At 52.1% G+C, this 69897-nt stretch overlaps 2 protein-coding genes and 1 long non-coding RNA gene across 3 annotated transcripts; all 3 read right to left on the reverse strand.

Moving 5' to 3' along the window:
- Positions 1–23574: 23574 nt before the first annotated feature.
- Positions 23575–24431, reverse strand: LOC141927327 (uncharacterized). Its single transcript, XR_012624365.1, has 3 exons — positions 24315–24431; positions 24044–24162; positions 23575–23873 (listed from the first exon to the last, which is right to left on the reverse strand). It is a non-coding gene; the product is annotated as an uncharacterized LOC141927327 (long non-coding RNA).
- Positions 24432–27112: 2681 nt separating this feature from the next.
- Positions 27113–39090, reverse strand: LOC141927326 (E3 ubiquitin-protein ligase RBBP6-like). Its single transcript, XM_074834491.1, has 7 exons — positions 38946–39090; positions 37252–37428; positions 37093–37171; positions 36948–37005; positions 34421–34517; positions 32084–32246; positions 27113–27248 (listed from the first exon to the last, which is right to left on the reverse strand). Exons 1-5 carry the CDS (start codon positions 38988–38990, stop codon positions 34457–34459), a joined length of 420 nt encoding a protein of 139 aa, XP_074690592.1. The 5' UTR covers positions 38991–39090; the 3' UTR covers positions 27113–27248; positions 32084–32246; positions 34421–34456.
- An 8493-nt stretch (positions 39091–47583) lies between these two features.
- LOC141927328 (E3 ubiquitin-protein ligase RBBP6-like) lies at positions 47584–48339 on the reverse strand. The gene is made up of 2 exons (XM_074834492.1): positions 47945–48339; positions 47584–47681 (listed from the first exon to the last, which is right to left on the reverse strand). The coding sequence occupies exons 1-2, from the start codon at positions 48108–48110 to the stop codon at positions 47614–47616; spliced, it is 234 nt and encodes a 77-aa protein (XP_074690593.1). The 5' UTR covers positions 48111–48339; the 3' UTR covers positions 47584–47613.
- Between the last annotated feature and the right edge of the window lie 21558 nt (positions 48340–69897).

The following is a 69897-nucleotide window of genomic DNA, read 5'->3' on the forward strand; positions in this document are numbered from 1 at the left end:
TGAGGACCCACTGTGGGCTGATTAGGGACCCTCCGCATATGTGCCCCGTGCCTGCTGCATAGGGATCCTGGATGCTCACGATCCAGGGCCAGGGCCCCGGCTGGGCGTCTGTGCCTCCCACGACGCGCGACGTGCCGGAGTGAGCAGCCGTGGGCCGCAGCCCGCAGGTCCTGTAACCAGAAACTCATCACCGTCCTGCTCGATGGCTCGCTGCTGTCCCGGCTGAAGGTCAGCCGTCTGCCCTCCCCACGATGCACTGCATGGACAGCGAGGCCAGAGAGCCCCCGTGGGGCAGGCGGGCGGACCGCCCCCGTTTCTGCTTTAGCCCCCGCAGGCCAGTTGTGCCAGCAGCCCGGGCGCTGCAAGGAGCCGAGGCTCCCGCATGGGCTGGGGACAAGCCGTGAGTGTGCCACGGGGGACAAGCGGGCACCCTCCAGGGAACCCCATCAGGTTGCCCAAGCTCCCTCCCAGAGCCTCAGCCACTTACCCACAGCTGTCCCAGGCGCCGTGCGCAGAGCCAGCACAGGGCCAGCAGGATGAGGAGCGGGAGCAAACTCATCGCTACCAGTGGCATGTGCCAGCTGCCAGAACCGAGGGCTTGTCACCACCAGTGCAGCAGCTGACAGACTGCCCGCAGGGCTCGCGTTGCCCGCAGTACCCTTGGCAACAGCGCTGATGTCACAGGGTCGCTGGTTCCGGGGGCTGGGCGCGGTCGTCTCTAGGGGCGGGGGGGGCCACAACATGGGGGTTTCCAAGCAGGAGGGGAGGCAGAAGCTGGGATCGGACACCCCCAACAGACGCCCGCTGAATGCTCTGCTTGCAGGACTGGGTGTGCAGGCCCCGTGGCAGGCAGCAGCGTCGGCCCCCAGCACTGCCTGCCCAACGGCGAGCAGGAAAAAACCCCAGTGTGGCACCACAGCCTCTCTGGGGAACTCACTGACCCCTGCTCTCCGCAGCCCCTTTGCCACCAGGTCCTTCCCAACAAACGTACATCAGGGAACGTGACTACTACAGGCAGTACGCACGTTTGGGTGTTAGAGAGCCGATCCGGTTACAGCCGCGGCAGGCAAGCAGTGATGTGCGAGCCCAATAAACCGAGCAGACCCAAGCAGCGTCACCCTTCCTGTCACCCCCGGCAACCCCCTCTGGCAGGCTTCCTGACCTTGCTGTCTGTGCGTTCTGTTGCTGTTCTGGGCCAGCACCGACAAGGGCGGTTGTGGCACCTGGTGCGCGTGGCCGAGGACAGGCAAGTGCAAGCCCTAAACAGAGAAGGCTGCTCCTGCTCTCAGCCCCACATGCCACTCTCCATGGCTTTGGTCAATCCTGCATCGGCCTCAGCTCGTCAGTCTGCCTTCTGCAGCTGTATGGCGGAGCTGTGCTCACATGCGGGCGTGCAGGGCAGTCACGGGAGAGAAGCAGGAGCCAGCCACCTGCGTGCCTTTGCCGAGCAGGGCTGGGTCCCTGGAGGCCGTGGCTTGAAGAGCGGCAGCCTCAAAGCTCACGAAAGGTGTGGTGGGAGCTCCCTGCAGGCATCCTGGCTTGTGTGGATAGACATAAGGCAGCACAGCTGAGCGCCACAGCCTGGTCCCTAGGATGCCAGGGACTTTTCTCTGTCCGAAAGTGGAACAGCTGCTCTCAGGGCCCTTGAGGTGTGTAGCACGGCTTCAGAGGCACCGGGGCTGGGCCCCAAACTGGACTCAAGGCTGCTCGGTTTCTGAAAGTTGACCTGGAGGTGGTGCCCCAGATCTGCTCAGAGCTAGGCAGAAGACGGCCTGAGAGAAGGCATCTTGTCTTCTCCAGAGGCCTGGCTGCTGGCAAAGAAAGAGCGTTCTGACGGTGAAAAGTTGAACGGAAAGAACAAAGCTTGGTGGGAACGACGGCCTCGCTTAGCTGACACCCAGTCCAGATTTCACAGGCTAGGGTAGTGGTAGCTCGTGTTCCACGCTCAGAGCCCGCTTGCCCTTCACAGCCCGGTGCGTGTTTCCTTGACCTGGCTGAAAGGCGAGCGCAGCCTGTTCCCCCTTCTCCCCTCTCCTGTACGCGTATCCTCCGAGTAGCGGTACCTGACACTCCTGTCTGTCTGTCTGACAGGTCTGTTTGCACCCAGCCTCGCTTTTCCTTTCCTAAGCGTTAGCTCTGGCTTCAAAGCCTCATTTTGATGCTCTAGGGCCTCATTTTGATGGTCCAAAGGCTCAACTGTAGTCTGCAGCATCTCCTGTGAAGGAGTTTGCGTGTGACCCGTGGGAGGTGCGTCTCTACGAGCGCACGCGTGGCTGGGTGCACGCTTGTGAGCTCTGCAGGTGGGCGCAGGGGTGTGTGCACGCGGGGTGCGTGCGTGCGGGGCGTGTGGGTGGGTGCGTTCCTCGTGCGTGCGTGCTGCAGCGTGTGCACGCGCTGCCTGTGCACGTGTGTGAGGGGGGTGTGTGTGTGGGTGTGTATGTGTGTGCACACTCGGGGGGTGTGTGTGAACACTGTGCGTTGCGCTCTGTGTTCCAGACGTGTGTCTTGAGTACGGGTGTGCACACGCTGCGGGTGTGCATCGCACCTTCTCTTTGTAGCCCACGTGTGTCTCCAGGGAGCGTGTATGTGTGCACATGTCCCAAAGCTGTCTGCGTGTCACATTGATTTTCCTGTCCTCTTTCTAGCCCCGAATGTGCCAGTCTTGTCTGTGCCGTGGTGACTCTGAGCACTCCTCCTCTCCGACCAGGTCCCGGGTTCAGCCCTTCTGAGTGGCTCTTTCCCTTTGTGCCCGACCTGGCTGCCTGCAGCCTCATTTTGCAGGTGCCGGGCATGGAATCCTTGCCTTGCACAGGAGACTGAATTGGACTGCAGCGTGGTGAGCTGTGAAAAATGGCAACTTTATTTCCAGAACTGGAATGCTCAACTGGAGCGTTTGTGTGCGTGGCCAGGAGCGAGCAGGCCTTTGACACTGCGGCTGCCTTTGGATCAGCAGGCAGTGCCCCAGCAGGAGATGGTCGTGGTGCGCTGCAGCTTGAGCTGGGTCCTGCTCATGCTGCTGCCGGAGCCTTTTGACCCCACAGGCCCTGCAGGAGCTCCTGCAGCCGAGTGAAGAATTCCACCAGCTTCTGGAGTGGAAATGGACAGGCCGTAGAGCTGCCCGCTTGTGTTGGTATTGGCCTCGGCCTCTGAAAGGGGGTTGAGGTGAAGACTGGCCGTGGCGTTGGAGGAGCCGTTGCTGCTGGGTGCAGCCCCATCTGTACCAGGATCCAGTCATAGAAGTGCTGAGTGGAGGTGTAGACGCCGGGCCGTTTTGCTCTTGCGCAGCCTTTCCCCCAGCTGGTCACCCCAACAAGCCAGAAGTGGTCAGCATTGTTATCTTTGCAGACAAGAGGACCACCGCTGTCACCCTGCAGCAGAGGAGAGAGGGAGGGTTCAGGTGGTGTCGGGTGGCCGCTGGCAGCACTAGGGCTGGCTCCTTCTCTCTGCCACCAGCACCTGCCAGGGCTGTATGTGCTGCACAGAGAGGCTCTGCTCAGTGCTGGGGCCTGCAGCACCTTGTCAGGGAGAGGGTAGTAAGCCTGTGGGGTAGGGCTCTCTCTCATCTCGGCACAGCGATGCTGGCTGTGTGCAAGAGGGATGTTTTGGGATTGGGATCTGGACCTCGGGGCTGCCAGGAGCGCTGGATGGGCTTTCTGGGCAGAGCCCCGGGCCTCTGGGACAAGTGGGGCCCTGGGCAAGGAGCTGCAGCTGGGGAAGGGGAGGTGAGCCCCGCCAGCGGCGGGGACCCAGCGGTGGGAGGGCGACTTGCCAGGCAAAGCCTGTGCCGGGGTGTGTCTGGGCGGCCGTGCCGGGGCTGCCTGTGCCGCTGGGCGCTGCCTTGTCGCAGGCTCCTACCTGGCAGGTGTCGATGCCGCCCTGCGGATAGCCAGCGCACAGGTTGTGGGGGTGGACGGCCCCTGCGTACCACCGGCTGCTGTTGCAGAGGTTGACGCTGATGAGGTGGACCTTGGCCTCCTGCAGGACATCCGTTGATCCTCCGGCTGTGGGCACAGAAAGGAATTAACACCCAGCAGCTCGTTGCCAGGTCTCCTGCCCTGTCTGGGTGAACCCCTTCCCTGGGGCTTGCCCTTCTGTCTGGCCTTGGGCCCTGGGCCAGGCCCATCTCTCTATGGGCACACGTCCCCACAGCCGCACTCTGGCTCTCGCCCAAGCCACCTCCCCGAGCTCGCACTCAGGACACGAGCACTTTTGGGAACTCACATCTCGCCGTCGTGGACCCCCAGCCGCTGACGTAGCAGGTTGTCAGCTCTGACACTCGCAGGGAGGCGTCGGGCACACAGGCGAGCTGTACGTGGTAGCCGCACTGCACAGGCTGGTCCAACTCCAGCAGCGCAATGTCGTTTCTCTCCGAGATGCTACTGTAGTGTTCGTGAACCAGCAGCCGCTTGATATTGCGCACTTGGGCCTCCGGTCCCAGATGAGTCAACTGGGTGGCCCCGATCACCACGCGCCACATGCTGATGTGCCTGGAAGGCAGATGGGGAGAGGGCTCAGAGGGAGAGGAGCCACGTGCTGCAGCAGCCCAGCAGTTCCCTGTCATCTGCTTCAGGCGGGGGAGAGGAAAGCAGCGCTACGGAGGCTGCGACTGCCCGAGCGTGCCTTGAGCTCAAGACGTGTTGAGCTGGAGGCTGCTAGGAAGCCGTGGCAGGAGCCCAGCCCTCTCCTGAGCAGCTTCTCAGCGGGGCTCTGCAGTGCCCAGGCACTGGGCGTACCGCAAGGAAAGGGGATGGGAGTAGCACGTGGTGCTGCGCACGGGGCACCCGCGAGTGCTGGGGGGATATCCCCGTTCCTGGCCCTCCTTACCTGGCCTTGATGAAGCAGTGGGCTGCTGTGAGGACCCACTGTGGGCTGATTAGGGACCCTCCGCATATGTGCCCCGTGCCTGCTGCATAGGGATCCTGGATGCTCACGATCCAGGGCCAGGCCCCCGGCTGGGCGTCTGTGCCTCCCACGACGCGCGACGTGCCGGAGTGAGCAGCCGTGGGCCGCAGCCCGCAGGTCCTGTAACCAGAAACTCATCACCGTCCTGCTCGATGGCTCGCTGCTGTCCCGGCTGAAGGTCAGCCGTCTGCCCTCCCCACGATGCACTGCATGGACAGCGAGGCCAGAGAGCCCCGTGGGGCAGGCGGGCGGCCGCCCCCGTTTCTGCTTTAGCCCCCGCAGGCCAGTTGTGCCAGCAGCCCGGGCGCTGCAAGGAGCCGAGGCTCCCGCATGGGGCTGGGGAAGCCGTGGTGTGGCCACGGGGGACAAGCGGGCACCCTCCAGGGAACCCCATCAGGTTGCCCAAGCTCCCTCCCAGAGCCTCAGCCACTTACCCACAGCTGTCCCAGGCGCCGTGCGCAGGCCAGCACAGGGCCAGCAGGATGAGGAGCGGGAGCAAACTCATCGCTACCAGTGGCATGTGCCAGCTGCCAGAACCGAGGGCTTGTCACCACCAGTGCAGCAGCTGACAGACTGCCCGCAGGGCTCGCGTTGCCCGCAGTACCCTTGGCAACAGCGCTGATGTCACAGGGTCGCTGGTTCCGAGGGCTGGGCGCGGTCATCTCTAGGGGCGGGGGGGGCCACAACATGGGGGTTTCCAAGCAGGAGGGGAGGCAGAAGCTGGGATCGGACACCCCCAACAGACGCCCGCTGAATGCTCTGCTTGCAGGACTGGGTGTGCAGGCCCCGTGGCAGGCAGCAGCGTCGGCCCCCAGCACTGCCTGCCAACGGCGAGCAGGAAAAAACCCAGTGTGGCACCACAGCCTCTCTGGGGAACTCACTGAACCCTGCTCTCCGCAGCCCTTTGCCACCAGGTCCTTCCCAACAAACGTACATCAGGGAACGTGACTACTACAGGCAGTATGCACGTTTGGGTGTTAGAGAGCCGATCCGGTTACAGCCGCGGCAGGCAAGCAGTGATGTGCGAGCCCAATAAACCGAGCAGACCCAAGCAGCGTCACCCTTCCTGTCACCCCCGGCAACCCCCTCTGGCAGGCTTCTTGACCTTGCTGTCTGTGCGTTCTGTTGCTGTTCTGGGCCAGCACCGACAAGGGCGGTTGTGGCACCTGGTGCGCGTGGCCGAGGACAGGCAAGTGCAAGCCCTAAACAGAGAAGGCTGCTCCTGCTCTCAGCCCCACATGCCACTCTCCATGGCTTTGGTCAATCCTGCATCGGCCTCAGCTCGTCAGTCTGCCTTCTGCAGCTGTATGGCGGAGCCGTGCTCACATGCGGGCGTGCAGGGCAGTCACGGGAGAGAAGCAGGAGCCAGCCACCTGCGTTGCCTTTGCCGAGCAGGGCTGGGTCCCTGGAGGCCGTGGCTTGAAGAGCGGCAGCCTCAAAGCTCACGAAAGGTGTGGTGGGAGCTCCCTGCTGGCATCCTGGCTTGTGTGGATAGACATAAGGCACACAGCTGAGCGCCCAGCCTGGTCCCTAGGATGCCAGGGACTTTCTCTGTCCGAAAGTGGAACAGCTGCTCTCAGGGCCCTTGAGGTGTAGCACGGCTTCAGAGGCACCGGGGCTGGGCCCCAAACTGGACTCAAGGCTGCTTCGGTTTCTGAAAGTTGACCTGGAGGTGGTGCCCCAGATCTGCTCAGAGCAGGCAGAAGACGGCCTGAGAGAAGGCATCTTGTCTTCTCCAGAGGCCTGGCTGCTGGCAAAGAAAGAGCGTTCTGAAGGTGAAAAGTTGAACGGAAACAAAGCTTGGTGGGAACGACGGCCTCGCTTAGCTGACACCCAGTCCAGATTTCACAGGCTAGGGTAGTGGTAGCTCGTGTTCACGCTCAGAGCCCGCTTGCCCTTCACAGCCCGGTGCGTGTTTCCTTGACCTGGCTGAAAGGCGAGCGCAGCCTGTTCCCCCTTCTCCCCTCTCCTGTACGCGTATCCTCCGAGTAGCGGTACCTGACACTCCTGTCTGTCTGTCTGACAGGTCTGTTTGCACCCAGCCTCGCTTTTCCTTTCCTAAGCGTTAGCTCTGGCTTCCAAAGCCTCATTTTGATGCTCTAGGGCCTCATTTTGATGGTCCAAAGGCTCAACTGTAGTCTGCAGCATCTCCTGTGAAGGAGTTTGCGTGTGACCCCGTGGGAGGTGCGTTCTACGAGCGCACGCGTGGCTGGGTGCACGCTGTGAGCTTGCAGGTGGGCGCAGGGGTGTGTGCACGCGGGGTGCGTGCGTGCGGGGCGTGTGGGTGGGTGCGTTCCTCGTGCGTGCGTGCTGCAGCGTGTGCACGCGCTGCCTGTGCACGTGTGTGTGGGGGGTGTGTGTGTGGGTGTGTACGTGTGTGCACACTCGGGGGGGGTGTGTGAACACTGTGCGTTGCGCTCTGTGTTCCAGACGTGTGTCTCCCGCTGCGGGTGTGCATCGCACCTTCTCTTTGTAGCCCACGTGTGTCTCCAGGGAGCGTGTATGTGTGCACATGTCCCAAAGCTGTCTGCGTGTCACATTGATTTTTCCTGTCCTCTTTCTAGCCCCGAATGTGCCAGTCTTGTCTGTGCCGTGGTGACTCTGAGCACCCTCCTCTCCGACCAGGTCCCGGGTTCAGCCCTTCTGAGTGGCTCTTTCCCTTTGTGCCCGACCTGGCTGCCTGCAGCCTCATTTTGCAGGTGCCGGGCATGGAATCCTTGCCTTGCACAGGAGACTGAATTGGACTGCAGCGTGGTGAGCTGTGAAAATTGGCAACTTTATTTCCAGAACTGGAATGCTCAACTGGAGCGTTTGTGTGCGTGGCCAGGAGCGAGCAGGCCTTTGACACTGCGGCTGCCTTTGGATCAGCAAGCAGTGCCCCAGCAGGAGATGGTCGTGGTGCGCTGCAGCTTGAGCTGGGTCCTGCTCATGCTGCTGCCGGAGCCTTTTGACCCCACAGGCCCTGCAGGAGCTCCTGCAGCCGAGTGAAGAATTCCACCAGCTTCTGGAGTGGAAATGGACAGGCCGTAGAGCTGCCCGCTTGTGTTGGTATTGGCCTCGGCCTCTGAAAGGGGGTTGAGGTGAAGACTGGCCGTGGCGTTGGAGGAGCCGTTGCTGCTGGGTGCAGCCCCATCTGTACCAGGATCCAGTCATAGAAGTGCTGAGTGGAGGTGTAGACGCCGGGCCGTTTTGCTCTTGCGCAGCCTTTCCCCCAGCTGGTCACCCCAACAAGCCAGAAGTGGTCAGCATTGTTATCTTTGCAGACAAGAGGACCACCGCTGTCACCCTGCAGCAGAGGAGAGAGGGAGGGTTCAGGTGGTGTCGGGTGGCCGCTGGCAGCACTAGGGCTGGCTCCTTCTCTCTGCCACCAGCACCTGCCAGGGCTGTATGTGCTGCACAGAGAGGCTCTGCTCAGTGCTGGGGCCTGCAGCACCTTGTCAGGGAGAGGGTAGTAAGCCTGTGGGGTAGGGCTCTCTCTCATCTCGGCACAGCGATGCTGGCTGTGTGCAAGAGGGATGTTTTGGGATTGGGATCTGGACCTCGGGGCTGCCAGGAGCGCTGGATGGGCTTTCTGGGCAGAGCCCCGGGCCTCTGGGACAAGTGGGGCCCTGGGCAAGGAGCTGCAGCTGGGGAAGGGGAGGTGAGCCCCGCCAGCGGCGGGGACCCAGCGGTGGGAGGGCGACTTGCCAGGCAAAGCCCGTGCCGGGGTGTGTCTGGGCGGCCGTGCCGGGGCTGCCTGTGCCGCTGGGCGCTGCCTTGTCGCAGGCTCCTACCTGGCAGGTGTCGATGCCGCCCTGCGGATAGCCAGCGCACAGGTTGTGGGGGTGGACGGCCCCTGCGTACCACCGGCTGCTGTTGCAGAGGTTGACGCTGATGAGGTGGACCTTGGCCTCCTGCAGGACATCCGTTGATCCTCCGGCTGTGGGCACAGAAAGGAATTAACACCCAGCAGCTCGTTGCCAGGTCTCCTGCCCTGTCTGGGTGAACCCCTTCCCTGGGGCTTGCCCTTCTGTCTGGCCTTGGGCCCTGGGCCAGGCCCATCTCTCTATGGGCACACGTCCCCACAGCCGCACTCTGGCTCTCGCCCAAGCCACCTCCCCGAGCTCGCACTCAGGACACGAGCACTTTTGGGAACTCACATCTCGCCGTCGTGGACCCCCAGCCGCTGACGTAGCAGGTTGTCAGCTCTGACACTCGCAGGGAGGCGTCGGGCACACAGGCGAGCTGTACGTGGTAGCCGCACTGCACAGGCTGGTCCAACTCCAGCAGCGCAATGTCGTTTCTCTCCGAGATGCTGCTGTAGTGTTCGTGAACCAGCAGCCGCTTGATATTGCGCACTTGGGCCTCCGGTCCCAGATGAGTCAACTGGGTGGCCCCGATCACCACGCGCCACATGCTGATGTGCCTGGAAGGCAGATGGGGAGAGGGCTCAGAGGGAGAGGAGCCACGTGCTGCAGCAGCCCAGCAGTTCCCTGTCATCTGCTTCAGGCGGGGGAGAGGAAAGCAGCGCTACGGAGGCTGCGACTGCCCGAGCGTGCCTTGAGCTCAAGACGTGTTGAGCTGGAGGCTGCTAGGAAGCTGTGGCAGGAGCCCAGCCCTCTCCTGAGCAGCCTCTCAGCGGGGCTCTGCAGTGCCCAGGCACTGGGCGTACCGCAAGGAAAGGGGATGGGAGTAGCACGTGGTGCTGCGCACGGGGCACCCGCGAGTGCTGGGGGGATATCCCCGTTCCTGGCCCTCCTTACCTGGCCTTGATGAAGCAGTGGGCTGCTGTGAGGACCCACTGTGGGCTGATTAGGGACCCTCCGCATATGTGCCCCGTGCCTGCTGCATAGGGATCCTGGATGCTCACGATCCAGGGCCAGGCCCCCGGCTGGGCGTCTGTGCCTCCCACGACGCGCGACGTGCCGGAGTGAGCAGCCGTGGGCCGCAGCCCGCAGGTCCTGTAACCAGAAACTCATCACCGTCCTGCTCGATGGCTCGCTGCTGTCCCGGCTGAAGGTCAGCCGTCTGCCCTCCCCACGATGCACTGCATGGACAGCGAGGCCAGAGAGCCCCGTGGGGCAGGCGGGCGGCCGCCCCCGTTTCTGCTTTAGCCCCCGCAGGCCAGTTGTGCCAGCAGCCCGGGCGCTGCAAGGAGCCGAGGCTCCCGCATGGGGCTGGGGAAGCCGTGGTGTGGCCACGGGGGACAAGCGGGCACCCTCCAGGGAACCCCATCAGGTTGCCCAAGCTCCCTCCCAGAGCCTCAGCCACTTACCCACAGCTGTCCCAGGCGCCGTGCGCAGGCCAGCACAGGGCCAGCAGGATGAGGAGCGGGAGCAAACTCATCGCTACCAGTGGCATGTGCCAGCTGCCAGAACCGAGGGCTTGTCACCACCAGTGCAGCAGCTGACAGACTGCCCGCAGGGCTCGCGTTGCCCGCAGTACCCTTGGCAACAGCGCTGATGTCACAGGGTCGCTGGTTCCGGGGGCTGGGCGCGGTCGTCTCTAGGGGCGGGGGGGGCCACAACATGGGGGTTTCCAAGCAGGAGGGGAGGCAGAAGCTGGGATCGGACACCCCCAACAGACGCCCGCTGAATGCTCTGCTTGCAGGACTGGGTGTGCAGGCCCCGTGGCAGGCAGCAGCGTCGGCCCCCAGCACTGCCTGCCAACGGCGAGCAGGAAAAAACCCAGTGTGGCACCACAGCCTCTCTGGGGAACTCACTGACCCCTGCTCTCCGCAGCCCTTTGCCACCAGGTCCTTCCCAACAAACGTACATCAGGAAACGTGACTACTACAGGCAGTACGCACGTTTGGGTGTTAGAGAGCCGATCCGGTTACAGCCGCGGCAGGCAAGCAGTGATGTGCGAGCCCAATAAACCGAGCAGACCCAAGCAGCGTCACCCTTCCTGTCACCCCCGGCAACCCCCTCTGGCAGGCTTCCTGACCTTGCTGTCTGTGCGTTCTATTGCTGTTCTGGGCCAGCACCGACAAGGGCGGTTGTGGCACCTGGTGCGCGTGGCCGAGGACAGGCAAGTGCAAGCCCTAAACAGAGAAGGCTGCTCCTGCTCTCAGCCCCACATGCCACTCTCCATGGCTTTCGTCAATCCTGCATCGGCCTCAGCTCGTCAGTCTGCCTTCTGCAGCTGTATGGCGGAGCTGTGCTCACATGCGGGCGTGCAGGGCAGTCACGGGAGAGAAGCAGGAGCCAGCCACCTGCGTTGCCTTTGCCGAGCAGGGCTGGGTCCCTGGAGGCCGTGGCTTGAAGAGCGGCAGCCTCAAAGCTCACGAAAGGTGTGGTGGGAGCTCCCTGCTGGCATCCTGGCTTGTGTGGATAGACATAAGGCACACAGCTGAGCGCCCAGCCTGGTCCCTAGGATGCCAGGGACTTTCTCTGTCCGAAAGTGGAACAGCTGCTCTCAGGGCCCTTGAGGTGTAGCACGGCTTCAGAGGCACCGGGGCTGGGCCCCAAACTGGACTCAAGGCTGCTTCGGTTTCTGAAAGTTGACCTGGAGGTGGTGCCCCAGATCTGCTCAGAGCAGGCAGAAGACGGCCTGAGAGAAGGCATCTTGTCTTCTCCAGAGGCCTGGCTGCTGGCAAAGAAAGAGCGTTCTGAAGGTGAAAAGTTGAACGGAAACAAAGCTTGGTGGGAACGACGGCCTCGCTTAGCTGACACCCAGTCCAGATTTCACAGGCTAGGGTAGTGGTAGCTCGTGTTCACGCTCAGAGCCCGCTTGCCCTTCACAGCCCGGTGCGTGTTTCCTTGACCTGGCTGAAAGGCGAGCGCAGCCTGTTCCCCCTTCTCCCCTCTCCTGTACGCGTATCCTCCGAGTAGCGGTACCTGACACTCCTGTCTGTCTGTCTGACAGGTCTGTTTGCACCCAGCCTCGCTTTTCCTTTCCTAAGCGTTAGCTCTGGCTTCCAAAGCCTCATTTTGATGCTCTAGGGCCTCATTTTGATGGTCCAAAGGCTCAACTGTAGTCTGCAGCATCTCCTGTGAAGGAGTTTGCGTGTGACCCCGTGGGAGGTGCGTTCTACGAGCGCACGCGTGGCTGGGTGCACGCTGTGAGCTTGCAGGTGGGCGCAGGGGTGTGTGCACGCGGGGTGCGTGCGTGCGGGGCGTGTGGGTGGGTGCGTTCCTCGTGCGTGCGTGCTGCAGCGTGTGCACGCGCTGCCTGTGCACGTGTGTGTGGGGGGTGTGTGTGTGGGTGTGTACGTGTGTGCACACTCGGGGGGTGTGTGTGAACACTGTGCGTTGCGCTCTGTGTTCCAGACGTGTGTCTTGGAGTACGGGTGTGCACACGCTGCGGGTGTGCATCGCACCTTCTCTTTGTAGCCCACGTGTGTCTCCAGGGAGCGTGTATGTGTGCACATGTCCCAAAGCTGTCTGCGTGTCACATTGATTTTTCCTGTCCTCTTTCTAGCCCCGAATGTGCCAGTCTTGTCTGTGCCGTGGTGACTCTGAGCACCCTCCTCTCCGACCAGGTCCCGGGTTCAGCCCTTCTGAGTGGCTCTTTCCCTTTGTGCCCGACCTGGCTGCCTGCAGCCTCATTTTGCAGGTGCCGGGCATGGAATCCTTGCCTTGCACAGGAGACTGAATTGGACTGCAGCGTGGTGAGCTGTGAAAAATGGCAACTTTATTTCCAGAACTGGAATGCTCAACTGGAGCGTTTGTGTGCGTGGCCAGGAGCGAGCAGGCCTTTGACACTGCGGCTGCCTTTGGATCAGCAGGCAGTGCCCCAGCAGGAGATGGTCGTGGTGCGCTGCAGCTTGAGCTGGGTCCTGCTCATGCTGCTGCCGGAGCCTTTTGACCCCACAGGCCCTGCAGGAGCTCCTGCAGCCGAGTGAAGAATTCCACCAGCTTCTGGAGTGGAAATGGACAGGCCGTAGAGCTGCCCGCTTGTGTTGGTATTGGCCTCGGCCTCTGAAAGGGGGTTGAGGTGAAGACTGGCCGTGGCGTTGGAGGAGCCGTTGCTGCTGGGTGCAGCCCCATCTGTACCAGGATCCAGTCATAGAAGTGCTGAGTGGAGGTGTAGACGCCGGGCCGTTTTGCTCTTGCGCAGCCTTTCCCCCAGCTGGTCACCCCAACAAGCCAGAAGTGGTCAGCATTGTTATCTTTGCAGACAAGAGGACCACCGCTGTCACCCTGCAGCAGAGGAGAGAGGGAGGGTTCAGGTGGTGTCGGGTGGCCGCTGGCAGCACTAGGGCTGGCTCCTTCTCTCTGCCACCAGCACCTGCCAGGGCTGTATGTGCTGCACAGAGAGGCTCTGCTCAGTGCTGGGGCCTGCAGCACCTTGTCAGGGAGAGGGTAGTAAGCCTGTGGGGTAGGGCTCTCTCTCATCTCGGCACAGCGATGCTGGCTGTGTGCAAGAGGGATGTTTTGGGATTGGGATCTGGACCTCGGGGCTGCCAGGAGCGCTGGATGGGCTTTCTGGGCAGAGCCCCGGGCCTCTGGGACAAGTGGGGCCCTGGGCAAGGAGCTGCAGCTGGGGAAGGGGAGGTGAGCCCCGCCAGCGGCGGGGACCCAGCGGTGGGAGGGCGACTTGCCAGGCAAAGCCCGTGCCGGGGTGTGTCTGGGCGGCCGTGCCGGGGCTGCCTGTGCCGCTGGGCGCTGCCTTGTCGCAGGCTCCTACCTGGCAGGTGTCGATGCCGCCCTGCGGATAGCCAGCGCACAGGTTGTGGGGGTGGACGGCCCCTGCGTACCACCGGCTGCTGTTGCAGAGGTTGACGCTGATGAGGTGGACCTTGGCCTCCTGCAGGACATCCGTTGATCCTCCGGCTGTGGGCACAGAAAGGAATTAACACCCAGCAGCTCGTTGCCAGGTCTCCTGCCCTGTCTGGGTGAACCCCTTCCCTGGGGCTTGCCCTTCTGTCTGGCCTTGGGCCCTGGGCCAGGCCCATCTCTCTATGGGCACACGTCCCCACAGCCGCACTCTGGCTCTCGCCCAAGCCACCTCCCCGAGCTCGCACTCAGGACACGAGCACTTTTGGGAACTCACATCTCGCCGTCGTGGACCCCCAGCCGCTGACGTAGCAGGTTGTCAGCTCTGACACTCGCAGGGAGGCGTCGGGCACACAGGCGAGCTGTACGTGGTAGCCGCACTGCACAGGCTGGTCCAACTCCAGCAGCGCAATGTCGTTTCTCTCCGAGATGCTGCTGTAGTGTTCGTGAACCAGCAGCCGCTTGATATTGCGCACTTGGGCCTCCGGTCCCAGATGAGTCAACTGGGTGGCCCCGATCACCACGCGCCACATGCTGATGTGCCTGGAAGGCAGATGGGGAGAGGGCTCAGAGGGAGAGGAGCCACGTGCTGCAGCAGCCCAGCAGTTCCCTGTCATCTGCTTCAGGCGGGGGAGAGGAAAGCAGCGCTACGGAGGCTGCGACTGCCCGAGCGTGCCTTGAGCTCAAGACGTGTTGAGCTGGAGGCTGCTAGGAAGCCGTGGCAGGAGCCCAGCCCTCTCCTGAGCAGCCTCTCAGCGGGGCTCTGCAGTGCCCAGGCACTGGGCGTACCGCAAGGAAAGGGGATGGGAGTAGCACGTGGTGCTGCGCACGGGGCACCCGCGAGTGCTGGGGGGATATCCCCGTTCCTGGCCCTCCTTACCTGGCCTTGATGAAGCAGTGGGCTGCTGTGAGGACCCACTGTGGGCTGATTAGGGACCCTCCGCATATGTGCCCCGTGCCTGCTGCATAGGGATCCTGGATGCTCACGATCCAGGGCCAGGCCCCCGGCTGGGCGTCTGTGCCTCCCACGACGCGCGACGTGCCGGAGTGAGCAGCCGTGGGCCGCAGCCCGCAGGTCCTGTAACCAGAAACTCATCACCGTCCTGCTCGATGGCTCGCTGCTGTCCCGGCTGAAGGTCAGCCGTCTGCCCTCCCCACGATGCACTGCATGGACAGCGAGGCCAGAGAGCCCCGTGGGGCAGGCGGGCGGCCGCCCCCGTTTCTGCTTTAGCCCCCGCAGGCCAGTTGTGCCAGCAGCCCGGGCGCTGCAAGGAGCCGAGGCTCCCGCGTGGGGCTGGGGAAGCCGTGGTGTGGCCACGGGGGACAAGCGGGCACCCTCCAGGGAACCCCATCAGGTTGCCCAAGCTCCCTCCCAGAGCCTCAGCCACTTACCCACAGCTGTCCCAGGCGCCGTGCGCAGGCCAGCACAGGGCCAGCAGGATGAGGAGCGGGAGCAAACTCATCGCTACCAGTGGCATGTGCCAGCTGCCAGAACCGAGGGCTTGTCACCACCAGTGCAGCAGCTGACAGACTGCCCGCAGGGCTCGCGTTGCCCGCAGTACCCTTGGCAACAGCACTGATGTCACAGGGTCGCTGGTTCCGGGGGCTGGGCGCGGTCGTCTCTAGGGGCAGGGGGGGCCACAACATGGGGGTTTCCAAGCAGGAGGGGAGGCAGAAGCTGGGATCGGACACCCCCAACAGACGCCCGCTGAATGCTCTGCTTGCAGGACTGGGTGTGCAGGCCCTGTGGCAGGCAGCAGCGTCGGCCCCCAGCACTGCCTGCCAACGGCGAGCAGGAAAAAACCCAGTGTGGCACCACAGCCTCTCTGGGGAACTCACTGACCCCTGCTCTCCGCAGCCCTTTGCCACCAGGTCCTTCCCAACAAACGTACATCAGGGAACGTGACTACTACAGGCAGTACGCACGTTTGGGTGTTAGAGAGCCGATCCGGTTACAGCCGCGGCAGGCAAGCAGTGATGTGCGAGCCCAATAAACCGAGCAGACCCAAGCAGCGTCACCCTTCCTGTCACCCCCGGCAACCCCCTCTGGCAGGCTTCCTGACCTTGCTGTCTGTGCGTTCTGTTGCTGTTCTGGGCCAGCACCGACAAGGGCGGTTGTGGCACCTGGTGCGCGTGGCCGAGGACAGGCAAGTGCAAGCCCTAAACAGAGAAGGCTGCTCCTGCTCTCAGCCCCACATGCCACTCTCCATGGCTTTGGTCAATCCTGCATCGGCCTCAGCTCGTCAGTCTGCCTTCTGCAGCTGTATGGCGGAGCCGTGCTCACATGCGGGCGTGCAGGGCAGTCACGGGAGAGAAGCAGGAGCCAGCCACCTGCGTTGCCTTTGCCGAGCAGGGCTGGGTCCCTGGAGGCCGTGGCTTGAAGAGCGGCAGCCTCAAAGCTCACGAAAGGTGTGGTGGGAGCTCCCTGCTGGCATCCTGGCTTGTGTGGATAGACATAAGGCACACAGCTGAGCGCCCAGCCTGGTCCCTAGGATGCCAGGGACTTTCTCTGTCTGAAAGTGGAACAGCTGCTCTCAGGGCCCTTGAGGTGTAGCACGGCTTCAGAGGCACCAGGGCTGGGCCCCAAACTGGACTCAAGGCTGCTTCGGTTTCTGAAAGTTGACCTGGAGGTGGTGCCCCAGATCTGCTCAGAGCAGGCAGAAGACGGCCTGAGAGAAGGCATCTTGTCTTCTCCAGAGGCCTGGCTGCTGGCAAAGAAAGAGCGTTCTGAAGGTGAAAAGTTGAACGGAAACAAAGCTTGGTGGGAACGACGGCCTCGCTTAGCTGACACCCAGTCCAGATTTCACAGGCTAGGGTAGTGGTAGCTCGTGTTCACGCTCAGAGCCCGCTTGCCCTTCACAGCCCGGTGCGTGTTTCCTTGACCTGGCTGAAAGGCGAGCGCAGCCTGTTCCCCCTTCTCCCCTCTCCTGTACGCGTATCCTCCGAGTAGCGGTACCTGACACTCCTGTCTGTCTGTCTGACAGGTCTGTTTGCACCCAGCCTCGCTTTTCCTTTCCTAAGCGTTAGCTCTGGCTTCCAAAGCCTCATTTTGATGCTCTAGGGCCTCATTTTGGTGGTCCAAAGGCTCAACTGTAGTCTGCAGCATCTCCTGTGAAGGAGTTTGCGTGTGACCCTGTGGGAGGTGCGTTCTATGAGCGCACGCGTGGCTGGGTGCACGCTGTGAGCTTGCAGGTGGGCGCAGGGGTGTGTGCACGCGGGGTGCGTGCGTGCGGGGCGTGTGGGTGGGTGCGTTCCTCGTGCGTGCGTGCTGCAGCGTGTGCACGCGCTGCCTGTGCACGTGTGTGTGGGGGGTGTGTGTGTGGGTGTGTATGTGTGTGCACACTCGGGGGGTGTGTGTGAACACTGTGCGTTGCGCTCTGTGTTCCAGACGTGTGTCTTGGAGTACGGGTGTGCACACGCTGCGGGTGTGCATCGCACCTTCTCTTTGTAGCCCACGTGTGTCTCCAGGGAGCGTGTATGTGTGCACATGTCCCAAAGCTGTCTGCGTGTCACATTGATTTTTCCTGTCCTCTTTCTAGCCCCGAATGTGCCAGTCTTGTCTGTGCCGTGGTGACTCTGAGCACCCTCCTCTCCGACCAGGTCCCGGGTTCAGCCCTTCTGAGTGGCTCTTTCCCTTTGTGCCCGACCTGGCTGCCTGCAGCCTCATTTTGCAGGTGCCGGGCATGGAATCCTTGCCTTGCACAGGAGACTGAATTGGACTGCAGCGTGGTGAGCTGTGAAAATTGGCAACTTTATTTCCAGAACTGGAATGCTCAACTGGAGCGTTTGTGTGCGTGGCCAGGAGCGAGCAGGCCTTTGACACTGCGGCTGCCTTTGGATCAGCAGGCAGTGCCCCAGCAGGAGATGGTCGTGGTGCGCTGCAGCTTGAGCTGGGTCCTGCTCATGCTGCTGCCGGAGCCTTTTGACCCCACAGGCCCTGCAGGAGCTCCTGCAGCCGAGTGAAGAATTCCACCAGCTTCTGGAGTGGAAATGGACAGGCCGTAGAGCTGCCCGCTTGTGTTGGTATTGGCCTCGGCCTCTGAAAGGGGGTTGAGGTGAAGACTGGCCGTGGCGTTGGAGGAGCCGTTGCTGCTGGGTGCAGCCCCATCTGTACCAGGATCCAGTCATAGAAGTGCTGAGTGGAGGTGTAGACGCCGGGCCGTTTTGCTCTTGCGCAGCCTTTCCCCCAGCTGGTCACCCCAACAAGCCAGAAGTGGTCAGCATTGTTATCTTTGCAGACAAGAGGACCACCGCTGTCACCCTGCAGCAGAGGAGAGAGGGAGGGTTCAGGTGGTGTCGGGTGGCCGCTGGCAGCACTAGGGCTGGCTCCTTCTCTCTGCCACCAGCACCTGCCAGGGCTGTATGTGCTGCACAGAGAGGCTCTGCTCAGTGCTGGGGCCTGCAGCACCTTGTCAGGGAGAGGGTAGTAAGCCTGTGGGGTAGGGCTCTCTCTCATCTCGGCACAGCGATGCTGGCTGTGTGCAAGAGGGATGTTTTGGGATTGGGATCTGGACCTCGGGGCTGCCAGGAGCGCTGGATGGGCTTTCTGGGCAGAGCCCCGGGCCTCTGGGACAAGTGGGGCCCTGGGCAAGGAGCTGCAGCTGGGGAAGGGGAGGTGAGCCCCGCCAGCGGCGGGGACCCAGCGGTGGGAGGGCGACTTGCCAGGCAAAGCCCGTGCCGGGGTGTGTCTGGGCGGCCGTGCCGGGGCTGCCTGTGCCGCTGGGCGCTGCCTTGTCGCAGGCTCCTACCTGGCAGGTGTCGATGCCGCCCTGCGGATAGCCAGCGCACAGGTTGTGGGGGTGGACGGCCCCTGCGTACCACCGGCTGCTGTTGCAGAGGTTGACGCTGATGAGGTGGACCTTGGCCTCCTGCAGGACATCCGTTGATCCTCCGGCTGTGGGCACAGAAAGGAATTAACACCCAGCAGCTCGTTGCCAGGTCTCCTGCCCTGTCTGGGTGAACCCCTTCCCTGGGGCTTGCCCTTCTGTCTGGCCTTGGGCCCTGGGCCAGGCCCATCTCTCTATGGGCACACGTCCCCACAGCCGCACTCTGGCTCTCGCCCAAGCCACCTCCCCGAGCTCGCACTCAGGACACGAGCACTTTTGGGAACTCACATCTCGCCGTCGTGGACCCCCAGCCGCTGACGTAGCAGGTTGTCAGCTCTGACACTCGCAGGGAGGCGTCGGGCACACAGGCGAGCTGTACGTGGTAGCCGCACTGCACAGGCTGGTCCAACTCCAGCAGCGCAATGTCGTTTCTCTCCGAGATGCTGCTGTAGTGTTCGTGAACCAGCAGCCGCTTGATATTGCGCACTTGGGCCTCCGGTCCCAGATGAGTCAACTGGGTGGCCCCGATCACCACGCGCCACATGCTGATGTGCCTGGAAGGCAGATGGGGAGAGGGCTCAGAGGGAGAGGAGCCACGTGCTGCAGCAGCCCAGCAGTTCCCTGTCATCTGCTTCAGGCGGGGGAGAGGAAAGCAGCGCTACGGAGGCTGCGACTGCCCGAGCGTGCCTTGAGCTCAAGACGTGTTGAGCTGGAGGCTGCTAGGAAGCCGTGGCAGGAGCCCAGCCCTCTCCTGAGCAGCTTCTCAGCGGGGCTCTGCAGTGCCCAGGCACTGGGCGTACCGCAAGGAAAGGGGATGGGAGTAGCACGTGGTGCTGCGCACGGGGCACCCGCGAGTGCTGGGGGGATATCCCCGTTCCTGGCCCTCCTTACCTGGCCTTGATGAAGCAGTGGGCTGCTGTGAGGACCCACTGTGGGCTGATTAGGGACCCTCCGCATATGTGCCCCGTGCCTGCTGCATAGGGATCCTGGATGCTCACGATCCAGGGCCAGGCCCCCGGCTGGGCGTCTGTGCCTCCCACGACGCGCGACGTGCCGGAGTGAGCAGCCGTGGGCCGCAGCCCGCAGGTCCTGTAACCAGAAACTCATCACCGTCCTGCTCGATGGCTCGCTGCTGTCCCGGCTGAAGGTCAGCCGTCTGCCCTCCCCACGATGCACTGCATGGACAGCGAGGCCAGAGAGCCCCGTGGGGCAGGCGGGCGGCCGCCCCCGTTTCTGCTTTAGCCCCCGCAGGCCAGTTGTGCCAGCAGCCCGGGCGCTGCAAGGAGCCGAGGCTCCCGCATGGGGCTGGGGAAGCCGTGGTGTGGCCACGGGGGACAAGCGGGCACCCTCCAGGGAACCCCATCAGGTTGCCCAAGCTCCCTCCCAGAGCCTCAGCCACTTACCCACAGCTGTCCCAGGCGCCGTGCGCAGGCCAGCACAGGGCCAGCAGGATGAGGAGCGGGAGCAAACTCATCGCTACCAGTGGCATGTGCCAGCTGCCAGAACCGAGGGCTTGTCACCACCAGTGCAGCAGCTGACAGACTGCCCGCAGGGCTCGCGTTGCCCGCAGTACCCTTGGCAACAGCGCTGATGTCACAGGGTCGCTGGTTCCGGGGGCTGGGCGCGGTCGTCTCTAGGGGCGGGGGGGGCCACAACATGGGGGTTTCCAAGCAGGAGGGGAGGCAGAAGCTGGGATCGGACACCCCCAACAGACGCCCGCTGAATGCTCTGCTTGCAGGACTGGGTGTGCAGGCCCCGTGGCAGGCAGCAGCGTCGGCCCCCAGCACTGCCTGCCAACGGCGAGCAGGAAAAAACCCAGTGTGGCACCACAGCCTCTCTGGGGAACTCACTGACCCCTGCTCTCCGCAGCCCTTTGCCACCAGGTCCTTCCCAACAAACGTACATCAGGGAACGTGACTACTACAGGCAGTACGCACGTTTGGGTGTTAGAGAGCCGATCCGGTTACAGCCGCGGCAGGCAAGCAGTGATGTGCGAGCCCAATAAACCGAGCAGACTCAAGCAGCGTCACCCTTCCTGTCACCCCCGGCAACCCCCTCTGGCAGGCTTCCTGACCTTGCTGTCTGTGCGTTCTATTGCTGTTCTGGGCCAGCACCGACAAGGGCGGTTGTGGCACCTGGTGCACGTGGCCGAGGACAGGCAAGTGCAAGCCCTAAACAGAGAAGGCTGCTCCTGCTCTCAGCCCCACATGCCACTCTCCATGGCTTTGGTCAATCCTGCATCGGCCTCAGCTTGTCAGTCTGCCTTCTGCAGCTATATGGCGGAGCCGTGCTCACATGCGGGCGTGCAGGGCAGTCACGGGAGAGAAGCAGGAGCCAGCCACCTGCGTTGCCTTTGCCGAGCAGGGCTGGGTCCCTGGAGGCCGTGGCTTGAAGAGCGGCAGCCTCAAAGCTCACGAAAGGTGTGGTGGGAGCTCCCTGCTGGCATCCTGGCTTGTGTGGATAGACATAAGGCACACAGCTGAGCGCCCAGCCTGGTCCCTAGGATGCCAGGGACTTTCTCTGTCTGAAAGTGGAACAGCTGCTCTCAGGGCCCTTGAGGTATAGCACGGCTTCAGAGGCACCAGGGCTGGGCCCCAAACTGGACTCAAGGCTGCTTCGGTTTCTGAAAGTTGACCTGGAGGTGGTGCCCCAGATCTGCTCAGAGCAGGCAGAAGACGGCCTGAGAGAAGGCATCTTGTCTTCTCCAGAGGCCTGGCTGCTGGCAAAGAAAGAGCGTTCTGAAGGTGAAAAGTTGAACGGAAACAAAGCTTGGTGGGAACGACGGCCTCGCTTAGCTGACACCCAGTCCAGATTTCACAGGCTAGGGTAGTGGTAGCTCGTGTTCACTGACTCACTGACCCCTGCTCTCCGCAGCCCTTTGCCACCAGCAAGAATCCCTCAAACTAACTAAATGGGAGATAGTTTTTGTAGTAACACTTCAGCCAGTTTGGACAGGAGAAGGTGTGGAAAGCATGCCTTTACACCACAGCTGGGGATCACGGCCCTGCCTGGGGCCTCTGGCACAAAGCGCCTCGAGAGACTCCAGGTTGACCTCGAGGGTTTTGAGATGAGAATATAGAGGATCCAAGGCCTGTTATACTCCAACTGAGGAATAAATTTTAGCAGCATACAAAGCACTTCGAGCCACTTAGAAGCAGTTAATACTGAAGCACATCTGCTCATGGACTGGCCAGGTCTAAACTTCAGACACCAGAGGAGGTGACTTGTGCTGAAGGGGCCCCACTGTGTAATAAATTACCAGAAAGTGAGGCAATATGCCTTGCTTACAGATGTGTCCTGTCATTGTGGGAAGACGTCAGCGGTGGAAAGCTTCTGCGTGGAGACCTACATGACAAGTCACAGAAACTGCTGAAGGAGAAGATGAATTGAGTCAGTTTGCAGGGGTGAAAGCCATGCACTGGCCTCGGATATTGCTGAAGGAGAAAAATGGCTAGTCCTTTATTTCTGTACTGACTCACGGATGGTGGCAAATGCTCTGGGGAGTGGCTACAGTGACGGAAGCAGGGCGGCGGGCAGCACAGAGGCAACCCCCCACCACAGAGGCTGCTGAATTGTGGCAAGATATTGCTGCCTGTGTGGAGAACCTGGTTGTAAAAGTATCTCATGTAGATGCTCGTGTGCCCAAGAGTCGTGTCACTGAAGAGCATCGAAACAATGAGCAAGCAGACCAGGCTGCTAGAATGGAAGTGGCTTGGGTGGATCTGGCCTGGGAAGAGAAGGGTGAGTTATTTATAGCTCGATGTGCCCAGGACATGCCAGGACATTTAGGAAGGGGTGAAACACCGATGGGCTCGGGATCGAGGCGTGGACTTGACTATTGATGCCATCGCACCGGTTATCCACAAATGTCAAACGTGCACCACAATCATACACGCCGGGTGGCCAAAGCCTTTCTGGCGTACAGGGCGATGGCTGAAATATCAGGCCCGGAGACTGATTGTATCACGCTACCACAAACCTGCCAGAGCAAGCACCGTGTGCTTACAGAGGTGGAAGCGACTCCTGGAGTCAGCAGCCTGCTGAATGGCTGTGAATTGATTTTCACAATCTTTTGGTTAAAAAAACCAAGCAAAATATGCTTAGCGAGTCAGGAGGTAAACTCAAGAATTAATGTACCAGAAATTGGTCACTATGGGGAAACGATGTTCAAGTGTGCAGATAATATGGTGGAAAACACAGCTTCAGGATGGCATTTACTCGGTTTCAGGCCCCACCACGCCTCGTATCAGCAACTGGAGCTCACGTGAGGAGGCAAGTGTTCCACGGTGGTCTGACTTCTACACAACACGTGCAGGCCAGTCCCTGGAAGCTTGGACTTCTCCAGCCCTGCAGCTCTTCCTCGAGAAAGCAGTCCCAGCACCTCTCGACATCACACCTGTGGCACCAGTTCCACAGCGGACACCAGCCAGACAGCGCCCAGAACAAAACCTGCGGCCTTTAGACTGTTCCCTTTCTCAGAGGCTGATGTGCCTGGACCGAACAACAGGCATAAACCAAAAAGTATTCAGTGTCCTTGCATTAACGAAATCATGCAAGAGCCCAAAGCCAGACAGCTTCCCTGCTCAGTCCCACCTGTGCAACAGCTCAAAATCTTCCCAAAGCAGATAAATCAGGTAAGGAACGAAGCCACGCTGCAGCCAACCACACAGACCCCGCACCAACCAAAGGCATGGGCAGAACCCGGTGAGAAACTCAACCTGTGCAGTGTGTTGGAGCTGGAAGCACCGAGCTAGCCCAGGGCTACAGCAACCACCACTGCCAAACACAGCTGAAACTGCCAACCCCATTGCGTTGTTACGTGTCCTGATGAGACACTTCTGCCTTTCCCTCCTACGTTGTATTCTGTAGTACAGGAATATGCAGCTGGTTATTCTTGAACAGGTTATGAGATTATTCAGCTATGCAAACCAGAGAGGGACTGAGAGAAAGAGAGACATGCAGATGAACTAAACTATAAAATAATATCATTGACTACAAAGCAAAAGACCCAGAGACCGACTGTCGGTTTTGTAAGGACAAAAGCAGATGCAAGAAGTACACGGAAGTGTTTGCAGGTGGAAACCTAGCACGAGACTAAAGATTCGTGACCTGTCACTAGAAGGCAGCGGATGCTCTCAGTGCTGATCTGACATGTGCCAAGACATTTAATGTGGGATCTCCTGGTACAGATGGGGTGAGCAACCAACTTTATTGTGCTGGTGATAGGGGCCAGCACTTGGGGCTGACACATGACCGCTCAGAAGTGTTCTCCAGGCCGCTGGATGGTTTTTGTGCCCGACGCTCTAATCGTGCGTGGTCTTGCACCCGGTCTGGCCTGGGGTGGCTGCAGTGACTGCTGCTTCCAGGCACTGCGGAGCTGCAGGGTGACCCAGTGCTGCCTGCCTGGCGGTGCTGGGGCTGGCAAGCTCTGAACTGTCACTGGAGGCTGTGAGGGGAGGCAAGAAGGTCAGTGGCATGGCCACCCGGGCCCGGGGCGGGAGAGGCCATCGTGGTGTCCCCAGCACTCCTGGAGCCAAGCCCAGCCTAAGCCCCTGCTACCAGGCTTAGCCTGGACACTAGCTCCAGCCCAGGGGCACCTGGTGCTTTGCCTCTTACCAGTGCTGAGGCCAGCACAGCTGTCACACTCCCAGGAGGTTTCTTCATTCCTCAGGTCAGAGCAGTGTTGGTGGGTGCCTTTGGCCCCACAGGAGCTGCACAGGAGCAGTTGCTAGGGCCTGGGGAAGACAAGGGGTTGCTGGTTGTTAGGACAAAGCGACTCAAGCAAGGGATTGCCTGGCAGAGCCCTTGTTCTTAGTCCTTCCTCCCCAAGCCTGTGGGGAGACAGAGAGCCCACGCAGAGCTCTAGATCAGTGCTTTGGCAACTTACCCCTCTTCCTCGGCCTGCTCCCTGCCTCCTGGACACAGGCACTCGCTGGCGTTGCAGCAGCCGTGCCTCTGGGACACCGCTCTGAACGCATGGGCACTCTCCCGTGGTGGGTGTCTGGTGGAGAAGGAAGGGGAAAGGGTTGAGTCCTGCAGCCCTGCACCCGCCCCAATAAAGACCGAAACTTCTCAACCGCTAAAAGGGAAGAGTTAAAACTAGAAGCCACACTTTGGGGGTCGAGCTGCATGGTGACTGTGGTCACACACACCCCGGATTTATGGTAACATTTTGGCACCCCAGATGGGACACTGCTGCTGAATCTCGACGGATCCGTGGGACCACAGGATCTCCAGCCAGCACCAAGGGATTCTCGGGGACAACCTCCGATCCCCAGACCAAAGAGCTTGGTGCAAGTCACCTGGTAAGATTAAAGGCGTTCTTCTGGGATTTCTGGTTGCCTGCCTGCAAGATGTGCTGAAAGCCTCGCGAGGCTGGGCTATAAGGGTACCCAAGGGGTTCGAGTCCCCTCTTGGATAAGTTCTACCAGATGAAAGTTTGGAGGATGCCTGGGTTGTTGGCTTGGGGTTAGAGTCCCACTGAAAGAGCTACAGGGGTTCGAGTGCCTCTACTCCATACGCTTGACATAAAAAGGCCTGAATCATAGGCCTTGAACCAAAGCCTGAACCACAGGCCTCGAACCTAGGACTTGACTTCTGAGTGAACCTCCCAAGCAGTATCATATCAGCATGAAATATGACCATGCTAATATCCTCTGAAAACTATAGTTAAAGAATATATAGTTTTGGACCCTAAGCCAGCTGTTTCCTAGAAGACAGGAACTCCTTGGATGTGCCTGGGATCCTGGACAGATCTGGGATGCACCCAAAGGAAGTGAAGCCAACCTACCAGATGTTTCTGTGCTGCTTTTTTTATATGATTTGTTTGTTAAACTGTATAAAAGCAGGACCCTCTCACAGCGAAGATGGAGACCTCACCTACAGGTGGCCACACTGTGTAGGACTTCCCAATTGCCGGGAGCGGTTCCCCGATCCTTCGCTGTGATGGGGCTCCCCAGCTGAAGCACGGATCTGCATGATGGTAAAGCATTGGGGCAACTGGTGATGTATCTTTCTTAATCACTATAGCTCACTCTATGTGGTAATGATCAGGTGCATTACCTCGCTTATTCTTTCTGCTGCTGTAAACTAAAGTAAAATAAGCTTATCATTTTAACTTGGTGTCTGTGTCCCCTCTGTTGACCCCGTCAATAGGCAAAACAAATTTGGCATCACGGACAGGATTCTAACAAAATGCCACTTTTTAAACCTAAACGTAATGAATCTGCTCCATCTGAAATTCCCGGATGGGAAAGCACTCCCAATAGCTCACTGGCTCTCGAGTGGGCTAAGGTCAGAGAACCATGCAAACAATGGGAAGGACGGCTGAAAGAAGCCAAACAGCTGGATGTGTTAAAATACATCCAAAATATTGCCTATTGAAAAAGGAAAAGAAATTGTGGGTTTGGGAAGACAGGGATGGATTTCGTTAGCAGCACATCGGAAACAGCACCAACTGAAAGAACAATTGTTTTCCCACATGGAGCGACAAATGTGTGATTTGCAGGGTCAAATTGTAACGTTACAGTGCCAAAATTGCCAATAAGTTGGATACTTATCAGACTGTAGCCGAAAGAGCTGCAGTACAGGTTGCACAGTATAAAAGAAGAAGGGGATGAGTGAATTGTAAGAAAGCACGTGCAGTGATTGCAGAAGCGGGTGTGCAGTGGGATCCCGATAGATGGGATGGAGATATCTGGGATTCTACAGGTTCTGATGAGGCTGGTCCCCAGATGAAATAGTGGATGTGAAACCAGCGTGGAGATGGAAAACAGAATTAGATGTTAATGGGCAACAAGGAAGGAAGGATCTGGTAGAAGATCGTACTCAGCATGACATAAATGATAGAACTGAAAGATTTAAACAGAGGCCGGGGGAACCCCTGCTCTCTTGGGTGGTGTGTTTGCACAATCAGGGAGTGGCACGCGTAACCCTAGATCCAGGGGATTCCAAGAAATTTTTAAGTTGGTATACTTTGTGAGACTAAACAATGAATGAAGGAGAAAGGGATGAAAATGGCAATCTTTGTAGGACACCCTGATGTGATCATGGTTGGTGCTTTAACGGTTACTCGCAGGAATCGATTAATTAAGACTGCCCCACCGGCATATGAAAATGTAATCATGACTCTTTTGATTAATGAGACAGGAAATCCCCTTTGTGATGTGATAGAAAAAAAACAGCAGCTGGGTGACCCTGGAGAGTGGGGTCCCCAAGGGAGTGCAGGGAATCGAGATACTCGAGGCAACCCTAAAGGCAGTGAAAACAGGATTTCTCATAAGAAAACATTTACAGCTTTGTTAAAAGATGGCATGTCTCGTGAAAATATTGACGGTGTTCCAACTGACTAGCAAGAAATTGCAGAATTCCAAAACTAATGATCCAGGGGTAACTCAGCCTACAGCACCTCTTCTTGAACCTCAATGGGACTCCACATCTGTACGTAGTGGGCCCTCCACGGGCAGATCAGTTGTTCTGGGGAGAAGGAGGACTGGGAGCTGGATTATGATTTACACCCATGGAAAGAGACAAGGGAAATGGTCCAGTGTGATAAACAAGAGTGAAGTGACGGCCAAGCTGCGGTGCAATGGACGCGGAAGGACCAGTGACCCCATGTGGAGCTCCAAATATTTTGGGAAAAACAGTCCTCGCAAAATGTAAAAGCCTTAATTGACACTAGCAGCACTTGCACTATCCAGGAAAAATTCCTTTGCTTAGTTGCAAGAAAAAGAAGACCTTGTGCTTCCAGCAGCAGACGCGTGGACTCCAGGCTCTGAAATACTGCCCTTGCTCCTTGACGAGCTACAATTGTCTTCACTCCCTGGAAAGAAAAAAGGAAGAGTCAAAACATGATGGAAATTAGAACTCAAAGACTGTTTTCAAAATAACAGTGAATCACTTCTTTTGCCCATCCCATGTGAACTTTAGAAGTTGTGTGAATTTTCAAACATCTCAGGACAAGCGCTGGATTTGTTCCAGATGTTCAACATTTCTTCAGAACTGGTACTTCAACAAGAGCAGAAAAAACATTTGGACACAAACCCTTCACGCTACAGAAGCCGTGTTAGGACTCGGCTGAGACATTTGTCGTGACAACCTGTTTGCTTTCTCACAGCCACCAACGCGTGAATGAGGCTGCTCACGTGGCTCCTTCAGGAGCACACGGCTGTAACTGTAGGTTTCCCTTGCCTTAAACCACAGGAAAATGCTACGCGCTGGGAGGAAAGCTGCTTCCCTTTTGGTTTCTGAGCTGATGTACACCTTGGCTAGCAGGGTAGATGCATGTGTATAAGTACACACATACGCAGGTTTTCATGGGGCCCAGAGGCATGGTAAGGCCGTTCCAGTAGCCTTTAAATAATCCAATAATCACACGTGGCTCTCAAGTGATTCTCGGGGGTTAAGTCATCTACTCGATTACTGACTTTCTACGGATCACAGCTTTTATTTCCCAAGCTCTGGCATATACAAGGAAAACTGCTCTTGTCTTGCTGAGGCCAGCAACAGGTAGGTGTACTAAGAAAATCTTCTCGTCTGGAAAAACCCACCCTAAAGTAAGGATTTTTTTCAGTCTCTCAAAAGGCAAATGTCCCAAGCCATCTCCAGATCTCACGCTGCAGCCACAACTGTGTATGATGACTTTATCTGAGGGGCTGGAAATAAGCTTCCAACATGCTCTGAACAGCTGGTCAGGGGGGAGCATCTCTCACCTGAGAATGTCTGGGCGCCATCCTGCGCACAGACACCCCCGGCCAGCGGCTGCAGACGTACCAGGAACCCCAGTTTTGCCATCATTCCCATGAGGGGAGATGCTGCTGCAGCTCCCATCATCCCCAATGGGGCAGATAAACCTTCAGGTGCACAATCTCTATGAAATCCTTCACAGAGCTGATGGTGATGGGCACATCTTGCCTGACTTTTCCTGATAAACAAAACTCTCCCATCTAAGAGACTAAGATACCAAATGCTGTCTTGGTATCACACTCCTCCCAAACCTACTTTTCCAAGTAAGACCTGAACAGGTAAACACATTGTCCTAAAAACTTAAAGCACTTAATTTGCTGAGCTTCCTTGCCTTCAAAAGCATCCTGTCATATGGCAGAGACTAAAATATGAACATGTATGTTCACCACTCCGGCACAGCAACCAGAGGAATAAGTGGCATGCTGTCTCTGTAGATGGCTTTATTTAGAGACCCCAAGGGAAGAGAAAGCGCCTGACTTGTTCCAGCAAAGCCATTAGAAGCAGCTGGAAAAGTAGAGAGAATTCAGTTGTAATGCCCACTTTTGAAAGCACCTGTATTTTTAAGGGATTTATCTTAATTCCTCTTAAAACCTTTAACTCTCAGCTACATCTCCAGTTCCAATCTTTACCAGCATAAGCAGTATATTTCCAGGAATCACTAATGCTGCTTCTTTTCTATTTAATATGGGGTTGTTCCTGCAAGATTGGTTTTGTACACCATCTAGGAAAGAAAACCACACTGCTCACATGCACTGACAAACATAAGAAAAAGAAGCTGCAAAGAAGTGATGAAGTCTTGCTTTAGCATTTCAGGCTTTTCTTCAACTAACACCCCTAAAAATGACCCAATTTGAGGGCAAAGTCTCCCAGTGGGAAACATACTCGATCCACAGTGTCATGCCCACAGCTGGGTTTGGGCTCCGGTCCCTGGCCTTTGACTTCTTACTTATTTACTATGACTATACATGAGACTCTTGCCTTGGACGTACTATATATTTTGCATGAAACAGTAACTGGGTAAAGGCGAGTATAATCCTGGGAGCAAGGAACAGGACCCAGCACTCTCCTCCACACGGACTGCTCTGTTCTTTGGGTGGCAGAAGCTGCTCCCACATGCTCTCCCTCTGCTCATGTCTCCTACTCTCTACTACCACGAGGTCTAAAGTCAGTGGAGGAAGCTGAGGATGCTCCGCGGGTCGCAGGGGTTCAAGAACTCGTAGGAGAGGTGTGGATTTGAACTCCTTTGGTCTAAGGAGGGCACTGAACTCGGATCTTTCCCCCGAGCTCTGACCGCTCAGCTGCGACACAAAACAGGGGGGTAGCACTAGCACAGGCCATATTTCAAAGGAATGAAACGTGCTAGTTGCCTGCACTGACAGAGGAGGTCTGGCTCCAGTTCAGAGTGAAGCCGAGGCACACACGTGGGCACACCCAGGACTACAAGTAGGTGGCCAAGTCTGGGAGACGGGCACTCCTCTCTGCATCTCCTGGGGACAGGTGGGGGTGTGTTCCTGCCTGGCACGCTCTCTGCTGTGGATCTCGGCTTGCAGTACCCAACCGCCCCCTCTTATTTTCGATGCACTTTAGTCATCAAGCTCAGCAGTGGGAGCTGTGCTCCCAGAATGACGGAGAGAAGCTGAGCACAGCAATGCCTGGCACCGCCAACCCTGAGGGTACCAACAGGCAGCCCCTCCCCGTCCCACCGCACTGCCCAGTGAAGCCGTCGCTCCCCACTCGTGGGCGGATGCCCACCCGACTGCCTGCCTGTGCTCCCTCATCAGACAGAGCTGTTGATCACGGCTCAGCTGACTGCACGGCGCAGTAACAGCTGGGAACTCGGGCAGCTGGCAAAGATGCAGTCAGAGGAGACGTGGAGCAAAACTTCCAGTGTGAGTCTCCATCAATTGTTCAAACCTGCTGGGCGAGGAGACTTCCAGCTCAATACCAGACAGATGATTTTGGGGAAGAACTGCAGTGTGGATCCTGCTTCCCTGCCTTTAGAGCTAAGCTTGATTTTACTCTTTCCCCTCAATTCATACTGCACGTTGTCTGATCTAAACTAGTTCCTTATCTTGATTTTCGCTCATCTAGCTTGCTTACTCTTCTCACTTTGGAAGAAGGTTTGTTATCAAATAGTCAAAATTTAGCTCATGAAGCAGTTTTCTGACCTCATCTAAATACTATCGTTTTGGTAGCAATGGGAACTGCATTAATGCAAGTTATAAGCACTGCAGATCTCAAAATAAATACAGAATGTGACTTGTGTATGCTGTGAAACCACAACCAGTCAAGCTCTTCCCTAAACACAGTCACTACAAACTAATTCCTGAGAGTGGCTGAGAGCCGTCATGTAGATTCTGCATATCACGATCATCTGAGCTTGTGTGTTTCTTAATTGTTTTCAATTCATGGATTTGTAGAGCAGCCACAAGTGGATGTTGGAACAGACAAAGAGCATTACAAGTATTTTTGTTTCCTGCTTTATAGACCTTGAGGAGATTCCTCATACAGGAATCAGCCCAACCTAAGTATTTTCCTGTGCTTCTATACGCAGTTTGAGCTGTTCCAACACCACCTTAAAACTGGCTCCCATCAATTGTCTCTCCTCAGCCTGAAATGACCTTTGTCAGGGGGAACACATGTTCACAGAGTAGAAGGGAACAGTCTGGGTGACTTATCTTCCTCTTCAAACAAAAAGGCTCTTTCAATCAGAGATGGAAAGATGCTACTTTGCTACACCAACCTCATCAGGAACATTGAAACTGGAGGTTCAAGAAATACAGACAGTCGTATAACATGATACTCAACTTGCATATGACAGCTTTATAAAACGGATGTGTAAATCCACATACTGACTTATCTGACTTAGAACAGACACTTATCTTTCCTAAGGAAGCACATAGTGTCACCTCAGAAGATTTTTCGTATACCTGGCACTACTATTTGTTCTGCTTGAAGGGATGGCAATATACTTCAAGTTCCTTGGGGAAGCGATGTACACCCTGCAGCGGCTGGAGGCTGGATTTATGAAAGGATGCCAGGTGCCCAGCTCCAAAGGGAGAATTTTGGAAGTAGCACTCTCCCTGTCTGCCACCTCGCCAGGGCAATCTCTGTCTCAACCAGCAAAGCTTCTCAGCTGTGGGAAACACTTGTTCCTGGGCATGCCTAGAAGCAGGCCGGCTTTAAAAGCACTGAACAGCTTGGCGCCTGGCTCCTCTCTAAAGACCGGGGTGAGTTTTCACACTGCACCTAGGACATCAGAGTCCACACAAAAGCAGCCCAAGGAAAGCTCTCTTCTGCTGTCTGCTTCACTGGAGAAGGGATCCACCTGGGATCTGCAGGGCCACATTTAGCTTTGAACTGGGAGGAGGCTGCGCTTCATCTCCCCATCACACCACCTGGGACATGCGCAGCATCCAGCAGTAAGAACCGGAGGAAGAAACGGGGTTCCCAGCCTCTCAGCTTATCATGGCCCTCTCCAGCTCCTCCGTAAATCCACCCCATTTAGGACGCCTGCCTGTCATCACCACCTGCTACTACATGGTGGAATCCCAACAGGCCTGAATTTCCCACGGCTCCCACCTCCATCAGGAGACCCCCTACCCAACCCCTGCACCCAGAACACCTGAGAAAACTAAGCTCTACAATCTAAAGTTTGGGGCAAAGTTGGGCAATGTCCATCTAGTTGCTCTTCCAGATGCTGGTTTGTTTTATTTTCTTCATTGTGGTTTACTTATTGGAACAGGGACTGGACATGCATTTCTCCCTTCTCCTAGCTACAACTGTAAAGGAATAAAAAAAGTTTCCTTTTAGCACATAATACTACGGAATGGGACTGTCAAGTCTGTTTTATGGCTATTCTGCTTGTTACATTGCTACATTCACATATGAAAAAGAAAAAATAACACAAACCTCTCTCAGTGGAGTCATTAGAACAGTTGCTCTCAAAAACAATGTGCAAGGACGAGTCAAAAAGCTCAGCCAAGACCTGCTCACTAAGTATCCAAAGTGCCACCTGCACAGAGGGCTCCTCCTGTGCCTGCAGCGGTGGTGTCTGCCAGCCTTCGCACGGTTCCTGCCAAGAGAATGCCACCTGTCAAACATTCAGACTTCAGCTGCCACTTCTCTGATCTGGAAGAATGACTCAGCAAACAACACAATGACCGAGGACATCAGTATATGCAGCACCTGGTCCCTCCAGCCTCTACTTCTGCAAAAAGCATTCACAGGAGAAAGTGCTGGAAAGCAGGCGCGCATTCAGCCTGGGCAGTAGCAAAACCCCCACAGGCTAGAGGGGAACTTCCTCCTTGATGTACTGGCTTTCTTTTTGGTAAATCTGAAAGTCAAGTGTCTCATGACTGGCCAGACTAAGCCTCTCCTGCTGCCTCAGCATGCCCTGATCTCCAGACACGTGGCTTTATTGAGACTGCAAATAAAGATGACAGTTAGTCGTGGGGCAAGCAGAAGGTGGTCCAGGATTTTCTGCACTTTCCAGCATTCCTATTTTCTACCCTGTTTGTTATAACAAACAGGATCTCCTGTTATATCCTTATAAGGCAAGAGTGAAAAAAGAAATGTATAAGGTTGAGTTACAATATAGGTTTACCTTTTCAGCTCACTGTTGATGGGGAATTACTCATATCATCCATTGACTACTTGGAAATCAGGGGTGCATTGCGCTGCTATTTAGGTTACAAGGTAGGAGGATGATTTTTTGAATTTCAGAGCCTTGAAAGTATTTGTTTAGGGCATTACCATCATGAACATGGCCAAGCTAACTGCTTGACTAACAACTGTACAAGGTACAGAAAAAGCTTGCTCTCAGGCTTGTCCTCTTGATGAGCCATCTAACAAGGCAAAGTCCCAGAGCACAACTGCTTCAAAGAAAGCAGTCTTCTGCCTCGGTTTTGCCCCAGAAACTGCAGATATGGGTTGTTTTGCTACAGCGTTTGTGAGCCTGGCTTTGCCTCATACCTCTCCTCCTTCAGCTTGCTGAGCCACGGCTCCTCCTTCTTCTGCCAGGCTGCAGAGCAAAGAGGGTGGTTGTTCAAGGCGCACGTCTGCATGTGAGCCCCAGGTTTGCTGTTGGGCTGGAGAGGCTGCAAAGCACTCAGGAAAGCCAGGCAGAGAATACCCTATTCTCACGGACACAGGATTTCTTAAAACAAGCCCATTTATTGGATTTTGAGATGCAGAGGCTATACGGAGATGCAGAGGCTGCGTGGGAAGCGGGGACCTGGCTTCTGTTCAGCTCATCACGGGGCAGAGGAGGAAGCACAGCACGTTCTCTGGCAGGTGCTCTCCGGGGATGCAGGAGTGCCTCGCTGGCGGATCCCCCACGGTGCCCAGCTCTGGTGGAAGACGTGCCCGAGGGGTGGTCTCAGGGGCACGAGCAGCAGGCGGTTGGTGATGTTGTTCTTGGGGGTGCTCAGGTGTTCGTAGGCGCTGCCCCATCCCTAGGCTGGACGCAGCCCTGTCAGAAAGGAGTTCTTGGGAAGGGCTTGGCAGATGAAGCGGGGGTCCCCACTCGAGAGTTGGCTTGAGCCAAGGTGTCATTGGGGTCTGCTTTGCCCTCGCAGTCATCCTCCTCTCCCTCCTCATCAGCATCGCTGGAGCTTCCCCACTGGTTGCCGCTGTCACAGTCAGCGCTCCTCCGCCTGCGCAGCCAGTAGAGATCAAGGAGCATGAGCAGGGTTTCGGCAGAGGCCCAAAACCACCAGTGCTGGCAGACAGCAAGGCACACGCCTTCCGAAGTGAGGCCGCATGACTCCTGGCTCCTCTGCTCCATCTGCTCCAGTGAAATTCCTAGGAAAGCCACCAGTTTGCAGTCCAGGTTAACGTCTCCCCGTGTACCCACAGGAGATAAACAAAAGAGGAGGTGAAGACAATTTCTCTCCCATTTCTCCTCCCAGGTGCTTTGAGGCAACGGTTACACTCAGAACAGGGAGACACAGAAAATCCAGGCACTAGACCTCTTCAGGTTCTGGCCTCCTCATGGCTGTCAGGAGGTGAAGGGTGTCACTGCAGAGAAGCTTCAGTGAAGGAGACACCTGCTCCTCAGCTACTGCTGCCAAATTGTAACTCTCAGCCAACTGTAATCTCTGCCATAGCTGAGCTAGTACCCTACATACAGAACTCCTCTCCCTGCTAATCCCTGGAATCATCCCATCCACCTGGAGAGGGCAGTGGAGATCCTCCTGATTCCTTTAGCCAGCCTGCTCCTCCATTAAGGACATGTAAAGCAGTTACCTGGAAAAGGAATGCCTACGCTCCTTTGGAGTCTTTTTAGATTCCATCCGCTCCTGAACCATCTGTAAACTCATCGAGTCTGGACTTCTTCTTTTCCCTGTTAAAATAAGTTTGACCTTTATTACAATTACAGCTTGACCTTTATTACAGAAAGACACCAAGAAACAAAACATGGCCAGTGTGAGAAAATGCATACTGCTTGCAGATGTAAAGGTGGACATGCTATTTAAGCAACCCCAGTTTAGAATTCCTACAAGTCTTAGGGAAAGTTTTAGGATGACATTTGTCTTGGTTTAGTTTTGCATGTTCACCATCTGCACCCAGAAAGTCTATTGGAGAAAACACTCTGTCAGTTTTGCTGATGTCAGATGCACTCGAGTGTAACTGCTGTCTGACAGGCCATCGAAACACAAACATGAAAAACAGCCCAACTTCATTGAGTCAAGCCCCCATTCTTCTTTAAGTCTCGTTGTTCTCTGTCAAACTCCTCCCTAGACAAGGGAGGCCAAAGACACCCTGCTGTGTCAGAAATCGCAGCAGGACCAGGGGAGCGACGGTCCCCCTGTTCTCGGCTCTGGTGAGGCCGCTCCTCAAATACCGTGTTCAGTTTTGGGCCCCTCACTACAAGACAGACACTGAGGGGCTGGAGCGCGTCCAGAGAAGGGCAACGAAGGTGGTGAAGGGTCTAGAGAGCAAGTCCTGTGAGGAGCGGCTGAGGGAACTGGGGGTGTTTAGCCTGGAGAGAAGGAGGCTGTGGGGAGACCTCATCGCCCTCTACAACTCCCTGAAAGGACGCTGTAGCAAGGTGGGTGTTGGTCTCTTTTCCCAAGTAACAAGCAACAGGAGGAGAAGCAACGGCCTCCAGTTGCACCAGGGGAGGTTTAGATCAGCTATTGGGGAACATTTCTCCACTGAAAGGGTTGTCAGCACTGGAACAGGCTGCCCAAGGAGGTGGTTGAGTCACCATCCACAGGTAGATGTGGCGCTGAGGGACATGGTTTAGTGGTGGATTTGGCAGTGTTGGGTTAACGGTTGGACTCAATGATCTTAAAGGTTTTTTCCAACCTCAGTGTTTCTACGATTCTCCAAAGGAGGTGCTTGTGTCATTGGGATGGCATTTGAATGAGCCATTGGAACTGCTGCTGGTCCTCAAGCCGGTGATGTGTCTGCAGGAGTGGGGGATATCCTGGAGGAGGGAGAGTGCACCCAGCAGATGGAGGCTGCACAGGTGGAAACTGAAGAAGAAATGATTGTGGTGGTACCCCTGGAGGAAGGGGAAGTGCGGGGGGTGGTGGAGGATACAAGGGAGGTGGAGGCACAAGCACAGAGAGCGTGTTGATGCTGGTAGTGCTGGGGCCTGAGTCCTCTGGGTACGTTCACTGTGCGGGCGTCCTCGATTTGAGCTTCTAAAGAAACCCCAAAACACCAGTCACTGCTTGTTACACTCTGCCCTGATTTTAAAGAGGAAAGTGAATGGAGGAGGAGCGTGGTGGCGAGCACTTCTTGTTCTCAACTTAAGCATTTTTCTCCTGCTTTTTGTTCATTTGAGACTACGCTCATTTCTTGGTCCTCATACTTGCCTTCCACATCCTCACCCCCAACAAATCCCTCAGTCTCCCCTTCTTATAGTCAGTTGGGCAACTGTGGCTGAGGCTGCCCGTGCTAAAAGAGACACGTGCCAAGCGCTCTTCTGCCACACCTTGACATGCTTAATACTTCACAGTTCTGATCTTCAAAGTACTGCACAGACATTAACTCATCTTCTCTCAAACTTCTTTTAACATCTTCCGCACACGCTTCCTAGGTTGTTGCCTCATGGTGACGTCTTTGGCCCGTTCTTGGCCCTGAATTGTTAGTTTTTGCTTACTGAACTTGAGGTTTTAGACAATCTGTGGGATGGACCCTGGTTTTTGTTTTGACTTATCTTTAAGATTTTATACACACAATGCACCCTTACAATCGATCTATAACACAGAGATACCAAAAGGAAGGACTAACGACGCTGCAATAAACCAAAAGAGACTCCTCTCTCTCCAACCAAGAGAAAGCAGCTTGGCTACTTGAGATGACTAAATAGTAAAATAACAGCCTTGCCTTTTCCAATAGTTTGCTCAATCAGTATTAACTAAGGTGTTAAAAAGAATATTGGAGGCTGATCTCTATTGGGAAATCAACTTCTTCAGCCCTATTCAGCCAATAATCAAGAGGGTGCCTTTCCATCTGATCCTTTAATTATGTTTCATTTATATATGTAATTATGATTTCCTCAGAAAGACTTCATTCTTCAGAGTCCTCTTTTCAATCATGTACTGCAGTTTTATTTTAAATAATCTTCCTGAGAGCACAGATCCCCTTTGTGAAGGCCAATTCAAATTAAGCCATTTAAAAATTAATTACCACATGTATTCTCCACAACGATCTGTGCATACTTATTCCCTTATAAATCAGCTGTTGTGTCCATTATGTGTTACGGCCTCGTTTAACAGGTTACAAGCACCAACATATTGAATTTCTGTAGCATACTTACACTTCCCAGTCTGGTCTGCCACTTGCCGAGCGAATTTTGCCAGCTCTCACTGGATGACCTTTTGGCATGGGGAGAGAAAAAAAATCCCTTTCAGTTTACCTGAAGAGAATTTTTTAAGAGAAATTTGTAAGTTACGGTTACTTACCAGTTGTAGGTATCGATCGTCCTTGGTAGCCCAGAAGACTCGGCAATGCTGGCTGTCTCAGTCCAGGAACCAGATAGCCCTTGTGAATCAGTGCAAACAGTTGGAAAATAAGCTCTACTGAAATACGAGAATCACTGCATATGGTGGGAGAAAACCTACCTTCTCTTCCCGCAAACCACGGATTGACAGCGGGGAAGATTGAGGACATCCCGTGGCAGCCACCAGCGCAGCAGGAGGGGTCAGAGCTGGTGGATGTGCTGGTGGCTGCTGCTGCTGCTGCCTCTGCTTACGGATCACCTGTGCATACCCAGTTCCATTTTTGAAGTTGTTCACACCCTAGAGGCAGAAAAACATTTACGAAGAGGTAACATGAACCTTCAGTAGCTCAATGAACAAAAGCCTCCACAGAGTAAAATTACTTGTGTATTCCCGTATATACTCTCCATCCTAAAATAAACCAACATACGGATATATTCAGATTAGATGTAAGGAAGAAATTCTTCCCTGTGAGGGTGGTGAGGCCCTGGCACAGGTTGCCCAGAGAAGCTGTGGCTGCCCCATCCCTGGAAGGGTTCAAGGCCAGGTTGGACGGGGCTTTGGGCAACCTGGGCTAGTGGAAGGTGTCCCTGCCTGTGGCAGGGGGGTTGGACTGGATGGGCTTTAAGGTCCCTTCGAAGCCAAACCCTTCGGTGATACATGAACACATCCCATTAAACACTGGTGTTAATGACTGGTAACTCAGACTATCTGTGTGCAAGGCACTCCGGTGTTAACACTGAATTTGAAACTGAGGCAATCCTGTTAAACACAAGTGTGACCTGAATTTGCCAGCTTGTCTCTCAAGAGTTGTCAGCTTCTGTAACAACAGGTCATGTATTTGCAAAGTAAATTTATTCCATTTAGCCTTGTTTAAGGAGGTGTAAATTAATATTTTCTTCCCATTCAGCTAATTGACTGACTAGACTTTTCTTACAAACAGTTTATCTAAAAGTCACTGCATTACCTGGCGTAGGCACTTGTTGGCAACTAAAGTATCGGGAGAAACACCTGCCTGATGACATGGTGGGCATGTGTGTTCCTCACGTTCCAGTAATGCCGTTCTAATACCTGGGTATAATCAGAATCATCAAAATAGGTTTTAGCTAAACTAAGGAAATTGTTGGGGTTCTAATTAGTTATAAAAGCCCTTAGATGGTTAATGGGTGAATATGGTCCTGAATTGAGAGCATGAAGCTATAAATGCTCAGCAGTGTAAAAAATTTCTAGTATGCAGGAAATAGCTGCCCAGTTTTGATATTTCACTACTGTAACATTTGAAGACGTAGAGCAGGCCGTGTCTTGATGTTCTGACTAGTCTGTTCTCCACTGTCCAGCACAGTGAGAAGTCCCCAAGCTCAAGGTTCATGAATAAGACACATCTCCAAAAACCATTAGTAGGTTCAAGTTCTGACGGTTTTAACCAACTCTCCCGTGGAGAAGAATGTGGATTAAATGCCTAACGAGCCATTTGCTGCAGACCACAGTAAGTCACCAGCGTTGGCTCTATAGTTTTGTATGAGAGAAAGGACTGTGCACAAACTCAATGCATTTGATAACCAATACCATAATCAGCTGCGGCATTACGCACTCTTCTTGTACTCATCCTTCTGCATGGAAAGAGGATTTAACTAGATGCATAAAAAGGAAAAAAGCCTTCTGCCTTTGTTTTTTCCTTTCTACAAGAAGAGTCCTTTCCTACTCGGGGTATACTGAAGTATTAAACAGAGCTGGTAACAAAGGAATGTTATGATCTTTCTGCTGTCAGAAGATCAGGTGTGATGTTTTGAATTAACAAACATGGGAGTAACACTTACATTCGTCACAGTAACTGTTTCGACAGCAGGGAATAATAACTGCATCGGCCGTGATTTCTTTACAAATGCAACATAAGAGCTCCTCTGGAATAGGGTCGTCTGAAGAAAAGGAGGAAGAGGATGGCTCCTTTGGTAAAAAGGGAGGCTTTTCCTTCTTTCCTCTGGCATAAGCTTCCCTGGAGGGGGGATGGGGAAGGAAAAAGAAAAAAAGTTAAAGATGGGTAAAGGAGAACTTTCCCAAGCTTTGGATTTTGTCCAATGAAGACAGTAGGTGGCATTCTCACTCCACATTAGCCTTCAAAAATACAGGCATTTAGTTTAAACTACTTTTCTATAGCCAGAGCACAAGAAAAGGGAGGCGGGAACAATTTTCCTTCTGCAGAACTCTTCCATTCATTGGATCAACTAAGAAATTAGCTCAGACTAGAGAAATCATTTTCTGACAGCTAGAAACCTGGTGAAATGAATCCCACCTCTCCTTTGCCAGACGGTAAATGTAAATTGCAGACTCAGGATAAAGTCAGTCTCTGTTTAATTATGTTTTATAAATGCAAGAAGAAGTCTATGTTAGAGCTTCTGCAAAAGGAGATCCATGACGGAAGAACAGAGCTGCTACCGAGTGCATTTTAAAACAGCCACTCTTGTCAGCACACAGCAGGATTTTCTTAGTTTACAGCAACAGGTAAACATCCCTCTGCTTCACACATGGGATCTGATAAATGTCAGAGGGGGAGGGAATCTCAGTCCAACAGCTATTTGTTAAATTCTGCAAGAAGCGGTAGCAAGATAAAACAGAAGCAAAAGCAGCTTGCAAAAAGAATGACGCCACTGTAAACATGACTGAAATGTTTTGCAGAAATACGGATTCTTAGCATACCACAAGCTTAACCAACGTTCAGGGGCGTGAACAGCAGCACTGTCCTATTTTAATATTAGAAATCATCACAGATTTTAAGGTTAAGATACAATGACAGTGCTTCTTCCCCCGTAATTACAGATGCTGGCCAGCTTGGTGGCATTGCCACTCAGACACTGACACGTGGCTTCTCTCCTTCGCTTTTTGGTCAGACCAACTAATTCCATACTCACGCATTAATAATTGGTATTGCATATCTTCCAGTCTTTGTCAGCATAGCGCCCTTTGTATTGGGATCTTCCACCTCCACCATGAAACTCCTGGGAATTCCTGTGCACTTTTAAAGTCTGGGAACAGACTGAAAATTACTGTCCTGTTAAGAAAAGCAATGCAGACATAGCTCGTCTTGAGACCCACACTTAAAATGACATTTCAACCACTATTTTAAGCAGGAAAAGCCTTTAATCCTCTCCTTTTACCTAGCCTAAGGGTTGCTCGACTGAAATACTCTTTTTCCTAAATGAATATAGCCAGGATGCTCCAAAGGCTCGAGCAGTGTTCTGAACTCAGTCGACATTCTTTGGCTCAACTTCAGGGTCCTTAAGGGTGAAATATCCCTCAGCTCCCCATCCCCTCAGAGGAGGGGCACAAACCCCCTCCTCCTCCAAAGCGCAGTTCAGAGGGAGACCTTAATGCAGGGCTCTGGATCGGCCACTGGGGAAACTGATATTCACCACCTACAGGTGAAGGTTGAATTCAGAGCTGATGCATGTACGTTCAGTGAGTAAATGGCATGAATACTCAACCAGAGACTTGTGTAATTATAACACGCAAATATTCAATAGATGGGGTCAAGAGAAACGTCATCTTTTTCTACAAAATACTGAAAACTGCAAAGTGTCATTAAAAAGAGTTAAGACGAGAAAAATTTGCAGTAACATTGAAATATATAAAAATATACATTAAAGTTCATAGAGAAAGATCTATGGACATATATAAGGACTATGACCTCGAAGAAAGAAAATTTCCCATTGAAAATCCCAGCTTTCCCTGGAATTTTGAAGGGCTTTGCACCACTGCCATAGAACCTCTGTATTTCAGCCCAAGAGACACAATTCCTAATAGGGGTATTCATGTAATTGCTGTGTAACTGCCAAGGTAAAACCATTAAAAACCAAGTGACACCAGAAGCCCCCCACAATCTTACCCCATTTCTTGGGCAGTTCTTTATATAGTGGCCGGGTCTTCCGCAGCGAAAGCAAATATAGGACGGTGGAGGTGGACCCAAGGGTTTCTTCACGTAACTAAAAGGTTTTGGGGAAAAAAGAAAATGGTATGTACGCGTCTCTCTTGTTCCAACAACCATCTCTACAATGTTTCCACAGTCTTCAAAGAACAGGTAGGACTTTGCCAACACTTACTTGATTGGATCGTACTGACGGCAAGACTGGATCATCATAGCTCGTATTTTATCTTCCTCAGAAGCGTTGGCTTCAGCCAGATTGCCGGTCTGTTTAACAGGTAATTATTGGACACGCACATTAGAAACACATTTAAGCTCCCCCAGCCAAAGACTCACCCAACCCTGTAAAAAGCAGCCCAGCAGTAGCTGAGGTTGCACGAAAGCAGCTGCTTCTATGAGCCAGAGTTGTCCCAGAGATGTTCTGGGGAGCCCTTACACCATCACATGGTGTCTCTGTGCCTGTTAACCTGCTTGGAAGGAGCATTCTTGGGCACTCAAAACCTGAGGCTGTGTTTGTACCTTACATAAGGACTTGTGTAACCAATCCAAATGTCTTCCAAGCAGACTGAAGCTCTGCATAGAAAAAATTACATTATCCAGTAGTTTTAAATGGATTCTTGAGCTCCAGAGTATTTGAAGGAGAAAATCTCCGCTGTACATTTAATGGAGATGTATGCAAGTATCAGTGTTTACATTTTGCAGCATTAAAAGGACATACAACTTAGGAGTCAGGGAAGTTGCTTTTGCTCACTGAAATTCAGCTTCAGACACAGAAGCATTAAGAGCAATCAAGCTTTTTATAATTCCTCAGCAAGACAAAAGATTCTTTTCAGCAGAAATTGGACCATCGTGTGCTGTAGGCAGCCCAAACTGCATGTCCCCTGCCTACTCGCTTCTTCACGTTAAGTGATTTAACTACGGTCAGCACAACCTGCAGGTTTTTTCCTGTTTGCTGTGTCCTTCTAACACACAAATTGTAATAGAAACCTTACGCAGAACTAGACCTTCAAATTATCGAAGCCAGCTGATTTTTTGTAAGTAGCATTTGTTCAAATGTTCTCATTACACACTAGTCCGGATACCAGCAGGGTCGAAGGGAGGGATGTAAAGGATACGGACCTCCAAGCACCCATCATTCAGAGCAACCACTCATGGTTTTGATTTTATATGCATTCGTTCGCAAAAGCAACCCACTAGTTTCAACAATTTATTAAATGGTTGTTTTATAGACACAACAGTAACATAATCCAGATCGACATCTATGAAACCCCTTCTGTTCCCATTTACAGAAAACTTCACAGATACTTGACCAATTTGTTTAAACCCAAACAGTTTACAAGACACATCCAAACCCCACAAACCATTGCTAGGCACAGACCATAATTCAAATACGGAATTTCCTACAAGGTAATAATAAAGCAGAAAACATTTCAACACATTGCCTCCATGCCAAGCCGGTCTGCACCGAGGAGGTTGGACTATAACAGTTTGGAGCTGCTTTACGTTACATTCCTGCATTTTTCTGAAATACGTACATTTTCTGAAAAGCTTAAATGTGTACAGCACTTGGACAGTTTTTCACATTTTAGAGTCAAACTTCACATGAGTTTACAGAACCAAGGACATGTTCAGGGACAGTGCTAATGGAGACCAATTTCTTCTGGTGACTACCTTCCAAAGTAACTGTTGGGGATTTTTCCCCAAATGTACACAATTTAATTCTGCAGTGAGAGAGGGAAGAAGAGAGTGGGAAGAGATTTCTCGAACTCCAGCCTTTATTTTCAGAAGAAAGAACTAGCCCCTCTGCATGGCCCTGCCTTCTCTATTCTCTAAGACCAGTAATTTGACAGGCTCACACTACGCCTTTTCACAAGGTGCAACCACTAGTGCTTTCCCAGACAAAGTTACACATTGTTGAGCAAAACATGCAAGCAGTTCCATAGCAAACCATGGCATTACAGCAGCTTCAGAAGGCCACCTCTGCTAATACACTGCACTAACACATTGGGATATTCCTGCAAACAATTAGGCACATTTACACAATTTACAGTCTGCGTTCAAACAAATTAGGGTGTGTTGTCCACTCTCCGTAGACTACAAGTTATGAAACTGTGCAGCATTCAGAGAGTGGCTCTATAACTGCAGTGACTAGAAACTCAACAGTAGCCACGCAATTGTCCGTGTTACACAAACGCTTCTATTTTGGCTGTTGCAAACCCCCCCTGAAATGTCCATAACTTGCAGCCAGTTAAATTCTTCTGTGAAAATTGTGTCAGTCTCCAACACAAAATTAACACAAGGTCTGAGAAACAGTAAACAGCTCCCAAAGTGCTGCTTCTTTATGTCTTGAAGATGAGCAATAGTGCAACATTACGTTGAGGGGCTCCCCTTCTATCCTCCCAAACTGGGAACTACTCTTTACGGGATACTATGGGAATATACACACATTTTAAAGTTAAAACCAATACTGTAAATTATTAAAAATTAAGTTTTGTTCACATTACAGCAGTTATCCAGTTATACATCACCATACAAGACTTGAAAATATGAAGCAAGTGGGTTTTTTTGGTGGTGGTGGGGGGGGTTTTAAGTCTTTGACAAGAATATACACATACCTTAATGAGCTGGGCCAGAGCAGTGGGTGCAGAAGAGTCCTCAATCTGTTCACAAAAAATTAAACACACATTCAAGTTGTAGAATCAAAACATAGCAAACGTTAACCTCTACTGTAGCCTGAAAGTCTGCACTACATCCTCCGAGTGTCACGGAAAGAGACATGTCCAACCTAATGTAAGTGTATTGGTTCAAAACAAAGTCCACACCTATGACAGCTTCAGAGGGCCAACGTGGTTCATGAGAAGCAGCTAAACTCGGTGCGCTGGGCTTTAGATATTTGCATTTGCAGACAAACTATGAAACTAAACCGTTTCATCGGGTAAAACGGAAAGATCAAATGCAGAACTTAGGAATGCCACTTCAGGTAGCAACAACATTTAAACTCACAGCAATCTTTTAGAGACTTTAAGTACTCAGAGGAGGCCAAACAATAGCACTTCAGTTATACAGCTTTAGGAACAAATACCCAAGTATTTCAGGACACGAAAAGGAATCTTAGCTGCACAGAACTGTCCTCAAAATGTATGGGATACGTTGATTTTGGGATTTGTTTGAACCGCCAAGTCAAAAGTAAGAAACAGCACCAAGCGGAACAACAATGGTTTCTCAGTGGGTTTTGATAACATCTTCCCAAACTGTTAGGCAGAGAAAGTATTTAAAAACAAAAGCTAAGTGATACAATGTGAAAATGGCAAAAAATACACTCCAAACAATTTTAATTGCAAGAAACAAAGAGCACACGACAGCCTATACAAACATACTAGCTCTAGACAGACAGATGTAGAACACAGCACCAGCTGAATTGTGCAAACCTTGAACCTACCTGATCTAAAACCAATCCTACGTTATCTGTACAACACAAAGTCATTCAGGAAATATTCCAGCATATTCAATATGAAACACAATGCATCACTAGGCACAAACACCAACATTCACATTAGAACTGTGCAAATGATGGCATTACTCAGTTTTCACTGTGCTGTGAATCAAATACATGGTCTCTACAACATATACTATGTCTTACTGCAGAACAGATTAAGTTAATGTTTGGGAGATTAATACGAGGCTACGTTGTTTATAATTAAGTGCAATGTGTAGAAAAAAAGTGTGAGGTTGTGTTTTTACATACCGCTTTTGGTGTTCCACTTGCTGGCTCGGTTCGAGTTCTAGAGGAAGAAATAAAGGTGATGAGAACTTAGAACAAAGCACTTGTGCCCAACCAAAAGCAGTGAAAACAGATTATAAAACCTAAACATCAAGGCATTATGTTCTGATGGTCTAGTGAATGTGGAAATGTATTTGTATACATAAACTGTTCTCTCCTGGCACATTCAGTGCAACTAAAAAAACAAAAAAATCCCATTTCTAGTTTGTCAGCAATTACTGTCAGACTTACAGCTCTAGAACACAACAGTGCCAGAGGAAGTCCTCAGATATTTTGTCTCTGCTGTGTAAGTATCAAAACGATGAAGTCTGTGCTAGAGCTTTGTGCTCTTACATAACCAACCATCCAAACAGCGACCCTTGGTCTTTCCTCTGTAGCCAGTATGCCAGAAAGCCAGATCTGAGGCATAAGAATACCTGCCATATCCCACCCCACCTCCCCCACATGCAAGACACAGTCAAACACTGACAGACTCTTCTGAGAGGGGAACATGCGTATCTCTCTTTACTGTAAAAGCAATAAAAAGAAGAAAGATACACTCCGAATGCCTCTGTAAACTAATCTCCATAAAAAAAGTTAACACACTGCAACCCCTCACAGACTACAGTGCTTTATGGGTACTTACATAACTCGTGTTTTGCTGGTAGTTTTGACTCCTCTAACAGGGACTCTTCTAACAATCACCGAGGAGTTCTTAGGAATCAGGGTGTTATCATCTGTGTATTCTGAAAACAACACCAATACAGAAGAAAACATTAGTCAGTTCGTAAGAATGTATATTAATATGTAATTACATAGCACTTGAGAGAACCCCTTCACAGGCATAAAAGCAAAATTTTATATGTGACATGGCCCTTCTGTCATCTCAACACACTAACAGAACCTTTCAAGAAGTCTTCAGGTTTGAGAATCAAACACCAGCAGCAAAACCTTTTCCATTCTTTTCAAACACTTTGGATGCCAGCAGCAAAATGGTCTCAGAGGTCACTAAAGGAGAGTCTGCTCATGCCTGAGGTTCTTTCCTGACCTAGCTCAAGTTGTTTTTGCTTCTGTTAGGTTACAAACCCGAGAGATCTTTGGAGAGGAACAAACCACAGCAAAGTCTCACCTGCATAAACCAGAGTCTAAAGTCTGACCAGCTTGCCCTGCAACAAAGCAGGCGCTCGGCTAAAGCATGAAAACTCTGCGCCGCTGCTTTCCGAGCTGTTCACTAAAAACGATTCCCCTGTGCTGCGAGTGCTGGGGACTGACAGAACACAGAAGAGAGCCGCCAGCTCTCTGCTTCTCGGGGCTTCATCCATCGACAGCCACACTGTCAGCTGCTCAGGGCTGTACATGCGAATGCAAACGGAACTGGCAGTGCTGGAGTTTGGATCACAGGAACCTGAGGGGTTTTTGAGCTTGCTTTCACACGTAGGGCAGAACTGGCTCCAACTAAAGTGGTGTCTCCTCTCTTAAGCTAATCATCTAGTTTGAATAAGCCAAAGGGACGTGAATTCTTTCAATTCACTTTTTGCAGAGCAGAGAGACTCAAATGAAATTAATTATGAAGACAAGTCTTCTGAAAAGCCTTTTGAAACCAGAGTGTGCCTGAAGGTCTCCATGCTTTGCCTTGGCTCACACCGTGTTCGTCTTTTGAAGAGGAGGAGCTACCTGAGACACTTTGACTGAGTGAGTCTCACATGTAAAGACATCTCCATGAGAAGTGTTTATGTATTGTACTTACGCAAGCTGGATATGACCAAATGTTTTAAAGCACCATCAGCAGCCATGCCCTGTAATCTGCCTACAGTTTTAACCATTAAAAGCCCTTACCTTTGCAGGCCGAGTCAGAACAATGGCCCGAAAGCCAAAGCTGCTGTGAAAGTACTACTAATGACAAAACCCAAAGCTTTTACAGAAGTCATACCCTGAAACCAATGCCTAGAGCTCTGCTCAAATGGGGAATCTCACCATGACACAGCCACCTGTCAGGAAAGGCCTGAGATGGGACTTTTTGATGTTGGAGGAGCTCAAAGAGCACTGAGGCTGACAAGCAACGGGGAGATGATGCCAGCTGCAGCTCTGGAAGCCCAAAGCAGCTGTTTCCACCTGCTGAACGGAGTCATACAGAGTGTTCTTTCTGGTCCAGATCACAAACCACTGACTGAGATTTCAGAGGCACAGGATAAGTAACAGTGGCTCCACAAAAAGGCAGGAGTTTGCTACGCCTGTGCCCAGCTGAGGGTTGTGGTAGGTCTGTAGAGGATTGCAGGTGGCAGCACCTCTCCTCGAGGGAGGCTGTGTATATGAGGACAGCAACCAGTGCACTTATTTGCCAGTTCTGCAAGCCTGCAGAGGGCAGCTGGAACATGCACAACAGGTGTATGATGCAAAAAGAGGAATGGGTCCTCTTTTTGTATTTTATGACAATTCATTGACCATTAGAAGAGAAGCATTGACATCTGCCTTCTGAATAGACTGTCCTTGCATGCAGATATATATAGACAGAGAGAGGGATGCTTGCTTTCAATCCGCTTGTGAAGGGCACAGGGAGGAGACCTCCAGCCATCTAATACCAGACTGATAGAAAAATGAATTCCCCTTAAAAGTCAATCAGTACACATTTCAATGGATCAACAGAAAACTGAAGAGTGACAATAACCTGGTGAAGTAAAGGCTTTATTTGCACAGGACACTTATCTGCTCCGACAGAAATGTTCAACAAAGCTGGAGCCAACACCATTGTTGATTCCTACTCCCTTCTAGCACAAAACTTGTTTTACTGCCAGTGATGGTCAGTAAGTGGCTACTGGGCTTTTGCAAGCACTAGACGTTGCACATCGACCACGTAGTCTTCTACGCCCAGCTCCGTGTCTAACAACAGATCAGAACGGCTCTGTGAGGTCCCCACACAAGCCACAGCTACCAATGGTGGCCAAATCGCACTGTCCCTTTCCACCCCACTGAATCACTGGCGCCACTTGCCCTCCCGGTTCCCCGCACGCCGGCGGGACGGGCCCCAGGCTGACTCATGCCACGTGGGTACAAGCCACAGAGAGCAGAGAGTGGCTCCCGCAGGCCGCGGCCGCCACCAGCCGGGCAGTGCCCGAGGGCCCATGCCCGCCGCCCCCACGCACCTTCTCCGGTCTGGGCATTGGTTATCTGCAGCTCACAGTTGGTCACCTTCAGCTTCTGGCGGCCCATGATCTGACGCTTGAGGTTGCCCAGGGAGATGTGGAGGCCGCTGAAGGTGACCGTGTCGTAGTGCAGCAGGGAAGAGAACTTATAATGCACGCACGGCATGGCTGATGTTCCACTCACTGGCACGGTTCGAGTTCTAGAAGAAATGAAGGTGATGAGAACTTAGAACAAAGCACTTGTACCCAACCAAAAGCAGTGAAAACAGATTATAAAACCTAAACACCAAAACATTATGTTCTGATATGTTCATTATGTTCTGACAGTAAGGACTTTGTGAGTCCCAGCTGGGAATGGCCGAACAGGCCCCTGTGGGCCCAGGACTCAAAGATGGTGCAAGTCCATCACAGAGAACGGGATTTTGCCATCTACATGCCAGTACAGGCATCCAGAAGGTAACTGCTGCCTTTATGACACTATTCAGCAAAAATGTTTATTTTGTTTGGTGCTTCCAAGCTTACGCAAAGCGAATATGGCCAGTGGGTTCCTCTCTCTCCGAGGGCCATCTATTCAGAAGATGAAAAGCCAGGGAAACAATCCCCCATCTCCACAAAAGGAGGCTGGTGCTGTGTGAGGAGCCAGGGCTCTGACACGTGTACATTGACCCTCCTGCTCTGAGGGGGAGCCGCTGCCCGCGGCTGGGCCACCCGCCACCCCGCGCTGCGCCTCAGGGACTTCACCTCGAGGAACTGCTCTGGCTTCCACAGTTATTAACCTCAGCTACTACTGCCGTGCTTGTCAGAAACCATGCCGGGACACAACTACTGAACAAAACTGACCCGAGTCAGCAGGCGACATTTGGATGGGGCTTTGGAGCCCAACAATAATTAATTGGTCTCTTCCAAGCCCACCAAACCCTTAAGCACACGCACCGTTTTACTCAGGTGATAACCACGGGAGGGAGAGGCCACAGTCTCTCCAAATCACCTCGTATCTTTGCTGAAAAATCTGCAGGACCCCTTCAGCCCTGGCCATCTGACCTCAGTGAGACCACCGCTCACCTTGCCCCATGGACGCACCGCTCACATTCACCTGGGTTTTTTTTCAAAAGCTTCACACTACTTCCTTTACTCTTTGTCTCACCTGACTGTTGAACCTTTGTCTAACCTCACTGTTTGGCTGCTCTGAAACTCACAACCTGCAGCTCTGAAGCCGGACAACAACAAGGGGAAGGCCTGAGGCCAGCGGCCCCGCTCCCAGCACACACCGTCATCGCGGCGCAGGGGCCCGGGATGCGCAGAGGAGCCGGGTTCAAGGTGACAACCTGCGCCCGACGGCTCCCTCTTGGCCAAACCCTTCACCCAGAACTACCGCTCTGCCCGCGCCGAGCGCCGGGAAACACCTTCAGGGCTTCCAGCTGTCTGTGGTGCTCAATTCTGCGTACTTATTCTTACAGAACCGAAAGGCCGGGGGCCGTGAAATGAGCACGGCCACCCAGTTCACCCAGTTCACGCGCAAGGGGTGACCCTGACTGCACTGCGGCCCCCATCTCCCCCCTGCCGCCTCCCCACCGGACCGCGTGGGAGGGACAGCGACCAGACCGGCCCCTGGACCCCATCCCCCTCCCCGGAGCCTGCCCGGACCGGCCCTGGGCCCTTCAAAGCCCCCCCTTGAGCCCCTGCTGGCCCCCAGAGCCCACCCAGACAGGCCCTGGGCCCTCCGGAGTCTTCCCGGAGTGATCCCAGGGCCCTCTGGAGCCCCCCTGAGCACCCTGCCTGGAGCCCCCCAGGCCCATCCCGGGGTCCCCCGGAGCTCCCCCCCGGCCCCACTCACCGCAGCAGCCAGATCACTGGGTCCTGATGCTGCTCGCCGTCTCCTCGTCCTCCCTGGTAGCCTCCTCCTCCTCCTTACTGATCACTTCCTCCTCCTCCTCACTGATCGCCTCCTCCTCCTCACTACTCATCTCCTCCTCCTCCTCTATACACGCCACCTCCTCACTACTCGCCTCCTCCCCCTCAAACGATTGCCGCTGCCCTGTCACTGCTGGTCGCATGCCGGGCGCTACTAGCACACAGCGGGGGCAGGGCTTCGCTCGGCTAATGGCAGCAGTGCTGCCCTGGTTGCTAGGAAACCGGGCAGGGGTGGGCTTTGCTCAGCCAATAGCAGCAGTGCTGCTGCCCAGGTTGCTAGGAGCCAGATGGGGGCGGGGCTTCGCTCGGCCAATGGCGGCAGTGCTGCCCGGCCTTCTTTCTGTCTTTGCTGACTGAAGAATCGCAGTGATGGACAAGGAGCCTGCTGAGGTCCTGACCAGACCGACCCTGACAAAGCCTGGCACTGCCACACAGTGAGAGAGCTGTAAACGTCATTCACGGGAAAAGCTGTGGGGAAAGTCACGAATCATCTCCCATTCTGCAAGCCAAATTCTTGACTGTTTTCTCACTACTGCTGATTTAACTGTAAATTACTTCAAAATAACACTTAAAATTCTTAACTTTTCACACCAGTAATTTCTTCGTGCCATAAGAGAAGCACTGTCCTGAGAAGGCACTATGAACATACAGCAATATTTACATATATGCATTTTGTCTTCCCTTAGATGAAGATATTTTGTAATTTGAAACGTTAGCAGAAGGATTTTTGCTTTTCTCCTGATCAGACATTTAAGTGTCAGCCCCCTGCTACAGCTGCAGCAGAAGTGTTCAAGCTGTTTCAGCACCAAATTAAACTTTCACTTTCCACTTGGCCGTTATTTTTTCCTTCCTCTTAATTTTTATATTTAAACAAACAGTTTAAGTTTTTGCTTACTTGGGGAAAAACAGTGCTATCATTCTCCTGTTATGATAAGCTACTGATCTGAAGGGCAGAAGGATGAGACCCCCACAAAGTTATTTAGAAGAGTGGGAAGAATTTGAGAGTCATAAGTTGGATGTTCTTTGGCTGGCCAAAACTGAGGAGAGAGAAGAAGCCCTACAGGGAGCTCAAGGGAAGCACAAGAGAGCATCTGGGAGCCAGCAGCGTGATGGGGGCATGAGCCAGCGCTGCACTGCCGTGTGTCAGGCACAGTGTTTTCAGGAACTGCAGAGGAGAGTTAATGCCACTGACGAGAGCACAGCTCGTCTGACGTGGTGGCCCTGCTGGTCCTTCACGTACTGAAAGATGAACTGTCCCTGGAAGAACTGGCGAGGAGAGCTGCGGGGATCGCTGGGACATGGGAGATTGACACGTGTGCTGATGTCAGGAGTGCGGGATTTGCTTGGGCCAGAAAAGCAAGTGGGAGAAGAGTGAGGTGACTGCTGTAAATGCAGAAGAGGGAAATAACACTTAGGGAGAACAGTTACTAACATTGAAGGGTGTGGGCACCTGATAAAATGTGACTGCCTGACCCTGAGTAACTTTAAGCTGCAAACTGGAAGAAAACTGTTTAATGCTCAGAAGATTTGGGTTCTGCAAGAGCCTTCCAAGGGAAATAAAGAAAGGAGGAAGCAACCGCCAACCCCTGACTGCTCACTATGGAGCTCAGTCACCTTTTGATGGGCCTGGAGATCTCTTCCAGTCTCTCCTTCCTCCAAATTAACTGCCTCTGCAGGCATTGCCTTTCAAGATACGTGTTCCCTCTTCACTTTTTAATTGCTCTGATGTCCTCTTGTTTGAAACACTGAACTGTTGCTGATCAAGTATTTTGATGGCAAAAAGCGCTATGCTGGCAGGATCGTTTCACTTGTGAGTTGTGCTTAGGTACCAAGTCACATAATGTGGTTTCATATAGCAAGAATTACACTTTTTAACCAGTTAACAAGCACGGGAAGGACTACCATGTTTGAACTCCTCTCCCGTTACCGCTGGCGTTGATGCAGATCCCTTGTGTGCAGAGTTCTGCTGTGGAGAGCCTGGGGCGAGGATCCCCATTACACGGTACCGGTCTGAGGGGTTCATCTCGGATATCAAAACAATTGTGCTTAGCATCAGTTTAGGTTAGAAGAAAGTTTAAAGGCTTCTGAATTCAATGTTTACACACCCTAGGGTCCTGTAGTGGTAAATTAAGATTGCTGTCTTTGGGTTGTGTCAGCAGTGCAGGATTTGGCCATTCCCTACACAAGAAAAGCCAGTAACTGTCCATCTAAAACTCTGCCATGTAATTCAGGGTAGGACTGAATGCTGTCAACATAAATCTTATATGAAGAACTACCTCTAGAAATGTTACTACTTCTTTCTGCAAATTAAAATAAACAGTAGCTCTTACCATTTTGGAAAAAAAAAAAAAAAAAAAAGAAGAACTTGTTCACAAGAGCAGAAGCCAAAGCATTTGGACAGAGTGGACATGTTCTTGCTACCAGCATTGCCCAGGAAACCCCACCAAGAAATCCCAGCAGGTTGGAGTAAATGCCATGTCCTAGAGCGGATACACTGGCGTTAGCCTGCAGTCTTTCAATACCCAAGGATATTCCTTCAAATTTGCAGAACCAACTTCACAATCTATAGAATACTCAGTACACTTCAGCCTCAAAGTCAGTTGTTATTGCAGTGCGATGAGGCCAAAACTGTTGGTCCTTAACAGTGATGAGAAAAAGGATCATTACCACACCACTCCCCAAAATACTGCTACTCTGAAATTTGCCTACACTGCTACAGCTACTGCTTCACTCCAACCTCCCTTAAGACAAAATTTCTGCCATTCTTCTAGTACCTGCTCTAACCACATGCACAAACAATACTTTCTTATTCCTCATGGATCAAGCTTTTATACTTGACTTGGCTTTTTTACCATCTGTAGTCAGGTTCCTGATAAGCAATAAAGCACCTTGTCTTGCAGGCACTCCCCTCCTCTCCTCACTCTACTCCCATTAAAAAACACACCCACTCTACCCCATGGACAGACCTTGAATCTAAACTAAAAACCAGGTTTTGTTTGAAAACTGTCATTGAAATGGCTATCCATGGCTGAAGTACTTCTAATGCTCTTATTTCTTCAGCATGAGGTGCCTCTGAAAAGTTTAAAGTTTACAATCACCTTACTCACGTTTTGCCCACAGTTTAATCGCACGGAGCATGAGCCAGAAGTTCTCCTCACTTGGCACTAGATGCAGCATTTCATCGGTAACTCTAAGGAAAAAGTTGAAGGACAGAAGTTCCTAGTAACAGGTACAGGTCTGTTTTATGCTACGCTGGATCAATAGCTTACAGTTTATCGTTCAAATCTATGAAAACAAGTTTGGATTACTCGCTTTGTAGTACGTTCAAAATTACAGATTACACATAACATTCCGTATCCCTCCAGGTAACTGGTGCCCTCAACAGCTTTGTCACAGTTTATAGACTATCGCCAACCATTTTTAATAAGGCCTTTCTAGAGGATTCCGACAGCCAGGTTTCTTTCGACAGCCAGGAACAATCAAACCAGTCACTGTTAAACAGTGAGCAAGTTAGGCTTTGGGTATTTTAAACATCTTCCCTGTCAAGTGCTCTCCCTATTCACCTGAAGCAGTCTCTGTGGCAAACTGGAACAATGCACACACCCTGATCCAAGAAACATGAAATACAGCTCTATCTAAACACACAGCTCCTTGAAACATCTAAATTTAAGCCCACTCACCACCTCCTCAGATCTCAAGTACACAGGAGATCAGCTTATGCACCTCGTACAGAAACTGGAGTTGTGTCATGCGCTTTCTAGACCAACTTCAGTAACACTTTCTTCTTAAAGATGTGTAAATATGCTCACCATTTAAGCTCAGTATACATCTCCTATCCAGGCTTCTCAGCTGCCAGTCATCTCCGAGATCAAGATTATCAGAAACAGTTTGCACAGACGGTCTTGCAAACACCAGATCAATCTTAAGAGGGAAAAAAGTGCCAACCGTGAGTTAGAATGCTGCACTGTTTGTGAACAGCACACCAGTGGGGGACAGTTAGTCAAGTCTAGAAAGAGGGGTTAACATTTGTATTTAAAACTATGTGACTATAGATACATCTCCCAAGAGATTTATTTGCCAAAAAACTCAAGAAAATTGCTAGAAGTTCCACATTTTATTTACAAAACCCTTCATTTACAAAACCCCCTTTCTAAGCTAGGGAAAGGAAGGGGATTTTAAGTTGAAAAAGATTACTCTAAACTTAGAATTTCCATTAAAAGGGAACTTAAAACTAACCAGAGAATTCAGACGTAAGTTCAACCACCTCAGCTACACTTCAGCAAAGGAGAGAGCATTTTCTCTATGCAGTAAGCCCTTTTGATCCTGAAGCATCTGGTTCATAGCACAGTCTGAGGCAAGAAAGTTATTCTGTGAATGTCTGCACCAGACAAAGGCCACAAGAAGGTCACGGAACAAGTGACTTCATGAGAGTGGTACCAAGCAGTGACTTGCTTAGGTACTACAGCACGCAGGTCTCCAGTCACCGTGTAAGAGGCAGTCAAGATACAAGGATTCCTGCAGCTGACAAACCCAGGCAGGAGTCACATGAGTACTTCTACTTGCCATTTTCCAGATTGCTTGTCCCATGACCACTTCACTTCTGATTTGCAACAAAGCATTTAGTCTGCTGACATGATTCACACAGTGAACTACCCCATACCCATCCCTCTGTCGAAAGCCAGCGTGTCAGAGCTGGGAGGAGTCAGCAAGGACCCTGCCTCTGCTCCCACTCTGCAGTCCCTGGCAGATAAGTGCCGTTCCAGCAGGCTCCCCTGCTCTAAGCACAGGGCAGAAAGGGGCGTCTCTGATGTCCCCCCACCTGCCAAACTCCCTGGGGGCTTATTTTCCTATCAGCTCCCATTTTACTGCAGCGTCTTCTCCTGGGATCGGCTCTGGCCAGGCTGTTTAATTACAGTTTCCTAAATACACTCTAAGGTACCAATAACCTTGTAAAACAGCATGGTCACAGCTCCCTGGAGAAGTTCTCCTGTTCCAAAGGAAGAACAAAAGCAAAACGCTTACCTCAAAGCCATCAAACTCAAACTTGACAACTGGTACAGACGCATCTTCAACTGCCTGTAAAGGAGCGGATGACTGTGTAAGAAAATATTTTTTGCTACTTTCATGTTCTTCCTAAACTGTGATAAACTACAGAATTTACACTGCTAAACTTAGTATAACGACTGAGTTGCTTCCAAACCAAAAAAAAATTGTTAGTAAGTTACAAGCAGTATGGCACTAGTACGGTCTAATACTGGCTTTAAAAAGTTCCTTAGCCAAGAGATTCAGAGGCTGATCCTGTGCTGTAATGAACCAGCAGTGCACAACGAGCCATCAGTGTCAGTGCTGGTAAGGCACTTCCCTTGGACATGAGGAAGAAAAGTCAGAGATTTCTGTAGCTATCTTACCACTGGTTAACATCCAGAGAAATCGAAAAAGTTCTGTCCACATCTGACAGCGTGCACTAGTCTTCCTTATTTTGATTTTCTACCGTGCCTGAGGGGCTGTCAGATACCTTACGGGACAGTTTTCAGTGCTGCAGACCCCTTGTCAGAACGGTGCCGCAGCCCACTGAGAGTCTGTTCTCAGGGGACAGTCATCCCAGCAAAGGCTCATTCGCTGGGCACATGAAGTCTGTCCAAATGTCTGCACGAGGAAGACCAGGCTAAGAGGAACACTTCTCAGGAGCTCAGTGTCACAGGCGAGGTGCCCAATACATCACCCGGGGGTGATTTTACAAAGCAGTTTGCACGTTCACAGCGCAGCCCCTACTCACTTGATGTCAAGCTGACAGCGTGCGTCCCTTCCGCAACGTCTGGGGCTGAGTGGCCAGAGAGGAACAGGACCAGGGCAGAATGAACTAGAGATCCTAAAGCACATCCAGAGGGACACCACGGCAAAGGCGCTGACAGAAGCCTTTCCACATCACCTTCAACTGCCTTAGCTTTCAGGCTGCCCCTTCCTCTTCCTGCCCCTTACTAGACCTAAGATTAAAGCAAGGCTCCTAGGGACAACCTTGTTTTCTGATACAGCTGACTCATTCTCAAACCACGGGCAGGGGAGAAGTGTACTGATACAAGGAAATTATCACCTGCTTTGCACCTTATTTACTTATAGCAACTTACAGCAACTTATAATGATTTCTGAATATTGCTTAATAATCCTGCTTGCCCTGACTGTTCTGTGAAAGCTTACCAAGGGCTACTGCTACTGTGTTCATCAAAACAAAGCAGTTTTCTGTGGAAAATTACCAAGAACTACAATGTTCAGCAAAAATAAGAGACATGTCCTTGGAAAGCAGATGGGTTCTAGCAAGTTTAGTCTTTGTAGTGGATAGATAGCCATGTATGGGCGGTAGAAATTAATAGACTGGTGCTTTTAGATAAGATAGAGGTGGTAAACCAGTGGGAACCACTCTTGTTGTTCAAGAAATTGGCCAAGAGAATCTGCACATGCTCCAAGGAAAAGTACAAGGTGAGGAGGACTGTGAGCCTTCCTCCAACAGACCCCCAGAGATGCCCCCCAGGAGGCAATGCGCAGGTGCAAAGAGAACATAAACTGCTGACACCAGCCTCTAGAGCTAACCCAGCCTCACTTATGCATATGGATATCTGTGTTATGTGATCCAATGAATATGTATATCCACACTCTAGAAGTTTCTGGTAAAATGTGCTGTTGGGGTGAAAGCTCTGTGGAGAAATCCCCTTGCACCCTGGCGCCAGACTGCTGCTTTATAAATCTCTGGGAGTTGTAGAGTCTGTTTCTGCGAATCAGGTCAAACAGAAATTCTGGGGTAAAACTGGGGGATTTGGTGGTCAAACATTGATCTGGGGACCAAGGGCCATTTTGGGGTGAAAAGGGGGGGTTTGGGATTACGGGGACTCACCCCGCAGCACCCAGCTGAGGGTGGCCCCGGTGATGGTGGAGGTGCCGTCCCCCACCCCCACGGCGTCCCAGCACTGGTACTGGAGGCCGTTGGAGCTGATGCTCTTGGGGTACCCCTGGAGCAGCAGCACCCGCGGGGGGGGGGGACACAGGTACCCCTGGGACCCCAAGGAATCCCAAATCCCCCCTGCAACCCACCCAAACTGCATTTGCCACCCCCAGGTCCCTCCAAAACACCCTCAGCCCCCCCAACCCTCCCCAACCTCATTAGTGCCCCCCCCCAGATCCTATTGGTTCCCCAGTTCTCCATTTTACCCCCCAAAACCCCGAATATCTCCCCAGGACCCTACCAACCCACCCCCAGGACTCCCCGAAGCCCCATTAGCCCCCCCAGGAGACCCCCAATAGCCCAATAACAACCCCCAAGCACCAAGACCCTCCCCCAGACCCAAATACCTCCCTCAAGACACCCCCAGAACCCCAATATCTGCCCCAGAACCCCCTCCAGGATGTCCCCAATACCCCCCCCCCTCGGACACCAATACCTCCCAAAAGACCCCCCCCGAGGACCCCAATAACCCTCCCAAACCCCTCCAGGATCCCCCCCCCCCCCCGACTCCATTACACTCCCTCTAGGACCCAAATAACCCCCCCAGGGCCGCAATAACCTCCACAACTCCCACAGAACCCCAATAACACCCCCCCCAATAATCCCCCCAGGTCCCCAATCCCCCCTCACGGCACAGGCAGGAGTGTGGGCAGGTGCTGGGGGGGGACAATGTGCTGGAGCCCCCCCGGGGGTCCCCCTGGCCCCCACAGGGCCTACTTCCTGCCGACAGTCTGCCAGGGCTCTATGGTCTGCAGTGAGGTGGCCTAGGCAGGAGGTCCTCCAGCTCTCTGGGGTCTGCACTGAGGGATGTTCCATGCAGAGATTTGGTTCACCCAGCAAGTGGGAATTCCTCCTTTTAAAACACTCGCTTTGTTCTGGATGGCTGAAGGAATTTGTCTCCTGCAAAGGTGGCACCAGAACCAGCACCAGCCCCAGAGCCATCACTAGAGGTGGTGTCCCCGGCCTAGCAGTGGGTGAGTGCAGGGGCTGGGGCCGATTTCCCTGGAGGGGGTGGTGGGATCGCCGGGGAAGGGGAAGCTTTGGTTTAAACACCCAAACTTTTTCATGGTTCTGATTTTTTTTTCCAAATAAGGTTTGTTGTCACAGTTGGGGCTGTTCAGACGTTCTGATGTGTGACTGTGCTTGTCCTTTTACCTTGAACTTGGTGGGTTTTGCTGTCTGTAAGGGTCTGTTGTGTCTGCGGGGTTTATCTGTCAGGTTACCCCAGGGAAGTGAATTTTAGCCCTTTATTTTTACTACAAGTGTGAAAGCAGTGACGCATTTAATATTTTCTGCTCTCTGTGGTGATTTGGGTTGGGTGGTTCAATCTGATGAAACCCCTCAGAGTGGTGCTTCAGAGGGTGCCAGTCACCAGAGCCAAGAGGTGCTGATCACAAACCGGCATTAAGCCCGAGGGCGAGAGCTGGCCCAGGCGGGCTCTTGCCTTCTGGCTGTGGGACAGTTTTTCCCAGCTCGGCAGTGCTGGGAGAGATGTGGGGGGGTGAGCAGGGGGGTGTGCTGGAGCCCAGCCCCTTTGCAGAGCCCTGCTGCTCCTCTGGCTTTCTGGACAAAGTTCAGTTTCTGAGCTGAGCTTCTAATTTGCACCTTTCCCAAAAGACAAATCCTGTTTGTTTCAAGTTGGAACGACCTGCTCCGCTTTCAGAAAAGTATCTCTTGACATCTGCAGGCAGAGCAGAAATCTCACACAATGAAGGTACAAGATGTAATTGAAAAGTAATTAAAGGACAAGTTTCTGTGTGCTGGGATCCTGGGAGTGCTTCTGGTTGGGAAATCCGGCAGCACCACTTGCTCTGAGCCTGCAAACAGCGGGCAGAGCTCCTGCCGTGGGTGGCACTGCTTCAGCCTCCCCCGTCAGCTGCTCCTTCACCTCCACGTCTCTGCTCTGCACCAGCTCTGCAGAAAATAGTCGCTTTTCACTGCCTGTGGCTGTGGATTGCTGTAAACGTGATGTAACTGGTTGCCACCGTGTTTCTTTTCAAGCTTGTCCCGCCCGATGTGCTGTCAGTCTGCAGATCGTCACCTCGTTCCTAGGTGAGTGTTGGGGCTTCTCCTGGGGTCCCCTGTGCATCTTCTTAAATGTTGACAAAATGCCTGTGTGGAAATAGAATTAATCATCAGAATAATTGATAAGGAAGAATTAATCAATATTTAAACAAAATAAGTCTCCTGTTCAGAACACCTGTGTAGTTCATCTTGCCTGTTTTTTCTTCCTGTCACCTTCAAGCTCCTGTTCAGTTCTGCTGTGCCCTGCATCTCTGCTTGTTCTCATCCCCATTTCATGTAGCCAGGCAGACCGACTTCCTCCTTTTCCCTGGTTTTCTCCCTGTGAAATCTGTTTTCTGTAACTGCCTGGTCTTCATGGAAACACATTTAAAAACTGCTCTCGCAGGTTCCCCCCTTTCAGGAGGTGCCTGTGGCTGCAGGGATGCCGTGTGAAGCAGGTGGGACAGGGCTGGCGTCTGCTCCGGGTCGGGGTTTGCACCCCTCGGGTGCTGCGGAGAGGCAGGGTGCTGCGGGCTCGTGGCGGTAGCTCGGGTTCGGAGCAGAACGTGGTCTTTGGGGAAAACGTGAGTTTTCCTGAAGTGACTCCCTGTCCCTAAGGCTGGCTGGTGGCCTGCAGCCGGCGTGTGCCCTGTGCTGGGGAGCTGGCCGGGGGGCTGTCAGGGGAGCCGAGAGGTCTGACAGCACCTTCCTGGGGCGCTGGCTGGGACAGGCTGGGGAGGGCTTGAGCTTTGTGTGTGGTGGGCAGGGGAGGCCATGCAGAAGGTGGAGCCGGCTCGTCTCTGATCGACCTTTTGAGGCAATTCCTGTTGGGGATTGAGGTTTTAAGACAGTTAACTGAAATCTTGCTTTATAAGTTATTGCTGCTCGATACGAAAAATGCAACACCTCAGAATGGCAGTGCTCAGAGGGGGACTGCATCTGGATCCAGGGGATGCTCCTCTGTCCTTAGAACTTAAGGAAGGAAGCTTGCAGGTGTCAGTAGTGCTGCTGCTGAGGGGATTGGGTTTTCCAGAGCTGGGGAGCAGATTCTTACCCTGTCTATACTGCGTCTGCACTGTGAAAGCTTGTGCACAGTAATGCCTTGCTGTCTGTGCCTTCTGTTTCAGAGCTCTGCTGTCAGTTCTTTCATACCCTGCTCTGGTTACTGTTGTCATGGTCCTGTTTTCCTTCATCCTTCACTGACCTTGCTGAGCAGCAGGCATCTGAAGGTGGAGATGAAAATGTGATGGATCAGGAGAGGCAGCAGCACCACTGGCAGTGAAAGAGTTTGTCAGGTGTTCAGTGTCACAGGAGAAGCAGCTGAGAGGTTTCAGAATGGTGATCTGTTTGAGGAGGGGTCACACAGGGTCACCAGGACATCATGAAGTTTAATTTTGTGTTATAAAGGGATTTTCCACTCTAAACCTCGGGCAAGTAGCAGTTATTTCTTGGTATATTAAAAGCAGTTAGAATTTCCTCTACTACTTCTGTCATTCCCAGGTGTTGAACTGGCAGCTGACAACCCCAGAGGTCTCGCTTCTGTCTCACCATCTGCCACCTCACACCACTGTTCCTGTGTGGTTCGGCTGTGTGCATTGCTGAAGTGCCTGCACACATTCCTCTCTATCCCATTGTTTCCTACGGGAAAAATGGAATTGGGAACAGTCGCACTTGGGGGATTCCATCCTGGGCAGGCAACGGGATGTGCCTGAAAGTGTAGTTTGAGTGTGTGGGGAATTGTTGCAAGAACCAGAGTGTAGGGTTGGGGAGTCAAAATGTTTCAGCAGCAATGAAGAGAGAAGTATGCAAATGTTTCAGCTGCCAGCCTGCACACCCTGGGTGTGCATGTACTCGAATGCACGGCTGCATTGCCCCAGGCTGCAGAGGTCATTGTGTAGAAAAGCTCTTGGTTAGTGGAATAACTCTCTGTTGGAATAAATCTGCATCTTGGCAGCGGAATGGGATATTTACCCTGTGACACAGAGGTGCCTCTCGGGCAAAGCCAAATACTAAGAGATTTTTTTTAATGAATGTTCATTCTCATTCTGATTTCATGCTGTCTGAACTGTTTTGTCGAATCCTGACTGTTCTCCCCAGCTGTCCATCACCCACTCTCATGTTTTGATGGCTCGTGTCACAGGCAGCCTGGTAAAAAGATCTTGGTTATTTTCTGTTTCCTTTTTTTCCCCTTTGAGAAGTCTCATGAACTTTTTGCAGCTGTCCTGACTCTCCTCCCCTGTCCTCACTGGCAGCAGTGTGGCAGTTAGAGCTGCCCCCCCCGGGAGGAGATGTGCTCTGCTGGCTGTTAAAGAGTTGGAAGCGCTGTGCTCTGTGCTCATCTCCAAAGCTTCTCTGTTCCCCCTGGGCAGTGGATTTAGTGTTCTGCCATTCCGAGTATTTGCTTTCGCTGCGGAAAACCTGGGCGCTATATAAAGAACTGCCCAAGAAATGGGGTAAGATTGTGGGGCGCTTCTGGTGTCACTTGGTTTTTAATGGTTTTACCTTGGCAGTTACACAGCAATTACATGAATACCCCTATTAGGAATTGTGTCTCTTGGGCTGAAATACAGAGGTTCTATGGCAGTGGTGCAAAGCCCTTCAAAATTCCAGGGAAAGCTGGGATTTTCAATGGGAAATTTTCTTTCTTCGAGGTCATAGTCATTATATATGTGCATAGATCTTTCTCTATGAACTTTAATGTATATTTTTATATATTTCAATGTTACTGCAAATTTTTCTCGTCTTAACTCTTTTTAATGACAGTTTGCAGTTTTCAGTATTTTGTAGAAAAAGATGACGTTTCTCTTGACCCCATCTATTGAATATTTGCGTGTTATAATTACACAAGTCTCTGGTTGAGTATTCATGCCATTTAACGTTACTCACTGAACGTACGTGCATCAGCTCTGAATTCAACCTTCATCCGTAGCGGGTGAATATCAGTTTCCCCAGTGGCCGATCCAGAGCCCTGCATTAAGGTCTCCCTCTGAACTGCGCTTTGGAGGAGGAGGGGGTTTGTGCCCCTCCTCTGAGGGGATGGGGAGCTGAGGGATATTTCACCCTTAAGGACCCTGAAGTTGAGCCAAAGAATGTCGACTGAGTTCAGAACACTGCTCGAGCCTTTGGAGCATCCTGGCTATATTCATTTAGGAAAAAGAGTATTTCAGTCGAGCAACCCTTAGGCTAGGTAAAAGGAGAGGATTAAAGGCTTTTCCTGCTCAAAATAGTGGTTGAAATGTCATTTTAAGTGTGGGTCTTAAGATGAGCTATGTCTGCATTGCTTTTCTTAACAGGACAGTAATTTTCAGTCTGTTCCCAGACTTAAAAAGTGCACAGGAATTCCCAGGAGTTTCATGGTGGAGGTGGAAGATCCCAATACAAAGGGCGCTATGCTGACAAAGACTGGAAGATATGCAATACCAATTATTAATGCGTGAGTATGGAATTAGTTGGTCTGACCAAAAAGCGAAGGAGAGAAGCCACGTGTCAGTGTCTGAGTGGCAATGCCACCAAGCTGGCCAGCATCTGTAATTATGGGGGAAGAAGCACTGTCATTGTATCTTAACCTTAAAATCTGTGATGATTTCTAATATTAAAATAGGACAGTGCTGCTGTTCACGCCCCTGAACGTTGGTTAAGCTTGTGGTATGCTAAGAATCCGTATTTCTGCAAAACATTTCAGTCGTGTTTACAGTGGCGTCATTCTTTTTGCAAGCTGCTTTTGCTTCTGTTTTATCTTGCTAAGGCTTCTTGCAGAATTTAACAAATAGCTGTTGGACTGAGATTCCCTCCCCCTCTGACATTTATCAGATCCCATGTGTGAAGCAGAGGGATGTTTTCCTGTTGCTGTAAACTAAGAAAATCCTGCTGTGTGCTGACAAGAGTGGCTGTTTTAAAATGCACTCGGTAGCAGCTCTGTTCTTCCGTCATGGATCTCCTTTTGCAGAAGCTCTAACATAGACTTCTTCTTGCATTTATAAAACATAATTACACAGAGACTGACTTTATCCTGAGCCTGCAATTTACATTTCCCGTCTGGCAAAGGAGAGGTGGGATTTGTTTCACCTGCTTTCTAGCTGTCAGAAAATGATTTCTCTAGTCTGAGCTAATTTCTTAGTTGATCCAATGAATGGAAGAGTTCTGCAGAAGGAAAATTGTTCCCGCCTCCCTTTTCTAGTGCTCTGGCTATAGAAAAGTAGTTTAAACTAAATGCCTGTATTTTGAAGACTAATGTGGAGTGAGAATGCCACCTACTGTCTTCATTGGATAAAATCCAAAGCTTGGGAAAGTTCTCCTTTACCCATCTTTGACTTTTTTTCTTTTTCCTTCCCCATCCCCCCTCCAGGGAAGCTTATGCCAGAGGAAAGAAGAAAAAGCCTTCCTTTTTACCAAAGGAGCCATCCTCTTCCTCCTTTTCTTCAGACGACCCTATTCCAGAGGAGCTCTTATGTTGCATTTGTAAAGGAATCGTGGCCGATGCAGTTATTATTCCCTGCTGTCGAAACAGTTACTGTGACGACTGTAAGTTTTACTCCCATGTTTGTTAATTCAAAACATCACACCTGATCTTCTGAAAGCAGAAAGATCGTAAAATTCCTTTGTTACCAGCTCTGTTTAATACTTCAGTATACCCTGAATAGGAAAGGACTCTTCTTGTAGAAAGGAAAAAACAAAGGCAGAAGGCTTTTTTCCCTCTTTATGCATCTAGTTAAATCCTCTTTCCATGCAGAAGGATGAGTACAAGAAGAGTGCGTAATGCTGCAGCTGATTACAGTGTTAGTTAGCAAATGCATTGAGTTTGTGCACAGTCCTTTCTCTCATACAAAACTATAGAGCCAACGCTGGTGACTTACTGTGGTCTGCAGCAAATGGCTCGTTGGGCATTTAATCCACATTCTTCTCCACGGGAGAGTTGGTTAAAACCGTCAGAACTTGAACCTACTAATGGTTTTTGGAGATGTGTCTTATTCATGAACCTTGAGCTTGGGGACTTCTCACTGTGCTGGACAGTGGAGAACAGACTAGTCAGAACATCAAGACACGGCCTGCTCTACGTCTTCAAATGTTACAGTAGTGAAATATCAAAACTGGGCAGCTATTTCCTGCATACTAGAAATTTTTTACACTGCTGAGCATTTATAGCTTCATGCTCTCAATTCAGGACCATATTCACCCATTAACCATCTAAGGGCTTTTATAACTAATTAGAACCCCAACAATTTCCTTAGTTTAGCTAAAACCTATTTTGATGATTCTGATTATACCCAGGTATTAGAACGGCATTACTGGAACGTGAGGAACACACATGCCCACCATGTCATCAGGCAGGTGTTTCTCCCGATACTTTAGTTGCCAACAAGTGCCTACGCCAGGTAATGCAGTGACTTTTAGATAAACTGTTTGTAAGAAAAGTCTAGTCAGTCAATTAGCTGAAAGGGAAGAAAATATTAATTTACATCTGCTTATCAAGGCTGAATGGAATAAGGCTAAATTTACTTTGTAAATACATGACCTGTTGTTACAGAAGCTGACAACTCTTGAGAGACAAGCTGGCAAATTCAGGTCACACTTGTGTTTAACAGGATTGCCTCAGTTTAAATTCAGTGTTAACACCGGAGTGCTTTACACACAGATAGTCTGAGTTACCAGTCATTAACACCAGTGTTTAATGGGATGTGTTCATGCATCACAGAAGGGTTTGGCTTGGAAGGGACCTTAAAGCCCATCCAGTGCCACCCCCTGCCAGGGGTAGGGACACCTTCCACTAGCCCAGGTTGCCCAAAGCCCCGTCCAACCTGGCCCTGAACCCTTCCAGGGAGGGGGCAGCCACAGCTTCTCTGGGCAACCTGTGCCAGGGCCTCACCCCCCTCACAGGGAAGAATTTCTTCCTTACATCTAATCTGAATATATCCGTGTGTTGGTTTATTTTAGGATGGAGAGTATATACGGGAATACACAAGTAATTCTACTCTGTGGAGGCTTTTGTTCATCGAGCTACTGAAGGTTCATGTTACCTCTTTGTAAATGTTTTCCTGCCTCTAGGCTGTGAACAACTTCAAAAATGGAACTGGGTATGCACAGATGATCCATAAGCAGAGGCAGCGGCAGCAGCAGCAGCAGCCACCAGCACCTCCACCAGCACTCGTGGCTCTGACCACTCCTGCCGCGCTGGTGGCTGCCACGGAACGTCCTCAATCTTCCCCCCTGCCAATGCACGGCTTGTGGGAAGAGAAGGTAGGTTTTCTTCCACCATATGCAGTGATTCTCGTATTTTAGTAGAGCTTATTTTCCAACTGTTTGCACTGATTCACCAGGGCTATCAGGTTCCTGGACTGAGACAGCCAGCATTGCCGAGTCTTCTGGGCTACCAAGGACGATCGATACCCACAACTGGTAAGTAACCGTAACTTACAAATTTCTCTTAAAAAATTCTCTTCAGGTAAACTGAAAGGGATTTTTTTTCTCTCCCCATGCCAAAAGGTCATCCAGTGAGAGCCGGCAAAATTCGCTCGGCCAGTGGCAGACCAGACTGGGAAGTGTAAGTATGCTACAGAAATTCAATATGTTGGTGCTTGTAACCTGTTAAACGAGGCCGTAACACATAACGGACACAACAGCTGATTTATAAGGGAATAAGTATGCACAGATCGTTGTGGAGAATACATGTGGTAATTAATTTTTAAATGGCTTAATTTGAATTGGCCTTCACAAAGGGGATCTGTGCTCTCAGGAAGATTATTTAAAATAAAACTGCAGTACATGATTGAAAAGAGGACTCTGAAGAATGAAGTCTTTCTGAGGAAATCATAATTACATATATAAATGAAACATAATTAAAGGATCAGATGGAAAGGCACCCTCTTGATTATTGGCTGAATAGGGCTGAGGAGGTTGATTTCCCAATAGAAATCAGCGTCCAATATTCTTTTTTTAACACCTTAGTTAATACTGATTGAGCAAACTATTGGAAAAGGCAAGGCTGTTATTTTACTATTTAGTCATCTCAAGTAGCCAAGCTGCTTTCTCTTGGTTGGAGAGAGAGGAGTCTCTTTTGGTTTATTGCAGCGTCGTTAGTCCTTCCTTTTGGTATCTCTGTGTTATAGATCGATTGTAAGGGTGCATTGTGTGTATAAAATCTTAAAGATAAGTCAAAACAAAAACCAGGGTCCATCCCACAGATTGTCTAAAACCTCAAGTTCAGTAAGCAAAAACTAACAATTCAGGGCCAAGAACGGGCCAAAGACGTCACCATGAGGCAACAACCTAGGAAGCGTGTGCGGAAGATGTTAAAAGAAGTTTGAGAGAAGATGAGTTAATGTCTGTGCAGTACTTTGAAGATCAGAACTGTGAAGTATTAAGCGTGTCAAGGTGTGGCAGAAGAGCGCTTGGCACGTGTCTCTTTTAGCACGGGCAGCCTCAGCCACAGTTGCCCAACTGACTATAAGAAGGGGAGACTGAGGGATTTGTTGGGGGTGAGGATGTGGAAGGCAAGTATGAGGACCAAGAAATGAGAGTAGTCTCAAATGAACAAAAAGCGGGGAGAAAAATGCTTAAGTTGAGAACAAGAAGTGCTCGCCACCATGCTCCTCCTCCATTCACTTTCCTCTTTAAAATCAGGGCAGAGTGTAACAAGCAGTGACTGGTGTTTTGGGGTTTCTTTAGAAGCTCAAATCGAGGACGCCCGCACAGTGAATGTACCCAGAGGACTCAGGCCCCAGCACTACCAGCATCAACACCGCTCTCTGTGCCTGTGCCTCCACCTCCCTTGTATCCTCCACCACCCCCCGCACTTCCTCTTCCCCTGGGGGTACCACCACAACCATTTCTTCCTCAGTTTCCACCTGGGCAGCCTCCATCTGCTGGGTGCACTCTCCCTCCTCCAGGATATCCCCCAGCTCCTGCAGACACGTCACCAGCAGCGGTTCCAATGGCTCATTCAAATGCCATCCCAATGACACAAGCACCTCCTTTGGAGAATCATAGAAACACTGAGGTTGGGAAAAAACCTTTAAGATCATTGAGTCCAACCGTTAACCCAACACTGCCAAGTCCACCACTCAACCATGTCCCTCAGCAGCACATCTACCCGTGGATGGTGACTCAACCACCTCCTTGGGCAGCGTGTTCCAATGCTGACAACCCTTTCAGTGGAGAAATGTTCCCCAATAGCTGATCTAAACCTCCCCTGGTGCAACTGGAGGCCGCTGCTTCTCCTCCTATTGCTTGTTACTTGGGAAAAGAGACCAACACCCACCTTGCTACAACGTCCTTTCAGGGAGCTGTAGGGGGTGATGAGGTCTCCCCGCAGCCTCCTTCTCTCCAGGCTAAACACCCCCAGTTCCCTCAGCCGCTCCTCACAGGACTTGTTCTCTAGACCCTTCACCACCTTCGTTGCCCTTCTCTGAACGCGCTCCAGCCCCTCAGTGTCTGTCTTGTAGTGAGGGGCCCAAAACTGAACACGGTATTCGAGGAGCGGCCTCACCAGAGCCGAGAACAGGGGGACCGTCGCTCCCCTGGTCCTGCTGCAATTTCTGACACAGCAGGGTGTCTTTGGCCTCCCTTGTCTAGGGAGGAGTTTGACAGAGAACAACAAGACTTAAAGAAGAGTGGGGGTTTGGCCCAATGAAGTTGGGCTGTTTTTCATGTTTGTGTTTCGATGGCCTGTCGGACGGCAGTTACACTCGAGTGCATCTGACATCAGCAAAACTGACAGAGTGTTTTCTCCAATAGACTTTCTGGGTGCAGGTGGTAAACATGCAAAACTAAAACAAGACAAATGTCATCCTAAAACTTTCCCTAAGACTTGTAGGAATTCTAAACTGGGGTTGCTTAAATAGCATGTCCACCTTTGCATCTGCAAGCAGTATGCATGTTCTCACACTGGCCATGTTTTGTTTCTTGGTGTCTTTTTGTGATAAAGGTCAAGCTGTAATTGTAATAAAGGTCAAACTTATTTTAACAGGGAAAAGAAGAAGTCCAGACTCGATGAGTTTACAGATGGTTCAGGAGCGGATGGAATCTAAAAAGACTCCAAAGGAGCGCAGGGGTTCGTTTTCCAGGTAACTGCTTTACATGTCCTTAATGGAGGAGCAGGCTGGCTAGAGGAATCAGGAGGATCTCCACTGCCCTCTCCAGGTGGATGGGATGATTCCAGGGATTAGCAGGGAGAGGAGTTCTGTATGTAGGGTACTAGCTCAGCTATGGCAGAGATTACAGTTGACTGAGAGTTACAATTTGGCAGCAGTAGCTGAGGAGCAGGTGTCTCTTTCACTGAAGCTTCTCTGCAGTGACACCCTTCACCTCCTGACAGCTGTGAGGAGGCCAGAACCTGAAGAGGTCTAGTGCCTGGGTTTTCTGTGTCTCCCCGTTCTGAGTGTAAGCGTTACCTCAAAGCACTTGGGAGGAGATATGGGAGAGAAATTGTCTTCACCTCCTCTTTTGTTTATCTCCTGTGGGTACACGGGGAGACGTTAACCTGGACTGCAAACTGGTGGCTTTCCTAGGAATTTCATTGGAGCAGATGGAGAAGAGGAGCCAGGAGTCATGCGGCCTCATTCCGGAAGGCGTGCGCCTTGCTGTCTGCCAGCACTGGTGGTTTTGGGCCTCTGCCGAAACCCTGCTCGTGCTCCTTGATCTCTACTGGCTGCGCAGGCGGAGGAGCGCTGACTGTGACAGCGGCAGCCAGCGGGGAAGCTCCAGCGATGCTGATGAGGAGGGAGAGGAGGATGACTGCGAGGGCAAAGCAGACCCCAATGACACCTTGGCTCAAGCCAACCCTCGAGTGGGGACCCCCGCTGCATCTGCCAAGCCCTTCCCAAGAGCTCCTTTCTGACAGGGCTGCGTCCAGCCTAGGGATGGGGCAGCGCCTACGAACACCTGAGCACCCCCAAGAACAACATCACCAACCGCCTGCTGCTCGTGCCCCTGAGACCACCCCTCGAGCACGTCTTCCACCAGAGCTGGGCACCGTGGGGGATCCGCCAGCGAGGCACTCCTGCATCCCGGTGGAGCACCTGCCGGACAACGTGCTGTGCTTCCTCCTCTGCCCCGTGACGAGCTGAACAGAAGCCAGGTCCCCGCTTCCCACGCAGCCTCTGCATCTCCGTATAGCCTCTGCATCTCAAAATCCAATAAATGGGCTTGTTTTAAGAAATCCTGTGTCCGTGAGAATAGGGTATTCTCTGCCTGGCTTTCCTGAGCGCTTTGCAGCCTCTCCAGCCCAACAGCAAACCTGGGGCTCTGCGTGCGCTTGGCCCTGAACAAGCATTCTTGCCACATCCAGCAGAACAATCCAAACACTTGTCCTTTGCAGGCACACAGAAGGTGGTGGAAGGGAATTCTCTTGCTGGCTTTCCCGAGTGCCTTGCAGCCTGTCCAGCCCAACAGCAAATCTGGGTCTGTGCGCTTGCTTTGGCCCTGAACTGGTGTTACTGGCAGGGCTTTGGATTTTTCAGTCGTGGCTTAATATTCCAGTGATTATATTTAAAGAAGTCGATTATATAATTCAACTCAAATAAGTGTGTGTTTTGTTAAGAAACCCTATTTTTAAAATGTATTTCAGTTTTATAAAAACCCTGAATTACACATTTCTTATAGAAATACATCACTGGAAATCAGCTAGACAATAACCAATGTTTCTGGAATGTCAGTACACTCAAACTGATGGTCAGTCTGTAAAGAAAAAAATTCTTGAGGATTGTCCTGTGTTTGTTCTTCTGGGATACTACCCTTTTGGATCATTCTAGAGGCATTCCAAGAGATACCTGCACTGGGCCAAGGCAATGTAAGGAATCATCGGATTGCCTAATTACTCAATATGGTTGAATATCCTGTGTTCACAAATATCCCTTGTTTCTCACTGCCTCCCAGCTTCAGCTTCAGTGACAGAGAAATAAAACCCACCTCTGCTCTGAGGGTTGAATTTCTACTTCATAACTGTTGTAGTATACAAATGATTTTGATGTATATTAAGAATTAAGTTTGGGACCGAGTTTATGCACCTCTGACACATTGGCAGCTACCCAGCAAATACATCGAGTTGTGT

Source organism: Strix aluco, chromosome 9, assembly GCF_031877795.1.
Source record: "Strix aluco isolate bStrAlu1 chromosome 9, bStrAlu1.hap1, whole genome shotgun sequence".
Classification (NCBI taxonomy): Eukaryota; Metazoa; Chordata; class Aves; order Strigiformes; family Strigidae; genus Strix; species Strix aluco.

What these genes read in the sequence shown, in the direction of transcription:
- LOC141927326 (XM_074834491.1), bottom strand. Translation starts at nt 38,990, where the DNA reads ATGCAGTTATTATTCCCTGCTGTCGAAACAGTTACTGTGACGAAT. An exon ending in AAACAGTTACTGTGACGAAT is followed by an intron (nt 37,429 to 38,945) that starts GTAAGTGTTACT and finishes TTCTGCCTCTAG; the next exon opens with GGTGTGAACAACTTCAAAAA. An exon ending in GGCAGACCAGACTGGGAAGT is followed by an intron (nt 34,518 to 36,947) that starts GTAAGTATGCTA and finishes TTATTTTAACAG; the next exon opens with GGAAAAGAAGAAGTCCAGAC.
- LOC141927328 (XM_074834492.1), bottom strand. Translation starts at nt 48,110, where the DNA reads ATGCCGTGCGTGCATTATAAGTTCTCTTCCCTGCTGCACTACGACACG. An exon ending in CAATGCCCAGACCGGAGAAG is followed by an intron (nt 47,682 to 47,944) that starts GTGCGTGGGGGC and finishes ATCTGTTGTTAG; the next exon opens with ACACGGAGCTGGGCGTAGAA.